A 72,089-nucleotide genomic window follows, 5' to 3' on the forward strand; every position below is an offset into this window, starting at 1 on the left:
AAAACCTAGGAGGAACAAAAAAAATGTTGATCTCATTTCCAGCAAGAATGGGTATTACATAGAATTTCACAGTGATCTGAGAAGTGTCTGTGATTCTCTCCTCCTTGGTAACCTCCTGGACAATTGCCCATCGCCCAGCTACCTTCACCAAAGACCATACCTTGGAGGAATTTGATCCCTGGAGCTTTGCACTCCTCATTGTACAGCTTCTTTTCCTATCACAAAATTCGAATATGTTGTCAAAACCTAACCAAAGTATACATTTTAGAAACATAATAATAAGATAGAATAGGTGTATTCATTGTACATACATATATATACATGTACACATGCACACATACACATATATGCCTACATGTATATATAATATCTTATAAGAAGAACCTGGTATTCCATCTCTCCTTTACCTTTTTCAGTATAGCATACTGCCTCCCTTAATTTCTGTATGCCTCAATTACCTGATCTGTAAACCCAGGGTAGTAATAAGGGTTACCTCTCAGGGATGTTGTAACAATAAAATGAGAAAATATTTGTAAAACACTTTACTATCTCCTGCCTTTTTTTGTATCCCCAGGGCTTAGCAAAGTCCCTAGCACACAGTAGATGCTAAATGTTTATTGATTGATTACAAACCTTAAAATACTATATAAATACTAGCTAGCTAGTAGTAACAGTAACAATAGCAGCAGCAGCAACAGCAGCAGTCGTAGTAGTAGTATAGTAGTAGTAGTAGTTCACAGAGAACTTCTATATGCTGAATTCAATTTTTTTCATTAACTCTCACTATAAAATTATAAAGAAAATTATGAAGTGTCCTTCCTAAAAGATAATAATAATAATAATTCAGAACTTTATAGAATTGCAGTAATTTTTTATGTAACACAATTGAAAGTCAAATAGTTAAGTAAAATTAATATTTTATAATTTTATTGTGCATAATACATAAATAATTAAATTTTAATGTGAATGATGCCTTTTAATAATTTCCAAAAGTGCTGGTCTGGGAGTTAGAAGGCCTAGACTTGACTTATTACTCTGACCTTTGTGACATCTCTGACCTTATTAGTCAAATCAGTTATTGTCTCTGGGCCTTGCTTTAGTGATATGAAAAACAAAGAGGCTGAACTAGATGTCCTCTGGGGTCCCATCTAGGTAAAAATCTATAAATTATATCACTATGTGGTGTTATGGAGATATACAAGAGTAAACTTTAGAAAAAAATAGAGATTTCATTTATATCTACACTTCTGACTCTTTTTACTCTTGTGAAACTATTTGGTTTAAAAAAAATCATTGGAATTGAACGAATTTCATTGAATGAAAACATTCAAACTGGTTGGTCACATGACATAATTCTAGGATACATACAGTACCATGGGATAGGGAGAAGGTAAGAACAGGTATTTAAGTACCTACTGTGTGCCAGGCACTGTGCTGAGTTCTTTACAAATATTAACTTATAGGGCCATTATAGTTAATCATTAATGTATAGTGCAGTGCATAATCAAATAACATTAACAGAAGGTACTCACACAATTGTAAGAGAATAGCTGACAGATATCAGAATAAGTCTATAGGACTATATTTTGAACATAGATAATTATCAATCTATATTTTATCAAATTTATTTTCTATAATACTGTGATTATTTATTTTTAAATTGGATCATGATTCACTTTCTTTTTTCCAATGCATCTAGGTACTTGATTAGCTCCATGTATTTAGGCAGTGAGGTGACACATTGGCTAGTGCTCAGGACCTGGAGATAGGAAAACCTAAGTTAAAAATTTAGCATAAGGGGCAGCTAGGTTGCACAGTGGATAGAGCACCAGCCCTGAAGTCAGGAGGACCTGAGTTCAAATCCTACCTCAGACCAAACACTTGACACTTACTAGTTGTGTGACCCTGGAAAGTCACTTAATCCCAATTGCCAAAAAAAAAAAAGGAAAGAAAAAAATTAGCTTAAGACACTTAATAGAGACAGGACCCTCGAGAAGTTAATTAAACTTTATCTGCCTCAGTACATTTATAAAATGAAGATAATAATAGCCTTTACCTCTCAGGGTTGCTGTGAGGATTAAATGATAATATTTCTGAAGCAATTTACAAATTGTAAAGCACTATGTACATGTTTGTTATTATTATTTCACTGCAAGCTTCATAATTAATATATGAAAAGGTTCAAATGGTTAATTAGGATAATTTAGAAAATAAAGCCTATCACTTATTTTTCATTAAAGGTATGTCAGAAAAAGGGTCTTCTATTTTGTGTTTTCTAAAGCTTCTCTAGGCATCTGTCATTTTTATAAACAAAAGGAATATACTGTTTTTCAAGAAGTCTACTAAATTATTTCATAATGGATTATTTGCCTATGAGAAGGATACAGTTTTTAGTAATGTTTTAAATAAATCATTTAAGCAAAATCCAAATGCATAAAAAATTACCATGTTTAATAAAATGGATTTTTTCAGGATTTATAAATACAGTCAGAAAATATATAACATGACCAAACCTAAAGAAATAACATCCTGTTTGTGTAATCCTGGGGGACTTACAATATTCTGTTCAGGGATTTTTAAAGTCAATATTCTATAATATTAATATAAGAAAACTAAAATGTTGGCTGAATTGATAGCACATGCAAATGATGAGCCATTTCCTGAGTATTACCTTGTAAAATGCTAGGGTGTGTGAATCAGGTGTTCATAACTCTCTCCATTGAAAGAATCTGCTGTTATGGCACTAAAAAGGATTGCTGATTACTAATGTATGTTACTCAACTGATTTTACCTCTTTTTAAAATTCAATTCAATGTTAAAACAATAATAAGGAAATTATGCTATGAAATTGCTCCTACACTGGTGAACCCTGGCAGCTGCTGTAATTGAAAACATTATTTCCACCTGTAAGTCAGTACTAGATGTTTCATCTGGAGCAGCATCTCTAAAGATTGACAAGAGCAATTAAAATACATGGACAATGCTTAAGGACAAAAGTTTATTTGGATCTCCTATCTATATCATCACCATAGGATATAAAATTAGAATAACTAAAATAATTTCACTTAAAATATTATACACAATAATGATTTTTTTTTATGGCACTAAGGTTAACAATAAGGGTTCATTATTTACCCTTAGTGCAAAAGGGTCCGTGGATAGTAAAGATCCAAGAACTTTTTAGTGGAATGTCAATTCCATATGAGCCAACAGCATGATATCTGACAAATACTTATGATATTCTCCCATCTTAAGGTGTTTTTGAGAGATACTATGCTCAGGACTGAAGCAGTGATTTTCTTACTCTACTTTGCTCTTTTTAGAACACTGCAGCACCTGCATTAACTTCTGGGTTCTTCATTTTAGGGAGGACATAAATAAACAGGAGAGCACCCAAAGAAAGATGACTGAGATGGTAAAAATCCTCAAGATAATGGCAAGTTTATTATCTAAAAAAGATAGAGATATTTACCTTGAAGTTACATGATAGTTTGATTCAAATATTTGGATGGCTGACATGTAAAAGAAGACTTCATTTTGGTTTGTGTCATCCCAAAGGGCAGAACTGGGAAAAACAGAGAGGTAGATTCCACCTCAAAGTAAGAAATGAAATATACTAATAACATGCGCACATGCACACACACACACAGAGACACTGCTTAAAAAGCTGTATCATTTGTGCATCTTGTATATCTGTTTAGAAGGTATGCTTCATTGAACTGACTGTATCCTACAAGGATAGTTATACCAATTTTTTAAAATGTATATTTTTGATAGTTTTAGTTTTATGTTACTTAGTTTTCCCTTGTATCCCTCCCCTCAGCCATTCCTTACAATAAAGTTTTTTTTAAGAGAATAAAGAAACTGAGGAAGACAATAAAAAAATCATCAAAACCAATGAATACATCACCAAAAAATGGCATTAAATGGAACATTCCATGCCTGGGAATGTAAATTTCCCACCTCTGCAAGGCAATAGATGGAGATATCTTCTCATATCTTTGGGGTCCAGATTGTTCTTTGTAATTTTATAAAATTCATTTTTAAAATTTTTGTGTGTGTTTTTGTGCCTTTGATTTGCATTATTGTTATTATGTATATTGTTTATCTCTCTCCAATTTACTTTGCATCATTTCATGTAGGTCTTTCCACATTTCTCTATATTGATCATATCCATTGTTTCTTAAAGTATCATAATGTGCCATTAAGTTAATGAATCATATTTTGTTTAGTCATTAATGGGCATCTACTTTGTTTTCAATTCTTTGCTACTACATAAAATGTTGTTCTAAATATTTTGTTGTACATAGAGACTTTCTTCTTATCAATGGCTTCCTTTACATATATGCTTAATAGTCAAATCTCTGTATCAGAGTATGAATATTTTAGTAATTTTATTTGCATAATTCTTATTTCTTTCTAGAATGGTTTTACTAATCCACGTTCCATCAATAATGTATTAATTCACCTGTCGTTCTACAATTCCTCCTGCAATGACTATTTTTTTCTTTTATTATCTTTGTCAATTTGGTGGTTATGGGGAGAAATATCAGATTTATTTTGATTTACATTTTTCATATTATTAGTGATTTGGAGTATTCTTTCCTATGGCTAATAATAGTTTTAAATTCTTCTTTTTTGTAAATAGTATTTTATTTTTTTCCCAATTACATGTAATGATAGTGTTCAACATTCATTTTTTTTAAGGTTTTGAGTTCCGAACAGCTGCTGTTCCCACTAGTGACCCAGGATGGGATTATCAGAAGAGTGAGGCTAGGGGAAACAGAGACCATATGGTAATTTACCTGCTAGAAGGCCTAGGAAAGGCATTTCAAAAGCAAATAAATTTTCAAAAAATTAAGGAAATTACTTAGGGAGAAAAGAAAAACCCTACCTTCTTCCAAGATCAGCTGGTAGAAGCTATTAAGAAGTATACTAATTTAGATCCTGACTCTGTAGAAGGGGCAGCAATCCTTAGCATTGTATTTCATTAATCAGCCTGCCCCGGACTTTAGAAGGAAACTGAAGAAACTGGCAATGGGACCCCAAACACCTCAGGCCTAATTACTGGAGACAGCTTTTGTTTTTGTTTTTGTATTTTGTTTTTTGCTTAGACAATCAGTGTTAAGTGACTTGCCCAGGGTCACACAGCTAGTAAGTGTCAAGTGTGTGGTCTGAGACCGGATTTGAACTCAGGTCCTCCTCCTGACTCCAGGGCTGGTGCTCTATCCACTGCACCACCTAGCTGCCCCTGGAGACAGCTTTTGGAGTTTTTAACAACAGACTTAGTAGCAGCTGAGGAAAGAGAATACAGGGAAGGAGCTAGAGACAGAGAACATGCTCAATTCTTGGCTGCTGCCAGGTCCAGGAAAAGACCCGAGGGTGCTTCTGGTGACTTAGCAGTGGGGAACCCTGCTTTTGATTCCACTAGGAGGGTGATTAGTCCAAGGATGTCCCTCCAGGGTGCCCCCCCCATAAATCCCCCAGGACCAACAACTCTGGAACCATGCCCAAGACGTGACCAGGAGGGACATTGGAGGAAGGATTGTCCCCAAGGTTGGACAAATGGTGTAGTTGCTTCCTGGTACCCTGCCTCCAGTTTTCTCAAGACTGGGAATGACAGTAGAGCCTGGGGCTTGGCAGTGTTCCCACTTTCTTTATCTCTCTTGCTGAGCCCTGGACAAAAATAGAGGCTGAAGTAAGGTTACCCACTTTATCATGGCTATGTTCTCTGTTTTAACCAATTACTTTGGCCTGAAGGGAAAACTAAGGGATATCTGGAGACATACCCCCTGCCCTACCTATATGAGGATCTGTTGCTTGAACCCTCCTTCCCTATGCTCTCCTCTTTCCCAGTCCCCTTGATGGGAAAGGACATGATAGTGAAGATGGGGAACCATTTTCTGTAATTAAGCCTCTCATTTCCTTTTGCACCTCTGTTCATCAAACCTCCTCATGTTTCCCTGGAAGTGTGGGAGAAAGTTGAAGCAATTGTTTGGGATCAGGGAATTCCTAGGCAAGCTACTCATGCTACCCCAGCCATCGTTCACCTCTGAGACCCTAAAGTGTTGCCCCATTGCAGTCAATATACAAGACTTCAAACATTAATTGATATTCTTATTTGTAGCTGCACTCTGGAGGCTTCTTTGGCTGCTGCAGCAGGAGCTCTTAATTTCTTGGGCACTGGAGGCTATAGGGTCTCTTTGAACAAAGTGCAGACAGCATGCCAGTCTGTGAAGTATCTGGGCTATGAATTAAGGCCCAACTCTCACTCCTTAACCTCAGAGAGGAAAAGGACAATCCTGTCTATCCCTGATCCAGCTAATGGGGTAGAGGCCCAAGCCAAGACCTTTGCCCCTTACCCCAAAAAGAATTTAGGTCCCATTTGTCTGTGGGCCCTAGAAAAACCCTACTTTGACTCTCCTTGAATTCCTACTTGATCAAGAAAGTCTCTAGGGCCCTGAAGCTATATTTCTATCAACTGGCCTTTCCTTATCACCTATGCCCAATAATTTCCCAATTCTCTGTTACCCTTAACCTAGCCAAGCCCTTCATTATCTATTACCTCCAGATGGCCCCCAGCTACTTCCCACCCATGATACTATCTAGACCCAATTCTCTCTCAGTTACTCCCATCAAGATCCTCCCTACACCCCTCCTGCAGTCACCCCAGCCTACTGGTCACTCCCATCAAAATCTTCCCTGACCCTTCCTCCAGTCACCTCAAACTATGTGACCACTCCTAGATCCCTCCCACAGTCTTTTTGTATATAAGATCCTCTTGTCTCCATTAAGGAGCTCAGATTCTTAAAATCTGTCTGGTACTTCATAAATACTTGTTGACCAGAATTCCACAAAACTAGGAAGTGTCAGAGCTAGGGTTTAATCCTACTTTTCCTGAATCCCAAACTGAAAACCACTGCTTCAAGCTCCTCCCCTTCACAAATTATGCTTGATGCAAACTGGATTTGCCCTGTACACCAAGTTTCCTACTACCTCCATGCCTTTGTTCACAACACTTTAGGTTTAGAATGTTCTTTCTAAAATTCCTTATCCTCAAGACCCAGATCAATTGCAGTTTTCCTTCTGTGGAGTTCTCCCTCTGCCAGAAGCCAGTGCTCACTTCTTAGAATTCTCACAGCACTTTTGTCTGTTCCCTCCTTATTTTAACAATCATAACAATAACTTGTATTTTTATAGCAATTTAAGGTTTAAAAAAGTGCCTTCCTAATGATAACTCTGTCATGTTCTAGATACTATTATAAGGTTAAGGAGTTTTTGACATGGACACAGAAAACAGGTTCAATCTCAGCCTCATTTTCCTAATTTATAAAATGGGAACAATTCTTTCACCAATTATCTCAAACATTCCAGCACTGTATGAATGTGAACTATTATTTGGTATTAGTTATTTGTGCATGCCTTACCTCCTTTAGTCCAAGGCAGAGGCCATGCAAGAGGACCTTGTGTAGTCAGTCAAAAAGCATTTATTCATTGCTTACTATGTGCCAGGCATTGTGTTATGCACTGGAAAAAAAGAAAGGCAGAAATAGTCCCTGCTCTTGAGAAACTCACAGTTCTACTAGGGGAAACAATAAACAAACAACTTTTTACAAACAAGATGTATATAGGATGAATTGAAGATAATCAAGAAAGAGGACGTTAGCATTAAAGGGGATCAGGAAAGTGTCTTGGGATTTTAGATGAAACTAACTAAACCACTGGGAGGCTTCTGTCTACTTAGATTCTATGATTATGAACCCTGATGCTGATAGGGTTCAGAGGGAACATTTATATGTATCATCTCCCCATATCAGAAAGTAAACAGTTTATCTTTGTTCAGTCCTTTATCATTGTTCAACGTGTTTTATCTTTTTTTTAAATGTTTCTCTTAAACTCTATTTTTGAATTTAGAAGTTTCTGTGAAGCTCTGATCTTTTCATCAGAAATGATTAAAAGTCTTCTTTTTTCATTAAAAATCCATTTTCCCCCTTAAAAAACAAAAAAAAAATTACCAATTGCTTTTTCTAAAATGGGATCATTTAATTATCTTATTTCTTCTGTCAGTCTGGGCAATTTATGTTGTTGTAAATATTCATCCATTTCACTTAGATTGTCAGATTTATTGGCATACAGTTGTGCAAAATAGTTCCTAATTATTGTTTTAATTTCCTCTTCATTAGTGGTGAATTCACCCTTTTAATTTTTGATACTGGTAATTCAGTTTTTTTTTTGTAAAATTAACCAAAGGTTTATCTATTTTATTTTTTTTCATAAAACCAGTCTTTTTTGTTTTATGTTAGTTCAATAGTTTTCTTACTTTCAATTTTATCAATCTCTCCTTTGAATTTCAGAATTTCTAATTTAGTGTTTAATTGGGGATTTTTAATTTGTTCTTTTCCTAGCTTTTTTAATTGCATGCCCAATTAATTGATCTCCTCTTTCTCTATTTTATTCATGTATGCATTGAGAGATATAAAATTTCCCCTAACAACTGCTTTGGCTGCATCCCATAAGTTTTGATATGTTGTCTCCTTATTGTTATTCTCTTTGATGTAAATTATTGATTGTTTCTATGATTTTTTGTTTGACCCACTCATTTTTTAGGATTAGATTATTTAGTTCCAAATTAATTTTTAATCTATTTTTCCATGGGTCATTATTATGTATAATTTTTATTGCATTATGATCTGAAAAGGATGCGTTTAAAAATTTGTCTTCCTACATTTGATCGTGAGGTTTTTATTCCCTAATAAATGGTCAGTTTTTGTGCAGGTGCCATGTACCATGGAGAAAAAGGTATTTTCCTTTCTATCTCCATTCAATTTTCTCCAGAGGTCTACCATATCTAACTTTTCTAAAATTCTATTCACCTCCTAACTTCATTGTTTATTTTGTGGTTAGATTTATCTAGTTATGAGAGAGGGAGGTAGGAGGTAGTTTTGTTGTCTATTTCATCCTGTAACTCACTTAACTTCTCCTCTAACAATTTGGATGCTATACCACTTGGTGCATATATGTTTAGTATTGATATTACTTCATTGCTTATGGTACCTTTTAGGAAGATTTAGTTTCCTTCCTTGTCTCTTTTAATTAGATACATTTTTTGCTTTGTCTAAGATCAGGATTGCTACCCATGCTTTTTTTTTTTAATTCAGCTAAAGCATAATATATTCTGCTCCTGCCTTTTATCTTTACTCTGTGTGTGTGTATGACTGCTTCAAATGTGTTTCTTGTAAACAACATATTGTAGGATTCTGGTTTTTAATTCACTTTTCTCTCTGCTTCCATTTTATGGGAGCGTTTGTCCCATTCACATTCACGGTTATAATTGCTAAGTGTTTATTTCATCTTGTTTTCATGTTATAATTACTAACTGTTTATTTCATCCTGTTTTCCATGTGTTTATGCCTTTCTCTCTCTCTCCTTTCACTTTGTGCCTCCTCACCAATGTTTACCTTTTGATCACCACTTCTATCAATCTGCCCTCCCTTCTATAAGCACGACCCCACCTTTTCTTTTCCCCTTCCCCTCCTACTTCCCTCCAGGGTAGGATAGATTACTTTACCCAACTAAGTGTATATATTATTCCCTCTTAAATTATTCTTTTCAAAACTGTTTTGTTCATATTTTTAATAACTTATTTATTGGGGAATGGCTTTCAGTTTCATATACTTTTGGTATTTGTATATGGGGTATTCAGGGAGGACTAGCACCTCTGGTGTGAAGCTTTGCCATGCCCTTTTCAAGGTTGCTTATCTACCTTTGGTGTCCACCTTCACCCAATTTTTGTCTGTGACTACCTGAAGCTATAGAACACTTAGTGGCCACACTCTGGTAAAACTATCTGGGCAACTGGGCTGAATCAGGTTGAGGGTAACTAATAGGCCTAAAACCCACTGGTGAGTTAGGGAGATGTCCACCCCCTAGCATATGAAGACTTCACCCAGTGGGATGGACCAATGAAAATAATGGCCATGATGGCAGCTGAAGGCAGCACTATGGAGTATTTAGAGTTTGGTCAAGCATCAAAGATGCCAAGGTCATCCACTACATCTTGGATTATCAGCAGTCATTCCAATTATGTCTTGCCACTGTACTTAAGCCAAGACATCACCCTGTGATGTCATTTGTCCTCTTTGAGAGGAAGTACAAACAACAATTTGTTTAAATATCTTGAATGCCAAACCCTTATCTGAGAAATGATTGGAAAGATAGATTTTTTTTTTTTAGTTAACCTCTACCATATTTAGACTAGATACAGTATTTTTGTTTGTATAAAAGTTTAATTTTTAGTTTCACGTAATCAACATTTTATATTTTTTAATTGGTTCTCACACTCATTTTGTTAAGAATTCATCTCCCAAAATGCTATCCACATCTAAAGAAAGAAGTATGGAGTGTGAATGCAGATTGAAGCACACTATTTTCTCTTTTTTTTCTTTCTTGTGGTTATTACCTTTTGTTCTGATTCTTCTTTCACAACAAGACTAATGTGGAAATATGTTTAATATCATTGTGCATGTATAGCCTATATCAGATTGCTTCCTGTCTTGGGGAGTGGGATGGGGAGGGAAGGAGAAAAAAATTTAGAACTCAAAATCTTATAAAAGTGAATGTTGAAAACTATCATTGTAGGTAATTAGAAAAAATAAAATACTACTAAATGGGGGCAAAAAAAAAATTCATCTCTTACCCATAGCTATGAAAGGTATGTGATCTGTTCCTCTTCTGATTTTTATCATATTAGCTTTAATATTTGAGTCATATTATCTATTGTGATTCTATCATGGAATGTAGTATTAGATGTTAGGTCAAACATTTTTGAATGATCATGGATCTTGTCCAAAGGTCACTGCATGGTTATGCAACCACAAAATGTCCCCCACAAAGAGAAGCATCTTGAGGATATTGTCATTCATAAGGAATCACTCTTCAACTGAGGTTCTTCCATGAAACTTGTATACAGTGATGATTATTTAATGAGGTTATCTTTGCTGTTATGTGTCCTTTGCATAATTTTCATGAACAGAAAACATTTGTTGGAATAATGCCTTTAAAATGGTACTTTGTTCATTGGTATATGTCATATCCATCAATAAACAAACATTTGTCAAACACTTACTATTTGCCAGGCACTAAAAATACAAAAATAGAAAAGAAATAGCCATCACCATTGAGGAGCTTACAGTCTATCAGGGAAAAATAGTATATATTATTTTATGTAATTATATAATATTACATATCATGAAATACATTATATATGTAATTGTGAGATGGTGACTTTTCTCTCATTTGGATATTTTATTTATAGAAAGGGACAAAATCAGTAATAGTTATATAAGAAATACTGAAAAAAATAGCCCCTTGGAGAAAAATACTTGACCAGAAACATAAACAGTTTTAAGAGTATCTGATAAAAAGCAATCTCTAGGTGAAAAAGCAAATACTGAAGAAAAAGGTGGCCCAAGTCTCATGTTTTCCAGCAACTAATATACATATGACTATTATGAGAATTTTGAAATTGATATCTAGGAGTACATGATAACAAATCTAATAAATATGAAGTGATTTCATATTGCCCATTTGCTCTGTGTCTTACAGAAACAGGAATTTTGGTTTTATTCCCTGATACAAAGGTGGGTTACTTCATACAAGGGGAACCTGCTTTGAGACAGGAAGACAATGAACAGAAGCATTAAAGACAAAAGCAAATAAGGAAGGAGAAGAGACTGAAAGAGAACTAAGACTCTCTCCTGCTACTTGAATAGTCAAACTCAGCCAAGTCCGGCTGAGTAGACATTTCACTGAAATGACAGCCAAACAAAGAGCTAAGAGAAAAACTTAGAGCCTGTGTTGCTTTTCTAATGAGGTGACTCAAATATGACAAGTTTTGCATCTGCTACTAGAGGCTGAGTGGGTTAGAGGAAATGTTTCATATTAGAATCAGAATGAAGGAAAATCATTGCTAATGGGACCTGATTGGCAAAAGAATCCATTACCATTTAAGAAAGCTGGCTAGAGAAAGGAGAGACTTGTCTGGCTTGTCTTTCATTGACACCTAGAGATTGAGACAATTCACTCCTCAGAGACTAGCATAGATAGCCAATCTAAATAGTGTTATAAATCCTAGTCTTAGGGACTTTTGCTAAAGCAAACAAAAAATAAAACCATTATGTTGCCTTAGAACCAATCCAAGAAGGAATTAAAGCAGAGCATTCCCAAAGAAGAGACCTAATCCAAACAGTGGCCATTTGGGTAGACTATTTCCTATTGAAAATAGGTCCATAGTCCAGAGTCATGTATTGTCCTGGAAAATAATTGGTAAATTTTTCACATTTAAGAGTTAATAGTGTCATCTTCTCTGATTTGTTTAAATGGAAAGTATAGTAGCAGGGACTTAGGAACTATAATTTTGAGTATTGAGTAGTAGATATATAGCTTCTCCACACTAGTGTTATCCTAAGATCATGAAACTGAGTTGAAGTATTCACTTCTGTCTGGGTAAAATTTCCCAACCTGCTAGAATCAGTACAAATTTGAGTGAGTAAGCCAGCCCAGAGGTACAGAGTCTAGAGAGAAGACATGCTTATAATGGCTGAACTATATAATTGTATATAAAATATGTACCAAATAGATAAAAATAAATATAAATTCATTTTGAGGGAGAAGGCCCTTGCAGCTAGAGAATTTGGGAAGGATTAAAGCAGAAGTTGGCATTTCAGCTTTCATTTGAAACAAACTACAGATTCTAATGGATTGAGAAAATTTGGAAGTATTTTCTAATAATGGAGGAAAGCCTGTATGAGGCATAAGGACGGGAGATGGAATGTCATATATAAAGAAAACAGCAAGGGGACAGTGTGACTGAAACATAGTGTCAGTGAAGGCTAGTATTGTCTATAAGGAAGAAAAGGTAAGCTGAATCTGTATCCTAAGAGCTTTGGATGCCAAGTAGAGGAATATATATTTGATCCTGGCTGTCCCCGGAGTCACTGGAGTTTATTTAGTAAGTAACAATAGTTGAACTTCAAGATAAAATCGTTTTAATTTGTGTCTGTCATTTCTACTGTTGATTTCACATTTGGAGCATTGATAAGTTATCTACTTCTTTGTAAAGAAGTTGTACATATGTCACATAGAATCTCCTCAAAATAAAATGTGAGCTCCTTGAAGTCCAATACTGTTTCATTTTTTTTCTTCATATCTCAGATGCCTAGAATATTCCTGAAACATAGTTGGGATGTAATATGTGTTTATTGAGTGATTAAAGAGGTTTGGTTGTTCTACCTGAATATCATTCTTTTTCTCAATTTTATTCCTTTAGAATTTTACTTATTTTGATCTTTTCTCTAAGATGTCAATAACCTGATTGTACCCCAAATAATTATTTTACTTCTACATCTCAGAATTTACTATTTGTTAAAACAGTCTCTCTCTCTTTCTTTCTGTCTCTCTCTCTCTCTCTCTCTCTCTCTCTCTCTCTCTCTCTCTCTCTCTCTCCATTCAGGACATATATCCAAAGTTATTAATTATTTTCTCTGAGAATATATTCCTAAGGTATTGGTATGAGTTGTCTTCAGGTCATTTGCTTTTCTACTTCCTTATTCCTGAGTCATATTTCCAACCACATTTTCACCATCTTTTAATATTGCCATCTTTTAACGAGTTTTCCAAGTATTAAAATGCATGCTAATTTAATTTGGAGTGCTTATCAAGTTCTTCATAGAATGTTGCTACCTTTTAGTCTCTTGCAACAGATCTTGATCCCTTAGTCATAATTATTTTGATGTTGTGAGGTTTTTTTGTGAGGGGGCATAATGTGTATGTGTATGTGTGTTTTTCAAATAGTTATCATCTACACTGAAATATGAGATGACCAAATATATCTTAGAATAGTGCCTCTTCTTTGAATGCACCACAAAACCAATTCTTTGTGTTACTTTGTCTCTTCAAAGATAAGCTATAACCTATGTATCCTATTAGCTGAAATTGCCTTCTCTCTTCTGGTTTAATTTATGGCAAGAATGTGAAGATTGATATGATTCAGTTACTCCTGTATGAAGACTATTCATTGGTAACCAGACAAGGATATCATATTTAGCAAACTCAATTTCTTGCAAGAACTACACTAAAAATTATCAAGTATGGTAAAATGTATAAGAGCACATACTCTTTTTTGTGCCCTCATTAAGAATCTAGTCATCTTCATTTCATGATGAGACATCAGACTAGATTTTTTTTTCTTTTGAGGGCATGTGGCTGGCACACAGCAGGGATTTAATAAATGCTTGTTTGTTGGATAATAGGATCATAGATTAGAAGACATGTCCAGAGTCACAGCATTGTTGAGTATCTGGGGTAGCATTTGAACTCAGGTCTTCCTTATTCCAAAGCTAACACTCTATCCACTTTTAGCACTCCAGCTACTTTTCCATCAATTCCAATTGAACTGATCTTAATTAAAAAAAAAGGAAATGGTGAAATACAGATATTTTCTATTTATTGGTTTTCTCAGATGGAAAAAATAGGTATGAGATTTAATCTACTTGAATGCTGTGGCAGAAATGTGAAAAATGTAGTAGTAGAGCTGTTTTGTGTAGTACCATGTAAGTATTTTGTTTTTCTCTGTATCACTGAATTTACTGAGCTGACTGTTTGCCTTGGCATTGTGAAATATTAGTTGCAATATGGAGGAGTTATCATTAAGCTGGGGATGTTATTTCTTTCCCCTTATTACCATTGATAATGACTCAGGTTTTATGGGTGGATATGTGCATTTGTGTGTATGTGTATCTATATGTATGAATGTGAGTGTGTGTATATATATATGTAACACACACATAAAATGTATATAGTTACATATAGATATAATCTATAGAGCTATATATGTACATATGATATATAAAGTTATATCTATGTATAACTATAAAATATTAAGAAAATATCATTTAAAATCATTCCCCACCTCTAACAAAAAAGAAATACTTCCCTCCAATATTACTCTCTAAGTCTAAGTCAATATCAATTTGTTGAAAGCCTTTTTTGTGACTGTTCTGTTTTTTTTCTTTATTCTTGCAATAGAATTCCTTGCAGTGTCTACTCTAATAATAAGTTTTTAAAAACAAGGCACTGCTACGCCCAGTGCTGCCAGCCATAATTGCATTTCCTTGCTTTTTTTCTAGCTTAGAAGATAATTTCTCCCTTGTATTTTATGGTATAAGTGTCTTTGTTCTGATTTTTACAAGACAGAGCACTTTTTTTTCCTTCTCATATCCACAGAAAGTCTTGCATGATCAATGCAGAATGACAGGGGAGAAATTTGATTTCTACTCCTCGCCCTAGTGAGAACCAACAGAAAGTAGCATTGACTTCTTTGATTAGAGTGTTTTAGATGTTGATTTACCAGCAGTTTCAAGTGACATATGAGAATTTTTTCTCTTTTTTCAGCCTTTTCTTACAACAAACTCACGAATACCTACTCTTGCTGAAGAATTATCTCCTCAGGTTTTCTCTATTTATAAAGTAATCCATATAAATAAACAATTTTTTTTGCTGTTATTTTAATCCTAACTCCATCACTAACTATAATATAATCTTGAACTAGATATCCTCCATAAACTTTAGTTTGACAGTAGGAACAAGGACTTTTTGACTCAACCTTGGGCTTTCATTCCAGCTCGAACCACTTAATTAGCAATATGACCTTAGCAATATGACTATTCACTTGATTTCTCTTAATTTTGCAGACTCACTTATCTGTAAAATGGCAATCAGAAGCATTCTGGTAAAGTAGATGGGGCTGGGGGAAGCAGAACTAGGATTAAGAAGAGCTCATTTAAAAATCTATAAGATCTTATGTGATTTGAAGCAAATCACAACCCTTCAGTGGCCTAGGTAATTTGCTAAGATTGTTACTTGCACCGGTGGTGGAAAGCTCCCCACATTGATAAAATCATGGATTTAGTCAAAAAACAAAAATATAAAAAAAAGTGGAATTATACAGACCTATCTTATAGGGTAATTGTGAGAATCAAATGTTGTACAAAAGTAACTGGCAAAATATCTTAATATGAGCTATGATTTTTGTGGTGTACTTAGAATGTCAGAGGTTACAAATTTAGGGGTAGCATTATCTGCCCTCCCTATTTTGACATGTTGTTGAATCAAATTAGATTTTAATTTGAAAGGAAAAAAAATTGGAAAATTAGAAATGGCTTCAATTACTACAGAACCTAATATCTTTTAGTACATCAGGGGATTCCTGGGGAATCCCAGGGGAATTCCAGGGGAAAACATAAGTTACATATCCTTCTTCTGTATCAACTTGAACCTGCCCCCTCATTCTCCTTCCTTACTGAAGTGGACTGTTTCTCCTACAACTTTTCATCCTGGAATCCTATCTGACCCTAAAAGACATTTCAAACCCTACCTTACATGGCTACCCCTTAGCTGTAGGAGACACTTTTTTTTTTCAAACAATTATTGTCAGTAGCATCTAACTGGCACTTACAATATACTGCCTTGGGCTGGTAGTTACCTTTTCACATGCATATACTTTATCTCCCTTCAGACTGTAAGTTGTTTGAGGACCCTGATTGTACCCCAAATTATTTGTCTTTTATTTTGTTTTGTTGTATCCCTAATACTGCTCATTAGTAGATGTTAAATAATTGATAATTTGATTTTAATTTCAATGTTGGTTTTTGTATTATTCTGAAGATGCCAACAAAAGGGTTTAGGATGCCTTTTAAGTCCATTTTGGTAAGGCTGGGCATCCCACATCATTGAAGAACTGCTGCCTCTCTCCATGTTGTTTTCAGGTGCCCATAATGCTCCTTGAGCTAGTACTAACTGGTGCTGGCTGTGAAAATCTATGTTATATCATAATTCACTGATGCATGACAGTAGCTGGCTTTGCTTTTTCTGTATGGGGCCCCATATATTCAACATATGGCCAAAGTGATGAACTAAGTTGAGAAACTGACCATTTCCCATGTAATTAATGTAGAGGTCACAGAAAATTCCCCATGCGTGATTTATTTTTCCTCTAGTTTTACTTTAGGAGAAAAAAAAAACAACCCTTCTCTTGGTTTCAGGTCAAGACTTTTCAATATGTCTGCTTTTAGACAAAAATAGCATTCTCTTATATTGCTTCTCACCAAAGTGCTCCATACTATGATGTAGGAGAGTAAAATTGCCCTAATAGAATGATAGTATATCAACCAGAGCTAAAAATATTGAAGGTTGAGTTTTCTTGGAAAAATCTTGTAAGTTTTATGCCTGATGTATCCATTTAAAAACTCACAAAGCCTTCACCATCCTAATATCCAGAGCAGCAAGCTTCCTTTTGTCTGTAAAAATGGGTATAACATTGTTCTAAAGATAGAGTACATAAAGAATGATTAAGATTCTACCTTCAAATTTCCCAGAGCGGTATGCTCGACTACACATATTGTTTTGACTATGGTTTAAAAGACTAGCCCCATTAAAATTATTCATCATAAGACTTGAGACATGATAATACAAATATTATTCACTGAGAATCAGCCTTTGAAGATATATTTAAATTCTGTTTTAAACCTTAGCTGAGAAAATGTGAACAGAACTGATTTTATATGATGGTCTTTCTAGGAATGAAATGCTGAAATTAGATAAAGCATTTGAGCGTTTTGAGAATCTGATCAGATAAAGGCTGAGATCTCTGTACAAAGATTATTTTTACTTTGGATGTAAGGTGCCTGGACTCTTGCCCAATATAGTGTTTTTGTTTTCCCTTTGTATGTTTTCTTTTTTGACCCTGAAGGATGTTAGTGCTTTATTTCTAAAAATCAGGCCAATGACTAAGTACGATTAGAAAGTTCTGTGAAATTGTTAAGAGGTTAATGTTTTTTCCCTTTGTTAATTTGCTCCTTTTCACTGTAACCAAGTATGTCATAATGTATATTATTCTGGGCTCAGTGTCACAAAGTCCTCATTTTAAATCTCATATGAAATATTTATTTACTATGTCACCCTGAGCACATTATTTAACCTTTCTGTGCCTTAGTTTCCTCATCAGTAAAATTGAAAAAATAATAGGGATAAAGACTAGACTTGTGATTTCACTGGCATAAGTAAATTTTTGAAGGACGTTTTTTCTAATGTTAGGCATTCCTAAATTTATGGTTTTAAAAAGTGTCTAGAACATTAAGAGTTTAAGTGATTTGCCCAAGGTCATTCAGACAGTATGCATCAGCAATGTGACTTGAACCCAGAACTATGCTTTGAATACATATTCATTCATTTAATAAACATTTATTAAGCACCTACTATATTCCGGGAAGTGTGTTAAGTGCTAGGGATACAAAAAGAAAAGGCAAAAGACAGTCCCTGCTTTCAAATAGCTTACAATCAAGTAGGGGAGACCACATGCAAACAAATATAAAAAAAAAAAAAACAAGCTATCTATGGTATAAAAAAGATATGGTATATCTATGGTATAATACGGAAAATAGGGAAAGCACTGTAATTAAGAGGAGTTAGAGAAGCTTTATTGTAGAAGGTAGGATTTTAGTTTTGAATTAAAGGCATCTAGGGAGATCAGTAATCAGAGAAAAGAAGGGAGAACGTTCCAACCATGAGGGATAGACAAAAAAAAATTACTTAATCTGAGATTTGGAGTGTTTTATTGGTAGAACTTCAATATTTGTTTAATTGTATTGGACTCATGCATTTAACTGACAAAAATGAGAAAGAACATAGTATAGTGGATAAATCACTCGATATAAAGTCAGAGGACCTGATTTTGTTATCCACCTTTGCTTTTTATAATCTCTGTGACCTCAAGCACATTATTTAACTTCTCTGGCATTTAGTTTCCTCATGTCTAAAATGAAGGAGGTTGATTAGAAAACTTTTAAGGTCGATTCCAGCTCTAACTCTGTGAAGTTAATGTTAAATAACAATGAGCCAAGGACAGAGTCCATTGATCAATGATTTCTCTGTATTTGTTTGATGAACTATGGGTTCATGTTTCATACTCATTATCACTTATTATAAAGAAAGGGTTAAAATTAGAGGATTCAATTTAAATGAACTCAAAGGTTGTGTAATTCTCAAACTATTTAGGTTAATTTAGGGGAAGTGTCCTAATATATCAATTGAATATTAATACATTTAATATTAATTACAATTTAATAGTTGCACCTCTAATACTTGAAAATAAGTATTACATGTTTTTCCATTTTTAAATTAAATGTAATTAAATTTTATATTTTAAGTTTGTTTCTAGTTATGCAAAAAGTATATGAAAGGTTGATGTTGCCAAAAGAATGATTTTGATTTTTAAGCAGAAAAAGATTTTTCTTTTTCAAAGCCTCTATTTTGACCTTCAATAAACTAAAAATGAAAACAACAGATTGCTTATTGGAAAATGCTACATAATACTAAAAAATTGCTGTGGTAAATTGATGCTGACATTAAGAGGACTAGACTGTATAAGCAAAATACCATTACCTCATAGAGTTCATTACTCTGAAAGCTGTTTTTCATTCTATTCTCTGAGCCACACTTGTTGACTTTGCTCTCTGCGGTCATTGGGCTGTCAATTTCTAGCCTCATTTTGATAAAGAGATAGAAAACCTTCCTCTTCAATCTCTCCATGGGTGATGGTAAAGACAATTCAACTCCATTACTACTCATGTGCTATCACGGAACATGCATCATTCATAGTTATCAGGTTTATATACAAACAGGTTTTCCTCATTTTCTAGGCAACATACATCTATTTCTATATACCACATCAGTTTCTGTGAATATATGAATCCCATTACTGTCCCTAAAATGTTACATGTTCTATTTAATAATTGATCTGAAAATAACATTTAAGAAAAATTAGGGAACACTGTGCCAAGTTATTACTAAAACCTTAAGGTGTTTATTTTAATAAAAGTATCAGAAATTACCAAATGTACTAAAAAAACACCAAAAAATGTTTTTCTTTCTAAGTAAATACTGCCTAGGCTTTGACACATAATCCCATGAGGTTATTCTACTCAAAATAATTTCAGAACTTTATAACTTTCTTCAAAGTGAAATAGAGCTGCAAAAAATAGCTTCTATTATAGAAAATTGGGAGAGACTAAAGAATTTTGAGCCAGTAAATGACAAGGGGCATCTTCAGACATCTCCAGATGACAGTAATGACATGTACTTTGTCCTATTTTGATATGGTTTTAATATCTTGTGTTGTCTCTATATTTTGAAAACTTTTCATTCCATATAGTTTGGAGACTGTGCAAATTTGGCAGGAGTGCATTTATTTAAAGTGCTAGTGATTTTAATGAGTAAGTATATGTCCAGACAGTTGTGGGTAACAGTTCTGGCAATAATGATAATCATTCCAACAAGTATTTGCCAAATTCTCAAGAATATATAGGAATCTGTATTTTTAGTACATAGATTGTTTTTTGTTAGTCTATAAAGAGCAATGAGCTTCTGCTAGATACTTTTAGTTTCTTTTTTATGTTTTTATAAGTACATGGTAGATACGTGAGTTTACAACTTTCAATGCTATGTTGCAATTTCCATTTCAGTACATACACTATTTAAAGTTTGTGCTTTTAAGTCTGTGCTCTTTCAATATAATCTTTGTGTAATATTTGGTGGCAGTGACCTCATCTAGAATCACTACCATAAATATTTCATTTATGTAAGTAATTTCATATGATTAAGTTATCTGTTTCATGATCATTGAATATTGTTGTTTCAGTTTATGTGGATAATGTCCATTAACGGTTCTTTGACTTCCTCTAACATCTTGCTTCATAGGTTAAAGACATAACAAACCACTTTTGATGGATCCAGTGAAGTATACTTAATACTTTATGAAATGTTATCTGTTTAGCATAGAACTATTTATTAGCAGGTTTATCATCATTTCTGAGAATATCAATCCCCTACCCCTTATTTTTATGTTTTTCTTAATTACATGTAAAAACATTTTAACCTTCATTTTTAATTATGAATTCCAAATTCTCTCTCCCTTCCTTTCCTCTCTCTTTGAGAAAGCAAGAAATTTCATATAGATTAGACATGTGCAATCATACAAAACATTTCCATGTTAACCATGTTGAAAAAGAAAACAGAAACATAAAGAAAGTTAAAAAAAAAAGTATCCTTTGATCTACATTCAGACAACATCAATTCTTTCTCTGGAGGTAGAGAGCATTTTTCATCATAAGTCCTTTGAAATTGTCTTCATTCATTGTATTACTTAGAGTAACTAAGTCTTTTACAGTTGATCATCATACAATATTGTTGTTACTGTGTAGAATGTTTTGTTCACTTCACTTTGCATGAATGTTTTGCTTCTGCTCACTTCACTTTGCATCAGTTCGAATAAGTCTTCCCAGGTTTGTTGTTGTTGTTGTTGTTGTTTTTCTGGAAGGATCCTTCTAATCATTTCTTATAGCACAGTTAGTATTCCACCATAATAATATAACACAATTTGTTTAGCCATTCCTCAACTGATGGGCACCCCTACAATTTCCAATTCTATGCTACCACAAAAAAAACTGCCTTAATTTTTTTTTTTACATATAGGTCCTTTCCCTTTTTCTTTGATCTTTTTGGGATACAGACCTAGTAGTGGTATTTTTTTTCTAATCACATTAACCAATGTTTATCTACTTTATTGAATTTTTTTCATAAAACCAGTTTCTAGTTTTATTTATTAGTTCAATAATTTTCTGGATTTCAATTTCATTTATCTCTCTCTTGATTTTCTGGATGTTTAATGTAGTGTTTAATTAGGGATTTTTAATTTATCCTTTTTGTAGGTTTTTTTAAAAATTGCATTGATCTGCTCTTTCTCTCTTTTACTGATGTACTCATTTAGAGGTATAAAATTTCCCTAAATACTGCTTCAGCCATAAATTTTGGTACGTTGTCTCATTGTCATTCTTTGACCCACTTATTCTATAGAATAGAATTATTTAGTTTCCAAATAATTTTCAATCCATGTTTCCATGTCCCTTTATTGAATGTAATTTTTATTGCATTATGACCTGAAAAGGATGCATTTACTATTTCTACTTTTTCTACATTTGATTGTAAAATTTTAATGCCCTGATATATGGTCATTTTTTTTTTGTGAATGTGCCATGTACAGCTGAAAACAAGGTATACTTCTTTCTATTCCCATTTTCCCCCATAGGTCTATCAGATCTAACTTAAAAAAAATATTTATCACCTCAATTTTTTTCTTGTTTATTTATTTTTTTTTGGTTAGATTTCTCTAGTTCTGAGAGAAGAAAGCTGAGATCACACTCTAGTATAGTTTTACTGTCTTTTTCCTCCTGTAACTTATTTAACTTTTCCTTTAAAATCTGCATTCTATACCATTTCATGCATATATATCTCTATTTCAAGTGTGTTTCTTGTAAGATATTGTCGGATTCTGGTTTTTAATCCATTCTTCTTCCAGCTTCTGTTTTATGGGTGAGTTTATCCTATTCACATTCACAATTATGATTGCTGTATATATTACTCTATTCTATTTATCTCCCTCTTTATCCTTTTCTCTCTTTTTAACCTTTTCCCCCCTCAAAAGTATGTGTTGCTTCTGTCCACTGCCTCCTGTAATCTGTTCTCTTTTCTATAACACTCCCTTTCTCTTACTCACTTCCCCTCCTACTTCCTTGTAGGGTAAGAGAGGTTTCTATGCCTAACTGAGAGTATATGGTATTCCCTTTTAGGGACAATTTCAATGAAAGTAAGGTTTAAGCATTCCCCATCATCTCAGTCCCGCCTCCATTTTCCCCTCCAATGTAAAAGCTCTTCCTTTTTGTGTCTCTTTTATGTGAGACATGGTGGATTCTTTCAATTTTTATTTTGCACTGTGATTCTAGGATTTCAGATCAGTTTTCCTTGACAGTTTCTTGATAGATGATCTTTGCTTTCAGGTAGTCCATTAATTCTTAAATTATCTCCCCTCAATCTATTTTCCGGGTCAATTATTTTCTTTTTTTAATGAGATATTTTCATATTTCATTTTAAAAATTTTGTTTTGTTTATTAATGCCTCATGGAGTTATTAACTTCCATGTGCCCAATTCTAATTTTTAAGGAATTATTTTCTTTAGTGAGCTTTTCTACCTCCTTTTCCACATGACCAATTCTACTTTTTATAGATTTTGTTTCTTCAGTGAATTTTTGTACTTCTTTTTCCATTTGGCTGATTTGGCTTCTCTTCAATGGATTTTTGTGCCTTTTTTTTTTTTTTTTTACCACTTGGTCAATTCTGTTTCTAAGCTGTTATTTTCTTCAGTAATTTTTTGTTCCTATTTTACCAAGCTGTTGTTTGTTTTCAAATTTTTCTTACATCATTCTGCTTTCAGTGCCCAATTTTTTCTAAACTTCTCTTATTTTATTTTTTAAATCATCTTTGAGCTCTTCCAGTAATTTTGGGGGGTATGGGGGAAGCTCTTTTCCAATTCACATTTTTCTTTTTTGAGGCTTTTCATATAACTATTTTGACTTTGTGGTCTTCTTCTGAGTCTGTGTCTTAATCTTCCCTGTCACCATAGTAACTTTCAATGTTCAGGTCTTCCCCCCACCCCATTTGCTCATTTTCCTAGCCTATTTCCTGACTTTTAACTGTATGTTAAAGTAGGCTTCTGCTCCCTGGGTGGAGGGAGCACTGTCCCAACATTAAGGTTTGTTGTGGTGCTGTTTTCATAGCTCATTCTAGGAGTTTGTAATTTCTTGCTCTTCCAAGGTGCCATGATAAAAAGAGAGGTGTGATCCCTGCTCTTCTGGCTATGTCCTGTGCTTCTATAAGTGAGCGTAACCTCTCTTTTATGCCCTGAAACTGTATCCAGAGCTCCTGCTCCCTGTGGCTACTCATCTTAGCCCTAGGACTGTGATCTAGAACTGTGTATGGGCAGTATCACAGAGCCCTGCACCCACTGCCAGCAAAGAGTCCCCTGTAATTTCCTTATGACCAGTTTTAAGACCACTTTACCATCTGAATGCTGAGAGTTACTGAAGTTGCTCCTGATTCACCCATCTTCAAGGACTATTGCTGGCTTATCTGGGTACAGCCTGAGCTGGACTATGTTCCAGGTCCGACCATCACCCTAGTAAGACAACTTTCCTCTTGGTCTCATAAGTTGTCTTTGTATGGAAATTTGTTTCATTCCAAACTTTTGTTGTTTCTGCCACTTTAAAATTCAGTTTGAAGCATTATTTTAAAGTTGTTTGGAGTAGAATTTGGTAGAGTTCTAGTGAGTTCCTGCCTTTACTCTGACATAGCCCCTTCATCCTTTTTAATGAGTAAGTGTTCATCTTTCTATAGCTACCTTGTGGTGACAATTCCAATGTTTTATTTACATTGCACATATTTTGTTTGCATATCTTTTAGATTCATTTTCATAGATCTTACCATGTCACTGGTACATGTTGTTTGGTCTTGCATGGGTATTAATCACTATACACGTGTTTTTCACATTAAGATTTGACTTCAGGTTACCAGTTAGTATTTTGACATGTGCATTCTCAGCTTTTTCCTTGATACTCTTATGGTTGATATATTTTGCCTAAATGAGACAAAGGTATTTGTAAATATTGCCTTCATCCATTTGACATCAATATTCAAGCTCAGAACATTCAGTCTTTATTTTTTGTTGGCACACATTAAGCATTTCATACCTACTGAGTCCAAACGACATTTTGATATAATTGGAGAAAGTATATACACAATGAAATATATATTTAAGGTTTCTCAATGAAAACATATAACTTTTTTAAAATCTATGTACCCCAAATACTTAGGGTACATAGGAAGGAAGTTTTGGCATTAACTACTCTTTGACTTAAAAGACATACTTAGGATTTAAGCCCACAGAACCACAGAGGGCTGGCCTTGGAAGATGCAAAAATTTATATCTATTGCTTTTGACAGGAGCATCTTACAAAGTACAGTTATCCTTTCCACATCAAGACTTTTGCCCATTGTAGTTTCAATATATCATGGGCCAGCATAAGAAATTAGGTGGGATTTTTTTGGGGAGTTTTGCAGAAGCCACAGATGATACAGATGACACAGAAAAAAAAGTTTAGAAACTTTGAAATGTATAAAATATATGTATGATATTGTATAATATCAACCCAAATTTTACAATAAGGTACTATAAACACCACATAAAAGACAAAGAAGCAAAACAGACTTCTCTGGTATGAAGGGAGAGCCAAAAATTTTTGGATTTTCCAGATCATAGGGGCACTATCCCCCTAACACCCTTGATGTGGAAGGAATAACTGCAAATGCTTCATTAAATTATATTAGAAAACACAGAGATCTCTTTCACCACCTGGTAAAAACAACTTCATTAACTTGAGTTTCAAGGTATAATTATTATGGTCCCAGACTAATTTCTGTACAATTATAATTCAAAACAAACCTCGTCCCATAAGAATAAGAATATACTGATCCTGCTCAGGCACATGAAGGAAAATGAGTATAACTTGTATGTGAGGGAAGTTGAGGGACAGGTTGGGAGATGAATTGGAGTCCCAAAATATGGCTATACAGAGTATAATAGGATCAGAGTTTTTTGACTGGAAGAGACTTCAAAGGCAAATTAGCCCAACCTTTTTCTTATATAGATGTAGTAAGTAGGGACAAGGATGCTGAAGTGACTCACCCAGAGTATCTGAACTAGGGTTCTCTGAGTCCAAAGCCAGTGTCTTTTCTACTATACTCCAATATAGTTGTTCTAAAGGGGAAGCTTTAGAAATTTCCATGTCTGAGGAAAAGGAGACTAGAGACCCAGAAGGGGTCAATTCTATGCTTATGGAGATTACTATAGGCAGGGATTTGACCAGCCCTCAATCCCAAATGCTAGAAGCCTCAAGAGTCCATAGAAATAGAAAAGCTAAAATGTGAACAGAGATATCAAAAGCAAATTATTGGGAATATCAGAAAAAGACAAAACATCTCCCAAAACAAAATCTACAGAAGAAAGATTGTGTATAGGCTAGGTTCTCAAGAAGATAAACCAACAGTGAGAATAAAGAAATAAAACAAGTATAACCCTTCTCATTGTCATTTGATAGAACTCTAGAAACACTAAGAATAGAAATGACAAGAGAATAAAATTACACATGGCCTTTTGGCCTTAATCTGATTTTCAGGCAACATAGTGACAGCTTCTCTAGAAAACTCCCATATAATTGGGAAAGCAATTATTTGAGAGTATTATTTCATATTTAGTTATATAAGTATTTAGCTTATTTGTTATTATTTAGTATTTAGAAGCAGTTGTACTTGACTTGTGATTTCATTCATGAAAGAATCTCCTGGTGAAGAAGAAATCTATTGATAAAGGAACTCACTTTTTCTGCAACTTATAATAAATATAAAGATTTTGGTTCTCCAATCGCATCTTGTCATTTAATTACTATCTAAAAGTGTAACTATTAGCTTAATCCCATATAAATGCAAATGAACATGGTAATGATCATGGATCATCCAGGGATATTTTCCTGGAGTGTGGGCTTTCTTTAGGACAATAAAGAGCCTGCTATGACCTATTATGCAATATTATAGCTATGACTCATCTACCAGGGACATTGACACCAAGAAACAGCAGGGCCACAGATTGAGCATAGGACACACAGGAAAGACCCATACTCTTTTAATTTCTGGTATACTTGAAAGTGATTCCTTCAAAGAAGCCATGAGGCTGAGAGGAGAAGAAAGAAGCAGCACAGCTCCTCAAATCCCATGTTGTCTGGGTTTCCAGGATGGCACAGTAGGCAAGAGTAATGGCCAGTAGCAAGAGTTCAACTGATGGTTAGGAGTAGGGTACATCAGAGGACAAGAAATTGAGAGCAAAGATAGGAGTGACTAAATAAAAACAGATATGGGAGGATTCAGGCAGGTGAAAAGACCAATGAAGATCGTGCTGTAACAGCATACAGGGGGCTGATGAAACACATAGAGTCCAGTCCACAGCTCTTTTTAATTTTTTTTATCTTCTTCTTTAGAACATTTTCCAAGCGGAACTCAAGGTCTGTTTACCTGTCTGATTGCTCCACTGACTATTACTCTGTGAGTTCCTGTGCTATTTGAGATTACTATTAAACCATATGTTCATTACTTTTGAGTTTTGTCCAAGAAAATCCAGTAGAAGTAGGATAAGATTTTCAATTTTGTAGATGAAGTTTGGAACTACATGGAGAGATATCACAAAAAGAAAGCAGATTTTCTTTTGTTTGAGAAAATCATAAAAGCATGCTGACTAGATCCACTACAAATTTATGTTGCATAACCTCAATGGGCCCTCATTGCTGCAGGGCAATTTTTTTACACCTCTCTAATTGATTCCCTATTCCACTTACCACAGCATCTTTTCCAATCTTTTTTTATTCTTCCTTATACCTCTTATAGTTCCCCCTTTTCCCCTACCTCTCAGTTGAGAACTTTCCCTCATGTTTCAAGTGAGGTCATTCACAAAGAGCTTCCTCTCCCTTTTCCTCAAGTAACACTTTCCACATGCCTTCTCTTACTAACTTCACCTTTATCCTACCTCACAATGATATTGCCCTTCCTATGGCCAAGAAAAACTTCTATCTAGATATGTGATCCCATCCCATCTTATTTTCTCCAGCAGCTTGTCTCCTCTGTCATTCCTAGTCTCTCACTTATCTTCAATGTCTATTGGTTATTTCTCTACTGGTTGCAAATTTATTCATGTCTCCTCAATTCTCTTTATTTTATTTTATTTTATATTACAGTTGCAAAATCTACCCTTCTACTTCCTTCTACCCCTTCCCCCCACCCATTGAGAAGAAAAGTAAAGATACCTATTATATGCAAAAGAGGCAAGAAAAATAAAGGGAAAAATATACTTCAAACTGCACTCTGAGTCCATTAGCTCTCTATCTGGTGGTGGATCATACATTTTTTTTCCTAAAGACTTTTAAATCCCTTATCCCTCTTCCCCAAAATCAGACTAAATCAAATGGAAAGTGATATTAGAGCTATTTAATATAATATAGTTTATCCCTGATTTTGTTATTTTGAATTATGAATATATGTAAGGCATGATCTGTATTTTATTTATGATGATGTTACCATCCCAAGCAACATTCTAGATTTATTGAGCACCCAACTAATGCCAATTATGCCATCTTTTTCTATTACTGCCAGGAAGGAGGACTCAGTTTGAATTACTGTGAATTGGACTTATGATCAAAGTAAACACATTCCTGTGCCTCTTCATTCGAGAGTGTTCTGATATTTAAACAAGAAGTTCTTAATAAAATCTATAAATCTACTTGATCACCAAAGACCAAGTTTGTCATTCTAATGTGAATTACATATAAAAATTCAACAGATACCTTTATTACAATACTTTCTTTTGATGAGGTACCAAAAAAGCAAAAAACATTTTGGCCCTTGATACAATTAATGTTAAGGAACCATTATTATCATTCTTTCTAAAGGAATGTTTTCTGGCAGAAAGGATTTCTTTCATTCACTGTTGGGTGATTAATTATTAAGAGTAGAATATATTGATGTGTTGTCTGATCTTTCATTGATTGAAGTCACTTTTATGCTGAGAGTGAAAGAGAGGGAAATGCAGCTAAGTCTATGATAAGCAAGCACACTTAATAGTTTATGTGAAGATCGTACTGAAAACAACCTGGGCTTGCAGCAGATTGACAGCTAGACCAAATGGCATGATGGCTCTTCACGTGGCTACTCACATCTAATTTCTGAGAAAAAGAAAACAACTACAAGAACACTGAAAGCACATATCATAATAACCAAAAACAATTTTATAGTTCATACAACTATATAATACTAATAAAATTATCATAATCCTGCATTATGTGAAAATTTTTATTTTGCTTAGAAATTCTTAACCTGCACAAAAGTTAGTCAAAACAAATATTTTAACAATTCATCAGTACAGAGGACCTTTTGGTAAAATTAACAAAATTTGAAAGAACTATTTATAATAAAACATTTTAAAAACATATTTTTATTTACCATAATGGTAGGGGTTATTTGGGATGGGGAAGGTTAAGGGGTTCTAATTTTTTTTCTATCAGTTTAGAGTTGTACCTTTTCAACAATTTGTAGTCTTAGAGAATTCAGGAGTGTGGTGGGGGAGGTGACGCTAAGAGGTCAAATGATTTATCTGGGCTATATAATCTATATGTGTCAAAGTGGGTCTAGAGATAGGTTTTCTTAACTCCAAGGATGCCTCATGATTCATTACATACTATACTGTCTTTCATATTATAATGCCTCTAACTTTTTGTGCAGCATTGCCAAGAATAAATAAAACTAAGGATCATTTTTGGCTAATGTTTAACCTAGTATTATTCTGAGCTAGCACAGGCTGTTTTCTTTTCTTTTCTTTTCTTGTTAACCTTAAATTTTTTGAAAAAAAAATTGGGTTCTAAATTCTCTCCCTCTCTCCTATTCCTCTCCCACCCACTGAGAATGCCAACACTATATCAGTCATACCTGTGAAGTCATAATAGTTTTTTTTTTAATCTTTTATGGGCTTTCCCCTATGAATCAAACAGTAGTTTAAGATTAGAATAGACTCAAAAGTTTTAAGGTATCTGAGATGTTATCTCATCTAGCACTTACCAAAAGTATTGATCTCATTGGCAATATTCCTTACAAGTAGTCATACAACTTCAACTTGAACTCCAAGTAACAGGGAACTTATTATTTTATGAGGCAGTCCATGCCACTTACCCTCTGGCCTTCATTCTCTTATAGCTTGAAACTTGCCCAAGAGCAGCCTAGATTCTGATTTCCATTTCCTAGCTACCAGTTCCAAATGTATTGTCATCTCCCACCAAAATATAAGCTCATAGAGGACAAGGACTATCATCTCCAGAATTTAAACAATGTATAGCACATAATAAGAACTCCATCTATCTATCTATCTATCTATCTATCATCTATCTATCTATCTATCTATCTATCTATCTATCTATCTATCTCTGTTAACATCTACATAGTTATCATTTTTATTTATATATTTATCCATTATCTATCAGTTATCATCTATCTATATATCTAATATCTATCACCTGTCCATCTATCTATCTATCTATCTATCTATCTATCTATCTATCTATGTGAAAAAGTTTCAAGTTTTTCCTTAATTCTTGGTACTGTGTTTCAATAAATGAAACCTAAACTTGTTCTAGCTTTTTTTTTAAATGAAACCATCAATGTTAGGCACTATTGTGGAATCACAATGAGTAAAGGATTTAGAATTACAACTTGTGTATAAAAGTTAGCCCTATCAATTATTAACACCATAGCCAAAGGGGTACATATATCGTAACTTTTCTGAGCCTGTTTTCTCCTTTCTAAAATGTAGATAATAATGCCTATCCTGCTTCTATTATTTTTTTTTTTAGGATTAAACATATAACTTGAGAACATGTCTCCAAAGTTAAAGTTATATTAACATGAGTCATTATTATAATATAAAGCAAAAGTACACTTATTACAATGAAGTAAAGTGCTTATAGAGTATAAACTAGAATATCAACAATCATTTGTTAATCATGTTGTTATTGTTATTACCAATATATTCTCTTCGGCCAAAAGTTATTACAATTAAATTGATCTGAATTGTCAGATACTTAAGTTCAAACAGGATTTATTAATGGTTTGATGACATCTTGGAAGGAAGTCTCTAGAGGCAGCTAGCTGGCACAGTAGATGGAGCACTGGGCCTGGAGTCAGGAAGACCTAAGTTCAAATCTGACCTCAGATGCTTAATGTTGTGTGATCCCAGACAAGTCACTTGACCTCTATTTGCCTCAGTTTCTTTATCTGCAAAATAGGGATAATAATAGTACCTACCTCTCAGGACTGTTGTAAGGATCAAATGCATATAGTAAACACTTTTAATTGTTAACTATTATTATTATTATTATTATTAGTGATGTGCCTCACGGATTGGTGATTATTCATGTTCTGTTTAACTTTTTTTTTAAATCACTGGTTTAGATAAAGAAACAAATGGCCTGCTTATCAAATTTGTTGATGATAGGAAACAATAAAAGATTGAATATATGGATGGCATATGGCATAAAAGAATGAACATACTGGATAGCAAAATCTGCATAATAAAGTTTGACAGGCTAGAATATGGACCAGAAATTTAACAGGTATGAATGACTGTCAATAGTGTGACATAAGTGCAGAAAGCTAATATCAGTCAATCAATAAGCATTTATTAAGTGCTGCTATTTTCCAGGCATTGTTCTAAGCACTCAGGATACAAAGAAAGAGGGAAAAACACACACACACACATATAGTCCCTACTCTCAAGAAATACATATTCTAATGAGGGAAAATACATGTAATTATTTAGGCACATATGAGATATAGACAGTGTATATGGAATTAATCTGAAAGGGAAAGATATTAAGAGATTCAGGGAACAGGAATGGCCTTCTTCAGAAGGCAGATTGGAACTGAACCTTGGAGAAAGCCAGAGAAACTAAATGATAGTGGTGAGAGGGCAAAGCCTTCCAGGCAAGGAGGATGGCCAGGTCAAAGGAATGGAGACATACATACATGTTTTTGGAGTGTTGTGTTTGAGAATACAATGGATTTTAGAGTATATTGAGCACAGTAAGAAGAATGGAAAGATAAGGAAGTGTCAGGTTATGAAGAATTTTAAATGCTAGCCAAGAGAATTCATATTTGATTTTGGAGGTAATAAGGAGCCACTGGAATTCTGTGAGTAGGGAGTATATGTGCATTATGCCTATGCTTCAGAAAAGTCAACTTGGCAGCTAACTGGAAAATGGGTTTGAGTAGGGAGAAACCAGTCAGAACACTTGAAATAGTCCAAAAGGGAGTTGATAAGGGAGATGGAGTATGAACTGAGTTATGGAGATATATGTGAAAGGAGGGAATGTATATGATAGATGTCTTTAAGGTAGAGACCACATAATTTGACAATTGACCAGATACATGGAATAAGGGAGAGTGAGAAGTTGAGGAAGAAACTGAGGTTGCAGACATTGATAATTGGAAAAATTGTCAGGCCCTCTACAGCAATTGTGCCATTCCAAAGAAGGGCGTTGGAAGGAAAGATAATGAGTTATATTTTGATTGTGATAAGTTTGATATACCTATAGTGCATCTAATTTATGATGTTGAGGAGGCAGTTAGAGATGAGAGACTAGAAGTCTGTAGAGAAATTAGTGCTGAATGATTCTGAGAGTCATCTTCATAAGATGATAATTGAATTCATGGGATGATTAGATCATCAAATGAGATAAAATAAAATAAAAAGTGAAGGGAGATCAGGACAAGGACTTAAGGGAAACTCGTGGTTAGTGGGCATGACATGGATTAAGAAGCAGCAATGGAAAGCTCAGACAGAGGAGAGAAGACAGATAGGAGGAGAACCAGGAAAAAGCATTCCTGTGAAAACTTGAAGAGATGAGACTATGCAAAATAAGATTATGATTGACAGTGCCAAATGCTACAGAGAGGTCAAGAACCAAAGTTGAGAAAAGGTCATTTGATTTGACTATTAAGAAATACTTGGTAACTTTAGAAAGGGCAATTTCATTGGAATGATGTAATCAGAAGCCAGATTGTACAGGATTTAAAAGAGAATGAAACAAAAGGAAGTGGAGATGCTGTTTGTAGATGACATTCTTCGGACCTTTAGCCAAGCAGGTGGGGGATGGCACAGAAACATAGAACTTTAGCTATTCAGGATGATAGAGTTTTTTCTTTGCTTGTTTAATATTAGAAAGCTTGAAAGCAGCAGAGAAGGAGCCTGTAGATAGGGAGAAATAGAAAGAGAGAGAAAGAGAGAGAGAGAAAGAGACAGAGAGATTGAGAGAGACAGAGACAGAGAGAGAATAGGGATAATAGTGGAGTCAAAATGTTGGAAGAGTTTGAAGGGGATGGGTTAAATGATTCAAAAAGAGGGCTTTGCCTTGGCAAGTAGCAGGGCTATCACTACATTAGAGATCAGAGTAAAGGAGGATATAATCAAATCAACAAGTCAATAAGGCACTTATTATAAACCAGGTACTGTCCTAAGAACAGAGGATACAAATACAAACCCCTCCCCCCAAAAATAATAGTTCTTGCCATCAAAAAGTTAAAATTCTAATGGAGGAAGACAAAAAGTGGTTTTAAGCTCAAATAAGTAGAAATATCACATATAAGATTAGATAACATAAATTTACAGTGGATCTGCAGCATTATATCATACCTCTAGGCTATTCAGTTACACATGGATATTGTTGGGGCTTGGCAAGACATGCTCAACATAGGACAAGGAACAAAAGGAATCAAAGTTGGAAGATGGTGTAGTGTTGAGTTGGTTTACTGAGGATTAGATATAAGGAAGAGAGGAGAATGTTGTTAGTAAAAGGGTAATGATCTGGGAACAAATTGAGGAGTAGAGTCAACTGAGGTCATAATGTAGACCAAAAGTGCAGTTAGCTGTTATAAGACAAAGGGAAAGCTGGAATAATAAAAGATTATGAGCAGATAAAGGAATTTTGGAGTTCATGAACATGGACATTGAACTCCTGTGGGTGATGCCAAGATCAAGGCTATGCCCATTTCAGTGTGTATTTCAGATGAACAGAGAAGGAATAGGAATTGAGTAACTGAAGAACAGGGCCATAAGGATATTTGCCAACCTATTATTATATAAGCTTAAATCCACTAGTATGAGGTCAGGAAATGGAGAGGAAGGATTATGTACAAGGCAATGAACTCACTGAAGAAAGAAGAATGTCCTAAGTATCTACAGCTAATAGTCATCAGGATTTTAATTGCATGATTTGGATTTGCATAGCATGAAACTGTTAGAAGAATGTTTACTTAGTAAAGGTGTTGCAAGGAAGGACATATTCCAACTCCACCACCACAATGAATGAATCTGGATGTGACAATGACAATGCATAGCCAGCAAAAGATAGGAAGGCAAGGAAAGAATGTTGTGTGTGGGGGGAACCATGTCTCAATAAGGGCTAAAAAATGGAAGGAGTGAGAAAAACAATGAGGTTTGAGATGAAAGGAAGATTGCTGATTATGCGTCAGCCATTGAATAGGGAATGTAATGGATGTAGAGCCAAGATAATGGAGTAGAGGAAGCACTGCCACTGGCTCTCCCAACATTCCCCTCTAAACAACATTAAAATGTTTAGATTCTGGAGCAGCACCACCATCAAGAGGTTGGGGTGAGACATTTTTTCAACTCAAGACAACTGAGGAGGTGAGGAGGGGTCTATGGCACTGGGGTCGGGGCTGTCCCAGAATGTACATGGTGGTGACAGCAACATTAGCAACTTCAAAAGCTCTGAGCCCAGAGACTACAAAGAAACAGGAAAACTGGTGATAGATTATAGGGGACTCTTGCTAACACTGGTTGCAAGATTTGTTGCTGTTTGGCAACTCTATTGCCTATACCCACTTCTGACTTGCAGTTCCAGGTCAGAGAGGACCACTACTGCTTGCAGTAGCAAAGTAGAAGATATTCTGAGGAACAATGGTGCTTAGGCTGTCAAGGGATCAGGGGCCCTTCCTGAGTAAGGACCAGAGGTAGACTAGGGGAGAAGTGACCATATCTTCCTCTGGCTCATACAATCTTGGAAGCACAGAAAATCTCCAAAACCCCAGAACTAGCTTTAGAAACAGCAACATGAAAAAGCCTGAAACTTGTGAAATTGTCTCCCTATCACCCTCCCTCAAGTGAGGAGAGTCTAACTTTAATAAAGTTCAAAGTCAAGACATAGTCTGAAAAAGTAAGCAAGCAACAACAGAAAGAACTTGACCATAAAACCTATTATGGTTACAGAAAAGATCAAGACATAAACTAAGAAAATAAATTATAGAAATAATCAGTAATTTCATTAAAGAGAATGACAACCATGAGATAAAATCCCAAAATTTGTGGAATTTATCCAAAGCAGTACTTTGAAAATACATATATCTCTAAATATATACATTAATAAAAGAGAGAAAGAGCAGGTCAATGAATTTGTCATGCAAATAAAAAAATTAGAAAAAGAACAAATTAAAAATCCCCAATAAAATGCCAAAATGGAAATTCTGAAAATCAAAAGGGAGATTAAAAAATGAATGTAATTGAACTAATAAATAAAAATAGAAGCAGGTTTTATTAAAAAACAAATAAAATATATAAACCATTGGTTAATTTGATTAAAAAAAAGAAAACCAAATTATCATTATCAAAAATGAAAATGGTAAATTCAGCACTAGTAAAGATGCAATTAAAGCAATTATTAAGAGCTATTTTGTCCAATTATATACCAAATAAATCTAGTAATCTAAGTGAAATGGTTAAACATTTACAAAATAAATATAAACTGCTCAGACTAACAGAAGAAGAAATAGATTACTTAAATAACCCTCTCTTAGAAAAAGAAATTGAACAAGAGAACAATGAACCCCCTAAGAAAAAAATCCCTAGGACCAGATGGATTCAAAAGTGCATTCTACAAAACATTTAAGGAGCAATTAATCCTAATACAATATAAACTATTTGGAAAAAAAATAGGTAAAGAAGGAGTCCTACCAAGTACCTTTCGTGACACAAACATGGTTTTGATACCTAAAACAGGGAGAGCAAAAACAGAAAGTAAATTATAGATCAATTTCCTTAATGAATATTTAAGTAAAAAAAGGAAATAAAACACTATCAGGGAAATTACAAAAGGTCACAAAGATCATACACTATGACCAGGTGGGACTGACACCAAGGATGTAAGGCAGTTCAACGTTAGGAAAACTATCAGCATTTAATTGATCATATCAATAACAAAAACAACAAAAATTGTATAATTATATTAACAGATGCAGAAAAAGTCTTTGACAAAATACAACACTCATTCCTATTAAAAACACTAGAACCAATGGTGTCTTTATTAAAATGATAAGTAGTATTTATTTAAAGCCAAACACAATCATTATCTGTAATAGCAATAAACTTGAAGACTTTCTAATAAGATCAGGGGAGAAGCAAGGATGTCCATTATCTCCATCATTATTCAATATTGTACTAGAAATACTTGCTGTAGCAAGAAGAAAAGAAAAAGAAACTGAAGGAATAAAAATAGACAACAAAGAAATAAAAATATCATTCTTTGCAGGTAATATTATGCTATCCTTAGAGAATACTAGATAATTAACTAAAAAACTAATTGAAACAATTAACAACTTTAGCAAAGTTGCAGGATATAAAATAAGCTCACATAAATCATTAGCATTTCTATATACTACCAAAAAAAAAAAACCCACCAGGAAGAGATACAAAAAGAAATTCCATTTAAAAAAAAGCTGTAGACAATATAAAATACACGGGAATCTACTTGTCAAGACAAATTCAGAGACTATATGAATGCAATTACAAAGCTCTTTTCACACAAATAAAGACAGATCTAAACAACTAGGAAAAAAAAAACAATTGCTCATGAGTAAGCAAAGCTAACACAATAAAAATGACAATTCTACCTAAATTAATTTACTTATTCTGTTCCATAACAATCAAAGCTAGAAAAAAATAATAACTAAATTCATCTGGAAGAATACAAGATCAAGTATGTCAAGGTTATCAGTAAAAAAGTAATGTAAAGGCAGATGACCTTGCAGCACTAGTTTTCAAACTATACTGCAATGCTGGAATTCTCAGAGCAATCTGGTATTGGCTGAGGAAGAGTGGTAGATAAATTGAATGGATTAGGTACAAAATACACAGTACTAAATGACTATAATAATCTAGTGTTTGATAAACCCAAATATCTGAGCTTTTGGGGTAAGAACTAAATATATGAAAAAAAAATTGCTGAGCAAACTTGAAAGTTTTTTTTTTTTGCAAAAACTAGACTTAAATCAATATCCCACACCACAGCCAAGATAAAGTCAAAATGGGCACATAACTTAGACATAAAAGGTGATATCATAAGTGAAGTATGGGATCATAGAAAAATGTAATTCTCATATCTATAGATAAGGGAAGAATTTATGACCAAAGAAGAGATAAAGAAGATCACAGGAAGTAAAATGGATAATTTTGATCACATGATATATAGCTGGATAGATATTATATAATGCTCAAAATTAATGCAATCAAAATTAGAAAAAATAGAAAACTGTGAAAAAATTATAGCAAGTTTCTCTGATAAAGGCTTCATTTCACAAATATATATAGGGAACTGAGCCAAATTTATAAAAATAATAGCCATTTCCCATTTGATAAATGGTCAAAAGACATGAATGAGCATTTTTTGGAAGAAGAAATCAAAGTTATGAATAGTCACATAAAAATGCTCTAAATCACATTAGAGAAATGCAGATTTAAACAACTTTGAGATACTACCTCACACGTATCAGATTTACTAGGATGACAAAAAGGGAAAATGACAAATGCTGAGGCAGGGGAGGATGTGGAAATATTGAGACACTAATGCGGGGTTGGCGGAGTTGTGAATTAGTTCAATCTTTCTGGAGAACATTTTGGAATTATGCCCCAAACCCTACAAAATTGTATATACCCTTTGACTCAGCAACACCACTCCTAGGTCTATTTCCCAAAGACATCACAGAACAGGGAGAAGGACCTGTGTGTCCAAAAATATTTATAGTAGCTCTTTTTGTGGAATCAAAGAATTGGAAACTGAGGGGATGCTCATCGATTGGTGAATGGCTAAATTAGTTTGAGTATAGGTTTATTTTTTTCTCATTTAATTTTTTTTCTCAGTTACATGTAAACAAACCATTTTAACATTTTTTTAATGTTGCACTCCATATTTTATTTTCTCTCTCCTTCCTCATCTCCTTAAGATGGCAAGCAATTCAATATAGATTATAAATACACAATCATACAAAACATTTCAATATTAGCTATGCTGCAAAAGAAAACACAGACAAAAAAGACTCCAACATAATAAAGTAAAAAAAAATATGCTTCAGTTTTGTGCTATATGATTATGATGGAATACTATTTATAATAAATGATGATCAGGATGATTTCAGAAAAACCTGAAAAGACTTAGATGAACTCATGAAAAGCGAGTTGAACAGAACCAGGAGAACATTGTACACACTCACAGCAATATTTTAAGATTGGTTAAATATGAGAGATTTAGCTACTCTGATCAAGACAATGATCCAAGACAATTCCAAAAGACCCATGATGAAAAAGAAAAATAATGAAATCTGAATGCAGATTGAATGGTACTTTTTAAAACTTTCTTTATTTTTCACCTCTCAGAAAGAGTGGAGGGGCAGAAAAAAGATAAAGAATTTGTATCAAGATTTTTTTTTGGTGAGGTAATTGTGGTTAAGTGACTTGCTCAGGGTCACATAGATATTAAGTGTCAAGTGTCTGGTCTGAGATGGGATTTGAACTCATTGGATCAAGATTTAAAAGAAAAAGAATGTTAAAAATGTATATGTTATTGGGAAATAAATACTTAATGAAATAAATAAAATACATTTAAAAATTAAGAAACTTAAAAAAAAAACCTAAGAAGGAAGAATATATAAACACACTCAGTTGGGTATAGAAATCCATTTTACCCAAAAGAGAAATAGGAGGGGAAAGGGATACAAGAATGGGGGTGATAAAAGGGAGGGCAGATTAAGGGAAGCAGTAATCAGAAGCAAAACAGACTTTTGAGGAGGGACAGGGTAAAAAGAGAGAGAAGGATAAATAGAAGAATATCAACAGTTAGTACCATAACAGTGAATCTGATTGGGATAAACTCGTCCATAAAATAGGAGAGTGCAGAATGGATTTGAAACCCAATTCCAACAATATGTTTTTTAAAAGAAACACACTTGAAACAAAAAGACACAGTTAAAATAACAGACTGTAGCAGAATCTATTACACGTCAACTAAAGTGAAAAAGTGTTAGCAATCATGATCACTGACAAAGCAGAAGCAAAATAGACCTAATTAAAAGTTATAAGCAGGGGAACTACATCTTGCTAAAGGGCACCATAGACAATGAAGTAATATCAGTAATAAACATATATGCACCAAATGGCAGAGCATAGAGATTATTAAAGGAAAAGTTACGAGTTGCAGTAGGAGATTGACAGAAACAAAATTATACTAGTTGGGGGCCTCAGCTTTCCTCTCTCAATCTAGATAAATTCAACCATAAAATAGAGAAAAGGTAGGAAATATCTGTGATGCCTTGGATCTACTTTGACTGACTTCTCTGTAACAAGCCCACAACAGTTACAATCCTATTTCAGGCATTCATCACCTCTTGCCTGTATTACTGTAAAAAGCCTCCGGATGAATTAGCCTGCTTCAAGTCACTCCTCAGTCCAAATCATCTTTCACTTAGGTGTCAAAGTGATTTTGCTGGGAGTACAGGCAGCAACATAGCTTAATTCTCCCAACATTTTTCTCTAAACAACTTTAAAATAACTCCTCAAATCAAATGTTGGAGCAGCAAAGTCAACGAAAGGTCAACGTGAGACATTTTACCAGCCTAAGACAATTTGAAAGGTCAGTAGAAGAGCAGCAGAACCACTAGTTGGCCTTGGAGATAGACATAAAAGTGAAAACAGCAGTGGCAGCCCATAGATGGTAAGGGGTTGGACAAGCAGTCAGAAAGAGATTACAAGGGACCCATTGCTGGCACTGTATGAAGCTGGAAGTGATTGGCAACTCTATTGCCCATAAGCAGTTCTGGGTCACTATTCCAGGGTGGAGAGGAGCATTAGTGCTTGCAGTTGCAGTAGTGTAGGGGTCCTAATCACGGTTCCAAGGCAAGAGGAGCACTAAGGCTTGTGGCTAAGAGAATTAGTACTTGAAGCCTTCAGTAAAGGAAGGACCCTGTGAATTCAGGGAGAAGATGCTTTTGCTGGGTAAAGACCAGGGAACCAACCAGAAGAGCAGTGACCACACCTTTTCCCAGATCACACCACCTTGGAAGCACCAAAATTTTCAGAGCCCTCAGAACTAGCTCTGAAAACAGCAGCACAAAAAATCCTGAAGCTTGGGAAAGTGACTCCCCACCCCAAAGTGAGTATAGCCCAATGTTAACATAAAGCTCAAAGTCAAGGACTGGAAAATGAGCAAACAGCAATAAAAATAACTTGACCAAAAGAAGCTATTATAGTGGCAGGGGAGAAGAAGACACAATATCTGAAGAAGACAACTATATGAAAACAGTTATAAGCAAAACATCAAGAAGAGCTAATTGGACTGAAGCCCAATAAAAATTCCTGGAAGAGTAAAAGAAAGAGATAAAAGTGGTGGAAGAAAAATAGAGAAAACAAATGAAAGAAACACAAGAAAATTATTTTAAAAAGAGAATTAACAACTTGGTAAAACATACACAAAAAATACTGAAGAAAATAACACCTTAAAAAACCTAATAGGCCAAATGGAAAAGAGGGTAAAAAACTCAATGAAGAAGACCAAGAGAAATGAAAAAAAAGTGAAAAATGAAAAAAAAATAGAATAAAATGCAAAATATCTCATCTGAAAAACAACTAACCTGGAAAGTAGATTGAGGAGAGATAACTTAAGAACTATTATTCTAACTGAAAGTCATAATCAAGGAAAGAGTCTAGATATCATATTTCAAGAAATTATCAAGGAAAACAGCCCTGATATCTTAGATCCACAGAGTAAAATAGAAATTGAAAAACTCCACCAATCACCTACCAAAAGAGACCCCAAAATGGAAACTCCCAGGAATATTGTAGCCAAATTCCAGAGCTCCCAGGTTAAGGAGAAAATATTATAAACAGCCAGAAAAAATTCAAATATCATGGAACCATAGACAAGTTCACACAAGATTTAGCAGTTTTTACATTAAAGGACTGGAGGGCTTGGAATATGATGTTCTGGAAGGCAAAGGAGCTAGGGTTAAGATAAACAATCACCTTTCCATCAAACTGAGTATAATCCTTTGTGGGGGTAAATTATATATAATGAAATAAAGGACTTTCGAGCATTCCTGATGAAAGGACCAGAGCTGAATGAAAATTTGACATTCTAACACAAAACTCAAAAGCAACATAAGAGTAATCATAAGGGACTCAACAATGTCAAACTTTATATCCTATGTAGGAATATGGTACATATAATTTCTAAGAATTTTATCGTTATTAGGGCAGTTAGAAGGAGTCTACTTAGACACAGGGTATGAGAGTGAGTCAATTATGTTGAGATGATCTCAAAAAAAAAACAGTGAAAGGTTGAGAAAGAGGAATGTGCTGGAAGAAAGGAATGGGACAGGTAGAATGGGGAATGTTTTCTCACAAGAAGCATTCAAGGAAGAGTTTATGAAGTAGAAAATAGGGGGTAGGAAGTGGTGTGAAATGCTTGAACCCCAATCTCATTGAAATTGGTTCAAAGAGGAAAGGATATTGGTTGAAAGAGGGAAGACACCTTCTGTCAAGTATAGAATTCTACTTCACCCAATAGGAAAATAGGAGAGCAAAGGGATAAGAGATGGGGGTGGGTATAATAAAAGAGAGAACAAGTGGAAGGAGGCAGTGATTAGAAGCAATATAGACTTTTGAGGAGATAAGGATAACAAGAGAGAAGGATACACAGAATAAAATAGGATAGAAGGAAACAGACAGTTAATAATTATAACTGAGAATGTGACTTGGATGAGCTCACCCACAAAATAAAAGCAGATAGCAGAATGTATTAGAAAGCAGAATCGAACAATATGTTGTTCATGAGACAGATTGAGGAAAATAGGAAGATACACAGTTAAAATAAAAGGCTGGAATATAATCTATTAGGCTTTAGCTGAATTTAGCTGAAAAGACAGGAGTAGGTATCACAGTCTCAGACAAAGCAAAAACAATAATTGACCTAATTAAAAGAGATGATTAGGGAAACTATATTTTTCTAAAAGGTACTATAGACAATGAAATAATATGCAAAATGTTTACAGCAATTTTTTTCCTAGTAAAGGTCTCATTTCTCAAATATATAGGCCATTGAGTAAAATTTACAAAAATAATAAACAATCCTCAATTGATAAATGATAAAAGGATATGAACAGACAATTTTCAGAAATAATTCTATAGTTATATAAAAATGCACTAAATCACTATTGATTAGGGAAATGAAAATTAAAACTACTCTCAGGTACCATTTCTAACCTATCAGAAATGACAAATGTTGGAAGGGATGAGGGAAAATAGATATATTAATATATTGTTGGTGGAGTTGTAACCTGGCCCAACCGTTCTGGAGAACAATTTCAAACTATACCCAAAGGGCTATCAAATTGTGCACACCCTTTGACCCAGCAATACCACTACTAGTTCTATATCCCAAATAGATCAAAGAAAAGGAAAATGACTGATATATAATAGCTCTTTTTACGGTGGCAAAAAATTGGAAATTGAGGAGATGCCCATCAAGTGGGGAATGGATGAACATGTTTTGGCATATGATGACACAGAATACTATTGTGCTGTAAGAAATGACAAGGAGAATGGTTTCAGGGGGAAAAAAACATGGCAGGACCTATATGAATTGATTTAAAGTGAAATGAGAAGAACTAGGACAGCATTGTGCACAGCAGCAGCAATGTTGTAATGATGATCAACTGTGAAAGACTTGGTTTCTCTGATCAGTAAAATGATCCAAGATAATTCCAAAGGACTCATGATGAAAATATTATCTGCCTTCAAACAGAGAACTGTTAAACTCTGAGTGTAAATTGAAATATAATTTTGTCACTTTTTTTGCTATTATGGTTAAAATAAAAATATATTTTGCATGATTTCACATGTGTAATTGATATATAGCTTGCTTTCTTAGTGGGGGAAAGTGGGAAAGAGGAACTCAAAATTTAAAAAGAGAAGAATGTTAAAATAAATAAATAAGATATTTAAAATAAATAAATAAGAAAGAAGTTAAGGAGATTAATAGAATTTTAGAAAAATTAGATATGATATACCTCTGGAGAAAGTTGAAAAGGAATAAAAAAGAGCATGTTTTTTTTTCTTAGTTGTACATGAAACATTTACAAATATTCACCATGTATTAGGGCATAAAACCTCATAAACAAATGAAGAAAAGCAAAAATATTAAATGTATCCTTTTCAGACCATAATTATAGTCAACAGAGGGCTATGGAGGAATAGATTAATAATTTATTGGAAACTAAATGAACGAGTGAGTCAAAGAATAAATCATAAAAATAATCAATCATTTCATTAAAGATAATAATAACAATGAAACAACAGACGTTTTTCAGAAGAAGAAATCAAAGCCATGACTAGTCACGTGAGAAAATGGTCTAAATCACTCATAATTAGAGAAATGCAAATTAAAATAGTTCTTTGGTACCACCTCTCACTCATCACATTGACCATCATGACATAAAAGAAGAATGATAAATTCTGGAGGGTATGTGGAAAAATAAGTAGATTAATATACTAGTGTTAGATTAGTGAACTCTTGCAATCATTTTTTGTGTGTATGTGTGAGGCAATTGGGGTTAAGTGACTTGCCCAGAGACACACAGGTAGTGAGTGTTAAGTGTCTGAGGCCAGATTTGAAATCAGATCCTCCTGACTCCAGGGCCAGTGCTCTATCCATTGCACTACCTAGCTGCCCCAATCACAATCATTCTTAAGAATGTTTTGAAACCAGCGATAAAAATGATACCCTCTGACCCAACAATACCAGTAATAGATCTATATCCCAAAGAAATCAAAGAAAAAGGAAAAGGACCTATATGTCCAAAAAATTTATAGCAACTCTATTTTTTATGGTGGAAAAGAATTGGCAAAGAATTGGAAATTGAGGAGATGCCCATCAATAGGGGAATGGCTGAAAAAGTTCTGTTATATTATTGTGATGGAACACCATTGTGGTAAAGGAAATTAAATCTCCAGAGAGAAATCTAATGAACTCTGACTGTAGAATGACGCATGTGCTTTTCACTTTATTTTTCTTGCCTTTTTTTCCAGCATGGCTCTTTGGAAATATTTTTGCATGAATTTCTATGTATGTTGTTGTTTGGTTATTTTCAGTAGTTTCTAATCCCATTTGGGTCTGGTATGACAAAAACTCTCCAGTGTTAGAGTGCTTAGCCCTATGTTGCTTGAAATGTTTAATTGGTGATTTAGATAAAGAGCTAGCATGCTCATTAAATTGGCAGATGATATAAAGTCAGGATGGTTAGCTAACACAGAAGCTGACAAACAGGATTCTCTATGTCCCTGGCCTCACCCCCAAATTATATGTATATGTGTGTGTATCTTGACAGTAAAACATTTGAATAAATATTAATATGATGGAATTCAGCTGTGATAAATGTTGAATCTTAGGTACACTAAAGTCAACTTCACAAACACAATATGGATAAGGCATGGTTAGATGGCAGTTGTTCTAAAAAAAAAATGACTACAAATTCCCTGTGAGTTAGCAAGGGTGATCTTGGCTTGCATTAATAGAGACACAGTTTCTCCCACAGAGGGGGGTTGATATTCCCAGTGTGCCCTGCCCTTTTTAGAACATTTGGAGTATTTTTTTTTCCAGTTCTGAATGCTACAGTTTAAATGAGGAAAATGATAATGTGAAGTGTGTACAGAGGAAGAGAACCAGAATGGTGAATGATCTTGAATCTGTTTTATTGGATAATTTTAAGGAACAGGGGATATTTATCACCCCCAGGGGTAACAAAAAAGTTACCTTCAAGTATATGACAGGTTGTGGTATGGACTTTTCATTTGGCCCCAGAGAATAGGACCAGAAGCAATGGGCAGAAATTACAAAAGGGGTAAATGTGAACTTTATTATAGGAAACACACACACACACACACACACACACACACACTCCTTTCAATTAGTGCTGCCCAAAAGTGGAATGAGGCTTTGTAGGAATTGTGCTTTCATATTTTGGAGGTCTTCAATCAGAAGCGATATAACCATTTGTCAGGTATGTCATACCAAGGATAGAAATTCACTGAAGTCTTATCTAATAATAAAATTCTTTGACTCTGTGAATGATGATGTAGATCTATGAGTGTCATCAGATATGAAGTCATCCAACATACCATAGAAGTGGAACAGAAAAATATTGGTGATTGGTGATTTCTGCTAATGGGTGTACAGTAGCTGCTATATGTTGACCTGACATTAATAATACAGATGTCTGCTGTCTTCTCAGGGCACACACCCAAGATTTGACAAAGAGCCTACAAAGACATGTCAAATCTGAAGAATATTATACATTTCTCATGACTGACGTGGGCAAAATGATATTGCTGACACTGATATTCTGCTATCTCTCAAGACAGCCCCATTAGAGAAATCCCAGCTGGAGGCCATCTTGCCTCAGTGCCTAGGACACTAAGGTCTCTTAGAGTTGTAATGATTTTATGAATTTACATTACTCATTTTAATTAAGCATTTCTGAATTCAGTTGCTACAGTATTCTTTTGGGAACAATATATATTTTCACAAAAAACATTAACTTTTGGAATTGCAAGTGTAGTATTGATTGTCTTAGATATCGTAACTATGTATTCAATTGTATGTACTGTGGCAACCTCAGAATATTTCATTGGAATTACAGAACCTTAAACCCCACCAAAAGAAACAGCTGCACATCCATTCAAAAACAAACAAAAACATGACCTTTTAAAAAGGTACCAAAGAAGATTCAGAAGCAAATTTATTACAGGAATTATAGTAATCGGCATGTAGCCCATTTAGAGACATGAATTGCTCTTATTAACTCACCCAGTTTTAGTGATTTTATATCTTACTGTGAGTCAGCACAGCTAAAATGTATTTATGATATTTTACCTCCTCCAACAATCTATGTAGCGCTTGTTAAAGTTTACAGATCAATTATAAAATATCAATAAGCTATATAAAGCTATATTTGTCACCAAGATAATGTTAGGGAATAACCCTATGTAGTATCAAAATTGTGTATGCCTTGTTTGAAAACAAAAAAAAATGCCTTATGATTCCAAACAGCCATAATAATAAAAACCTGAAATGATAGCTGATTCTCATAGAGAGGCAAATTCAATGTACTATTCACAGAAAATAATAGATGATTTTATTACCTGCTGGGAGCTAGTCAGATCCAGTTTTAGTTTATATCACAAACTCTTCATATACACAGCAATACTTTCATCTTTTGAATAAATTGGGTCCTGGTGTTTTACTCTCTGCTAATTCTTGTCTTAATACATTCCATTTCCATTCTCATTTTCTTGGCATTTTATGGTAATTTTATTCCCATTATTATTTGGTCAAAACATATGACACTTTTTTTTTCCTTAGCGTTGAAACTAACAGAACTTCACTTAATAAAAATGGCCAAAAACCACTGCATTTTCCATGTACAATTATAGGAGTTAAAATCTACATATGGCATCATTCAGGTTTTATAGTAATTACCAAGCTATTTTAAAATGGTATATAGCACAATAACTGGCAAATATTAAGTGCATAATAAATGTTCGCTGATTGATTGCTCTTACAAAAACATATGCTCTACTGATACTAAATGATCAGTCATTGTCAGGTTTTCATTGTAATTCATTAATTTAGTCTCCAGGAATCTGTAATTTGTAATAATTTAGTTACAGTACCCATGATTCTTAGTAGCCACTTAGCTCCCAAATTTGTTTTCAAAGAAGTACTTTGTATACTATAAAGTGCTATATAAATTGTACTTTAAAAAAATTCTATTATGTAATAACGTCTATTCCTGATATTTCCTCCCTCCTTACCTCTCTTTTCTCAACACTTCCTTTTTGCTAATACTTTCTCTCAATGTCCATAGACAAGTATTGATTTTGAGGATTACATGATATGTAAATTTAAATAATATTATAAAATTTTCTCTTCTGTGTTTCATGAAAAGAAAAAAAAAAGAAAACAGAATATAAAAATCCAGGGAGTCAGAAAACTTGAAGCCTTTTATAATAATCTAGCTGCCAGATAATATAAGACAAGAAGTAAAATTAATATAAAACTTGACTTTCAGCAATGTTAAATATACAAGCAGAAAATAGATATGATGGTATTTTTTAAAATAACCTACAAATTCAAATTTAACCAAAAAAAGTCATCATTTCTCATAAGAATGTTCAGGACAAACATTGTGCTTCTTACATTTTCAATTGACTTGATTCTGTGCAATTTACCATGTGAATTTGGACCCACAGCATGGGAAATATGCCCAGTGTAATGCAAAAACCTCACCCTCCAAGTCTACCACTCTTCTCTTTGTAATTTGTTTATAACTTTAATGAATATCAAACACATACACATATAATTCACCATCTTTCTTTCAAAGCTATCTTGTCTATCTTTGTTTTACTCTGAACAACCTTCTGTTCTCTCCTGTGCATCTAGTCTTCTCTTTTTCAGACTTCTTTCCATAACTGTTAAAACATTAGATTTTCTCCCATTATACAATTTATTTTTTTTTACTTTTTATTTATTTTATTTTTAATTAATGGAATAAAACAACCATTTCATAAAAATTTTCATAAAAAGATGGTTGCACATGAAACTACAAATCTATTATATACAACTTGTTATTCCTTTAAAACATGTAATAAAGATATCATGTAAATTTCTTTTCTTCATTTTTTTTGACTTGCCTCTCTCCTCTCCCAACTTTGAGATGCCCATTCAGCACAAATATATACGTGTGTGTGTGTGTGTGTGTGTATGTGTGTGTGTGTGTAAAATCATTCTAAACATACTTTTATTCATCAGCTCTTTCTCTGGATTCAGATAACATCTTCCTTCATATGTCCTTTGTAATTAATTTGGGTATTTATAATAGTCAGAATGTCTAATTCACTCAAAGTTGTTCTTAAAACAATATTGCTGTCACTGTCTATAAGTTCTCTTAATTCTGCTTATTTTACTTTTCATTATTTCATACGTCTGTCCATGTCTTTCTAAGATCAATGAACTCATCATTTCTTATAGCACTTTAGTATTCCATCACAATCATATGCCACCACTTGTTCAACCATTCTCCAATTGATATGCATCCCTGCAATTTCCAGTTCTTTGCCATCACAAAAAGAACTTTTATAAATATTTTAGATGATATAGGTTCTTTTCCTTTTAAATTTTCTTTAAACAATTACAATTTACTTAAAAACAAAACAAAACAAAACAGAACCTTCCCATCAGGGTCAATCAAGGAGGGAAAAAACCCAGTAACAACCAATTGTGCTACTTTAGTCTTTGTGTCTATCCATGTATATAAGGAACGGGTTGGAAGCTTGGGCAAGTAAGAAAGGAAAAGCAGTATGGGGATCACAGTTTGGAAAAGGAAGGTTTAAAGGAAATGAAAAGATTAGAGATCCACAGGATGATCAAGGAAAAAAAGAAGGATGGTAAGGCAGGAAAAGGAACAGAATACATTTCTGAATCAGAAGGAAGATATAATTAAAGATACCAAAAGGAGAATTGTAATGTACCCTTCCCATTCTATCCCAGCATACTTTTCTTGTCTTTTTGGTTCAATAGAATCTTAGATTTGGGAAGATCATAGGTTTAGAACAAGATGGAACTTCATGAAATTATTTAGTTCAACCCTTTCATTTTACAGACAAGGAAATTGAGGATCTGTGAGGTAAGTGACCCATCTAACATTACACAGATAGTGGCATCACTAAGGAGTTGAAACCAGATCTTCTTATTTCAAATCTATTACTCTTTCCAAAGCATTAGACTGCCTTCCCAACCTCATTTGACTTACTTTATTTAGCTGAAGCACGATTCCACTGTATAATGACTCCAGCAACCATTTATCCAGGGGTGTCTTGAAGACCTTTTCTATGCATCAGGTACTGATGGGAAATTCAGTTTTTAGTCAGTCATAATTAGGAGGAATATCCTTTTTATAGTGAGTTAAAATTTACTTCCCTGCAACTCCCACCTATTGATATTTGTTTTTTTCCTCTGTGATCAGGAAAAATAAGCCCAATTATTTTGCAACATGAAAGTGCATCAAATTCTCATGGGCAGCTCTCATGTTCCCAATATATTTTCTCTTTTCTATGTCTACAACATCACTTATATCCAACCTCTTGGCCCCACTCACATTGCCACCATTCAGGTTCTCACAATATCTTGCCTAGATAATTAGAATGACCTTCTAATTGGTCTTGGTGCCTCACATCCCTCCTTATTCCAATATATCTTCCACATAGATGACTAAGTGATTTTCCTTAATTGAAAATCTGACCACATCACTCCTCTACTCAGTAAGCTCCAATGGTTTCCTATTAACTCTAGGATCAAGTATAAATACTCTTTGTGGCTTTTTTGAAAGTCTTTAACAATCTAGTTCTAACCTACTTTTCCCATTATACATCACTACCCTCCGCACATTCTGTGATCTAGCCAAACTGGCTTTCTTAAGTTATTCACTCATCTCATTCTATTTTCCGTCTCCCATTCCTCATCTTTCTGTCTTTACATTGACCATATAAATGCAGATAATGTATTTTCTACTTACTTCTACCTCCTTGCTTTCAAAATTCAGTTCAAGCCATTCCTGATTTAAACTGCTAGTGTCACTCTTCTCTAACCATCTTGCATTTATTTTGTATTTCTTCTGTATATACTTTTATATGCACATGCTCTCTCCCCAAAAAGAATATAAGCTTCTCAAAAGCAGGGTTCTTCCTTCCTTCCTTCCTTCCTATTTATGGCTGGATTGATTGACTAATAGGTTAAACATCTCTGATTCTTCTGTTCATCTTAAGGCATGGTTTCTGGATCTCCTTGTATAAATGTATACTTGTCAACATTCAAATGTAATATGGCTTCCAAAACTGGACACAATGCTCCAAATGTGGTCATCCAGGTCATGATAACATGAGACTATACACCTTAAACATGACTACTAAATTTATAAGTGTCTGTGCTAAGATTTCATTAGCATTTTTAGTTACTTCAGCACATAATGATTCACTTTGGAGTTCAGCAAAGTTCTTAGGTCATCCTTACTATTTCCTTTTTTGTCTTTTAATATATTATATCTTTTTTCCCTTAAAATGTCTTTCACTTGATCCCAGAAAGCAGTATGATGCCTAGAATTTTAATATAATGTAGAACAAGATTCAGAAGTTATTACTGAAAAAATAATCTTAAAAAAGCATCTATTTATCTCCAACTAAATACTGACCAAATTAAATCCAAGGACTTAGAATTTTTATTTTTCAAGTTTATATTTTACCTCTGAGCCATCTCCCACTGAGCTTTGAAGGAAGCAAAGTTATTGTATCAACTATTTAACATTTAGACCTACCTCCTATCAGCTTGAGAAGTTATTTCTTAGTACTATTATTTTATTTCTTTAAGTTCCATCATAAGCTTTTCACCATTCTTCTTTTTAAAATTTGTTATTAGCAGTAAAGAGGGGTGACTATGATATATTTTTATTATTCTTCATTTTAGTCTTAATGGAAGGAAGGGAAAAAGGAAAGGAACCACACATTTATTATGTGCTTATTATGTGCCAAGCACTGGGATAAATATTTCATTTGATCCTCACACTTAACATTTGAAGAACATGAGGCAGGCAGAGGTTAAGTGACTTGCCCAAGATCACATAGCTAGTAAATATTTGAGGCTGGATTCAAACTCATTTCTTCTTGACTCCAGTTTCAATGCTCTATCTACTGTACTATTTAACTTCCTCTAAAGGTATTTATTATGATGATAATGTTTACTATTTAAAAAATACTAGGATTGAAACCTGTATATGTTGTGAAAACAGAGATACAATCAATTTATGCTCTCTAGAACCATAGTACATTTCCTACTTTTTTTTTATTTTTTAAACTGCCTGATAACTCACATGCTCTAATTACATTCTATGTGCTAAAGTCTCCATTGATGTCAGATGTTCATACTTAATGGTTTGTTGTCTAGAGTCAAATTTTCCATTTGTTTTAACTACATTTTTACATTTGATTTATTTTCATTCAATAAGAAAGATTGTTTGACTCTTAAAATGAAAGTAGATTTCCTTTCACATTATTTTTTGAAAAAGAAAATACTAAGAAATAAGCAATAAATAATACCAATAACTCCTCTACTTTTTAAACTTGATAACAACTTCTCAATGAAATAATATTGATGTTAAGTATTTTCTTCACTTAAAACATATAGCTCAACGACACATCTAGAGGAGAATTGAAATAATTGGTTAGTAAGAACTTTGGTTCCTGCCTTAGAAAGTTTCCTTTAAAAATCCACAGGGTATCATGGGATTGAAATCCATCCTGTAAGCTCTGGAGAATTGCTGCATGAAATTTTGCCTTAAGCAAAATATTTTCAAATGACAGCTTTTATGAAAGAAGATAACTAAAAACTGACTGTGGAAAAACTTTCTTTTCCTTTCTTTTTCTTTTTTATTCATTTATCCCTCAAAAGAAAAAGAAGCTGCTTATGTAAAATTGTAGTACTTTAATAATTTTAGCTGTTACCATGGCATATTCATAGTGATGCAGTCATTATAATGATCTCTTTAATCAAGCCATTAGTACATTATTTCTAAAAAGTAGGAAATGAAATTCTCTCCAGGAAGAATTTAATTATGTTTATGAAAATAATAAAAGCAAAAGTAGTCATTATTTTCTTCACTAGAGAAAATATGAAATTATTTACATATTTGAGGATAATAGTTCAAAAGAGGAACCCATCAATAAACAACAATCATTGGTTAAGCACTTACAGATGGATCGGTTATTCCTATCCTGGTATCCCATAGAAAATACTGACATTAATAGATTTTAATCAGTCCTTCTTCACTGCTTGAAATTGGATTAATCACATAAAATCATTGTGTAACTTTATCAGAGCATGCATGCATCTTTATTATCTTCTGGAATAGATGAAACAGAATTTGATTACTTTATTAGATATCAAGAAATATTAGTACAAAATAGAAAAGAATGAAAAAGAAAATATAAGCTATCTGATATAACAACAAACTGACCTGGAAAACATGTCAAGGAAAGGTAATTTAGTAAAATTTGCCTCTCTACCCCCCTCAAAAAGTAGTCTATACAGTATTTTAAGAAATAACAAATAAAAACAATCTAGAGCTATTAAAACAGAGGGCAGAGTTAAAACAGAATGAACCTAACCATCACTTCCTGAAAGAAACACCAAAGAGAAATGTCCCAGAACTTCACAGGAAAAATCCAGTGCTCTCACATCAAAGAAAAAATATTGTAGAGTACAGAAAGAAGGTACGATTATCAGGGGACCACAGCCAGAATTACATAAGACCTGAAAACTTTTATGTAAATGAGAGATCTTGAAATGTAAAATTTCAAAAGACCAATGATATAGTGTATAAGAAAAAATCTTACTCTGACATACTGAATATGAACCAATAAGAAAAAGAAAAGAAATGTTATTAGAAAATAATAATTTCAAGTATTTCTGATGAAAAGAATACAGTAAGAATTTTGAAATGTAAACACAGATATTAAGTGAAATGCAGAAATGTAAATTTATTTGGGCAATTGGAAACGGCTGTATAATAATGTTAGGGGAGATAATATTTATGATGGGATAGCAATGGAGACTCAGAAGGAGTGGCAAATAGGAGAATCAAGAGAGAGTAGCAGTATGAGAACTAAGAGAGGAGTGCATGCCCAGAAAGAAAAGCTGTGCATCCACTTCAAATGCAGCAGAAAAATTAAGGGTGAAGGTTTTAAAAAGACCAAAAGATTTGGAAATTAATAAATCATTGATAACTATGAAGAAACCAATTTAAGTTGAATGACTATGTCAAAAGTTATATTACAGAAGGTTGACAACAGAGGAGTCAGAGATATTTAATACATAAACATCTTTTTCTAGGAGTTTGACTGAGAAAGACAGGGTATCAATAGGGTGAAAGCTTGATGGAATTGTAGAGTTTAATGATTTAATTAAGTTTTATTTTTAAGTTTGGGAGAGACTTGGGCAAGTGTGAAGTTAATAGGGAAGAAAACAGGTAGATAGGACAAGGTTAAAGATTGGGGTAAGAGGAGGAGGAAACAAGAATAGCACTTTTAGCCTCAAACTATATTAGAAAGCAGCAATCAACAAAGCCATCTGGCATTAGTTTAAACAGTACTGAACTAGATCAAAAGGGGGAAAAATGAGATATACCAGACACAGGAAAAAAGAGATTCAGAAAAAATGGAACTTGGTACCCCAGAATTTTATAAACCAGGAAAAAACACATTATTTAGGAAAGAACTTCCTCTCCAATAAACCCTTCTAGTACAATAGGAAAGAGTTCTGTCAGAAATTAGACTTAGACCTATATCACACAACATATTCCACGATAAATTTCAAATGAATATGTGACATTAAATATTTATTATGTAATAAAATTTAGAAGAGAAGTTTATCTCATGCCTTTCATGACTATGGGTATGAGATATATTCCTAAAGAAATAAAAGATAAAGGCGATTACAAAAATAAAATATTCAATTTTGATAACATAAAAATAAACTTCTGAACAAAGGAAATTAATGCATTGAGGATAAAAAAAGAGGCCAACTGAAAAAGTATCTTTGTGTAAAATTTATCAGATAACAGTTGGTATGCAAGATATCTAAACAACTAAATATAGAAATGAATATATACACACACATGTGTATATGTATATATGTGTGTGCATATGTTTGTGTACACATGGACACATATACACATATGTATATACTTATATGCTAAAAGGATATAACATAAAATGATTTAATTAATTAATTAAATTTTAATTAATTTAATTAATTTTGGATTTTCCACCATCAATTCATGCATTTATACATTTAGAGCATTCCTTAATTTGAGTGTTTAATAAAACATTTGTGTTTTTCTTTTGAATGTTAGCTATTGTAATAACATTAATTAATCATATAATATGAATTTATATATTATGTACACAATTATATAAATATATACCTATATAATATATATTACATAAATATAGTATACAATTATATTATGTTCATTAATTACATTCTAATTATATATATACATTCACATGTATATCAATATACAAATATATGCTTACATATACATATAAAAACCAAAAGCTATTCTCCATTAGACCAGAGGTCAAAGGATATTAACCCCTTGTGAAAGAATGATGCAATTTGTTAATAATAAGAGAAATGAAAGTCAAGTCAGCCTTGAGGGTGCACCTCACACTCAGCAGATTGGGAAAGATGACAAAAGATGGAAATAGTCATTGTTAGAAGTAATATAGGCATGTTAATGCACTTTTTTGGAGCTGCAAATTAGTGTAACTATTTTGGAAAACAATATAGAATTATTCAAATAAAGTGACTGTGTCTATACCCCTTGACCCAGTGATTACAATGTTAGATATGTAATCCAAGAGATAACTGATAAGACAAGAGTTCACATATACACCAAAATAATTAGTCAGACTTTTCATGGTAGCAAAGGACTGGAAACTAGTTCATAATTTGGGGGAAGGCAAAACAAACTGCGTTATTTGAACATAATGCGATATTCATGTGCTATAGGAAATGCAATGAAGGTAGAGAATCATGAAAAGACTTACAGGATCTGATACAGAATTAAGTAAGGACAGTCAGGAAAACAATATATGTATAATACCTACAAATGATAGAAATGAAAAGAACAACCATAACAAATTCAAGAGTGAATGTTGCAAAAAGACAAAGAATAAATGTGGGCTCAAAAAAGAAATATAAGAAGATACCATCCCACCTATATACATATACACACACACTTTGAAGAGATGAGAGGTCCACTTGTGGAACATGATATATATTTTCAGAAATTTTTGATGTATTCATCAGTCTTCCTCTTTTATCTTTTGTTTCTTTCTATTTTGTTTCTACCTTTTTTCTTTAAAATATTATTTCTTATATATGATCCCTCTATGGAGGGGCAAAGAATAGGGATAGTAGGAGAAATTATGATGAGGTTTTAAAAAAAGACCAATAAAATTATTTTAAATAAAATAGTGTTTTATATCTGGATGGAACATTTCAATTGGTTAAGATGCAATAGCAGTCTCCAAAGTTGCTTCATAGGAAATATCCTCATGAATTCAAATAAACAATATATTAATAAAGAAAAATCGAATACTGAGTCATGTGTAATTGCTAATAAAAATAGAAGGCTTTGTTATTAAAAGATAGTGGAAATTATATAATGTATCACTGCAGGTTTGGTATCTAATGGAAAACTAAAATACACAATTACAAGAATTATACACCAGAAGCTCACTATATAAGTTGGGGTGGGATATCTGTGGTCTTGAGGCCACATGTGGCTATCTAGGTCTTCAAGGGTGGCCCTTTGATGAATCCAAGTTTTGCAGAACAAGTCCTTTTATTAAGGGGATTTGTTCTGTGAAGTTTGGTCAGTCAAAGCGACACACTTGAGGAACTAGAAGGCCATATGTGGCCTCAAGGTCACAGGTTCCCCACCCCTAGATATAAGTTATGCATGAATAGATGACAAATTCCTATTTTAAAAATACAAATACCAAATACCAACCAAAAATACAAAATTCAAAAATTAAACAATAACTAAGATTAAGGAGGACTGAGATAGGCTTTTTGCAAAATGTTGGATTTTACTGAGACTTAAAGGAAACCAGGGAAGCTAGGAAACAGAGATGAACAGAGGGAGCATCATAGGCATGAGAGACAGCCAATGAAAATGCTCTGATTTAGGAGATAGACTAACACGTGGAAAGGACAGAAAGGAATACAATATCACTAGGGTGCAAGTATGTAGAAGCAAGTAAGGCATAAAAAGATTGGAAATGTATTAAGAGAGTGGCTTGTGAAGGGCTTTGAAAGCCAAAGGATTTCATATTTGATCCTGGAGTTAATGAGGAACCCTATAATTGATAGGGAGGTAATATGACCTGTATTCTAGAAAAATAAATTTGATAGTACAGTGAAGGATAGATTGGAATGGTGAGAGACTTGAGGTAAGGAGACCAAATAGCTATTTCAAATTTCCTTATAGGCCAGCTTTTTTATGTGAATAATATGAATAACAGGGACTTTGAATTAATGTAATGATTCGTATAGCATTGTCATTGAATATTCACTGCAATATTTCAGACATGGTTGGGGGCAGATAAATGCTATACCCTTTTACCCACTATACACACATATATTTATATTTCAAGTGTACAATCATACATATATTTGCCCCCAGCAATAGTTCATGAATGAATTAAAATGTCATATTGAAAACAATTGGGATTAATTAAGATAAAATGTACACATATTTCTCTCTTTAACCAGTGTCAGATTGGTTCTGCTCTGTTTCATAAGTGAAAGCTATCCAATAAGGAAGAGTTAAAATTTCTCATATGTGAATAAAGAAGTTAAATGTCATATGGATTTTTTTTTTAAAAAAAGGTAAATAAATTGATTTTCTCCATCTTGATTTTCCTTTGATACTATGATGGCTATGTATTTATAATAAAAATGAAAATAAGTAAGTATCTTCATGACAACTTCTGCTGAGATCTTACCCCTCCTTAAAGTTAATGGTACCATTCATATTATACTAGGAATTAATAGATTGAAAATACTTATTTAACTTCAATAATTCTTTAGATATATATGTCATAAAGGTGTCATAGTTTTATGAAGAGGGACATAATTATTTACCTAAAAGGAATTCTAAAGCTTAAGTTCTTTTCTGAGTAGCGCATCAAACACTCACTTGCAGAAAATAATAGGCAAAAAGGGTCACCATAATTCCTTCTAAATTCGTAAGTTTTACCTAATGTATTCAATCTAATTTCAAGTGAATTCCAAGGTTTTGAAAGTGCTTTACCTACCAAATCAGACACACCACTAATATTCCACCTTTTTTTTTTCTTCCAGTTAATTAAGGAGGCAGAGAGAAGTAGAATTTCAGTTTCAAATATTATACTGTAGCTAGATCAGGAATGCTGCTTATTAAAAGAGTAAATTGCTTATTAGAGTAGCTTTTAGATGTAGGAGTATCCTGGTCAATATTTAACAGGCTTTCTGGGGAAAATATACACAGCACACACTTTTAAGTTTAATCTGCATTAATAACATTTTTCTCCATTGCGTTAATGAATCTAGACAATGAAGAAAACAATAAATCAAGCCCTGATTTGTAGCAGTTGTGATTTCTGAAGTTCAAATTCTAATACTAAGAATTTTACAACAGGCTGGTGCCAGCACCCTGCTCTTTAGATGAGTAACTAAGCTACATTGTATTTTTTTTCCCTTTCAATTTGTAAGAAGAGTATAAAAATCCTCCATGAAGGTTTCCCTAACTTTCAAAGTGGTAGTTGCAATTGACAGAGGTCATCATTATTTCCTCAGGGTTAATGGACTCAGAACAGCTATTGGGCAGAGATGCCATTTCATAGTACCCTTTCTCTCATAAATTAACTAGTCAAGTCCTATCCACGTAATAGTTAATATGTTTACCATGACCTATGAAAATGGATAGCTTTCTGAAAGGAGTGAAACAAAGGAAAAGACCTTAAATGCCAAAGAAATGTGAGCTGTTTTTGCAGTTGATGTTTTCATTATTATTATCTGCACATAGTGAAAGGGAAACAAACATTAAAATAAAGCCAAATGCTATGTAATTATAACAAACATTAACCCTGGGGAAGAGATGAGGAAATGCACTTCTCTCCTTGCCCTGGTAAGGGATTAGGGTTGTGTAATATTACATATACACTGAGACATGGTCATTGTTTTATCTAATTTGGACTTTTTTTCCCTTTTTTTTGGTTACAAATGGAGAGGCTTACTAGGTTTATTGGTAGTTGGGGCAGGGGGACTAGAAATGACTGTGATGTAAAAAAACAAAGGTCATTAACAGAATACTGAAATAAAATAAATGCCAAGAAATCATTTTTAAATGGCTATTTTTGTGTCCTTCATTAAGTCAATACACTGTTTGACTGCCTCATGCACATCTGAGAACAATGAAGTTTTCTTATTAGAAGGACATTGCATGTTCCTAATGGTTTTTATTTTGGAAGATTCCAAAGGGAATTTGAAAAAAAAGTTATTTTTACTAGGGTATATAGTTTCAGTAAGGAAATTACTGGGAAAGGGAAATGGAGAAGACAATTGAGAAGATGGAATGAGAGTGAGGAATAAAGGGAAATGTAATAAATAAATAAACAAACACATACATATAGCTTAGATCCCAATGATATATTTTTATATCTATTTTATATCTAGCTATTTATATACAGAATTTTCTAATGCCCCAAATTTGAACATCTGGGCACTTTACTTAGTAATCAAAAATATGATTTTGTGATGCTTAACCCTAAGTATGATCAAATGAGAACACAGTTAGGTGAATCATATATGTAGACATATATAAATGTATATACACATAAATACATATAAGTAATACACATACACACACACACATACACACACACATGTATAATGTCTAGGCAGATGATTTAGAGACCTGGATTTATGTTGAAAAAATAGGCCTACATTTTTGCTTGGCCACATGCAGAAAAATTACTATTTTGAATATTCTGTTGGATTAAAAATAACCTTCAAAATTAACAACATGTATGCATTCATTCTACTAAAAACGTTGACAAGTACTTTCACCATCTTCCTCAATAATGGTTTTCCTTTCTATTCCACAAAAGCAATCTATCCTACTTATTATGTATATTACAAAATCATTAATATTATCATTCATGATGCATTCATGCCATTTACATGACTAATTATTTATTTTATATATCTGGTAGTTTAACTATGATGTGCTACATTAGAATACAGGTACTATTTCACCTTTGTCTGTCTTTAAGAAAAATGAGATCATTGCTTCCAAACTTCTGTATAATCATAATTTCATTTTTAACATAAATTCATGTGAAACATGAATTAAGGATGAAGTTGGACTTTTTTTAGATTTTTTTATGACTTATTTTCTTGTGCCATTTAAAAAACAATATTACTCTAACAGGATTTAACACAATCTCTAGACTTGAAACAAAAGAATGCCCCCACTGATGCAAGTGGTGATATTCTGTATTTTATGATAGGAAGAAGCTTCACAGGATATCCAACTTAGATAGGGGGATTGCTGATATCATAGTAATTTATCTGCTGAAGGAGAGGCCTGCAAGTTAGTCTTATTAGAGAAGAAAGAGGGTTTTTCATAGCTTATGATATAAAAAAGTTACAAATAAGATAATTAATGTTAAAAAGATATCTGAAAGCTTATGTGGCTATCAAATTCTAAAAGGTGGAATAATTCAGAATTTCAATGTAGAAATTAATAATAACAGTAACTTCAAACTATTCAATAAATAATCATATAATTTATAATTTTAAAAATAGCTAAGCCATTTTAAGCATACTCTAAATTATTATTTAGTTTAATGAATATTTATTAAGTATGTATTGTGTAATGCATTATGCTAGACATTGGTGATAACAAAGATGGAGCAAGGGATAGTGGCTGTGAAGGAATTTATGCTTTAGTATTAATTAAGTAAGTAATTTAGTATTAGTAAGACCAAAATACAAATAATTCTAATACAGTTCTTGACATGGTGAATGCTTAGAAAAGATTCAAATTGAGTGGTTTGAGAGATTCCACGAGGAAGAGACCATTTAAAGGTTGGAGACAGGGGTCGGGGAAGGAATCAGAGAAGATTGCATTCCTCAGGAGGTCGAGTAAGTAACAAAGGGGAGATGGCCTTCTGGAGCTGAATCTGCCCAGTATGGAGGAGCTTGTTTTCAAAGTCAAAATGATTGACACTCTGAGAAGAAATGTAACATGAGAATTCACGATGGATAGAGAAGAAAAAGCTTAGCATAGAATGAAATATACCCTGAATTTGGAGAGTGCAGAATTCAAACGGTTTAGGAGAATAATAAGATCCCATGGCATAAATTCTACAAGGAAATTTGCCTGGTTCAATGGAAGAATCCAAATTCTGTTAATGGCTCATGTCAAGTTAGATGATATATTCACTAGATGTGAATGATGAAGGCTCTATATTTAGGAATGATCTATTAAAACAATTTAGTAATGACTGGATGAATCATTTTTTAAAACTTGATGTGGTTTTATTGTTGTCTTTATATACATATATTTATTTAGTGAATCTCCTGTATAAAGTTCAGGCTCTCACTTAGAAGGAAAAAGAACAGAGGAGATAGTAGAAAGAAAGACACTAGGAAAAGGTTCACATTGAGATAATAACTCACAGGGAGAACCCAGATAAAAATGGGAATGTGGATATGGATGAAGATAGCACAGTGGAGGAAAAAATAACTTTAATACCATAAGTTTGAGAGAATCTCATAGTTCTAGAAATAGTCTCAATGTATGGGCAATTACAGGTTCCTTTCTATTTTATTCCCAATATTCCCTCTTACCAGAAATCATACAAGAAATAAACAAATGGAGTGGTAGAGCCAACATTCTTCCATCCCATGACAATTTAGGAAGTCAGAAAGAATGATCTGGATAAAACACCAGTGGTGGTACACAAGCACAGCAGCTTTGGGATTTTTCAAGCCAGAGACACGGAAACTAATCAGAAAGTGATTACAAGGAAGCCCTGTGCTAACCCTAGATGCAAGACTAGATGCTGTTTGGCAACTCCATTTCTGATACCCACTTCTGGGTATCAGAGTTCAAGAGGGGAAAGCAGAACTTTCAGTCAAGAAAGAGCCCTGAAGGGCAGTACCACTTTTGGTCTCAAGGGATCGTGAACTCTGAGGAGCAAGTATCCATTGCAATTCCAGTGGACTGCAATGAAGAGTTATTCCTGGGTAAGGACCTGAGTGCAGTCCAGCAGAGCATTTTCCACACCTCTCCTCAGCTCATACCACCTTGGAAGCAGTGAAAACTTCCAAGTCCCCAGAACTAACTCTAAAAACAGCAATGCAAATTAAGGCATGAAGCTTGAGACATTGCCCGCCCCACCTACGCCAGAAACAGAGTCTGCTTTAAAATAAAGTTAAAACTGAAGAAATACTGTGGAAAAATGAGCAAACAACAACAACAACAAAATAATCTGACCATGAAAAAGCTAACATGGTGACAGGGAAGATCAAGATACAAACTCAGAAGAAGACAATTAAGGCAAAAGAGTTGCAAGCAAAGCCTCACTAAAAAATGTGAGTAAGACACAAGCCTCAAAAGAACTCCTAGAAGAGCTAAAATATGATTTTCAAAATAAAATAAAAGTGGAAGAGGGAAAATAATGTAAAGAAATGAAAGCAAAGGAAGAAAATTATGAATAGACATTTAACAGCTGGGTAAAAGAGGCACAAAAAAAGTGAAGAAAATAATATCTTAAAAAAACAGAATTGGCCAAATTGGAAAAAAAAAAAGAGGTACAAAAGCTCATTTAAGAAGAGTTCCTTAAAAATTTGAATTGAGCAAGTGGAAGCTAATTACTCCATAAGACAGTAAGTAATCATGAAATAGAGTCAAAAGAATGGGGAAAAAACGAATATTTAAATATCTCATCAGAAACAACTAAACTGGAAAATAGATCGATGTGAGATAACTAAAGAATTTTTGGACTACCTGAAAGCTATGATCAAATAAAGAGATTAGACATAATATTTCAAGAAATTATCAAGGAAAACCGCCCCAATATCCTAGAACCATAGAAATAGAAATGAAAGAATCAACCAATCACCATGTGAGAGAGATTCCAAAATGAAAACTCCCAGGAATATTATAGCCAAATTCCAGAGCTCTGAATTCAAAGAGAAAATATTTCAAGCTGCAAGAAAGAAATCACTGAAATACCATCGAGTCATAGTCAGGATCATACATTATTTAGCAGCTAACATATTAAAGAACTAGAGAGCTTGGAATATTATATGATGAAAAGCAAAAGAACTGTGATTACAATCAAGAGTAATCTACTCCAAAAAAAGTCTAATCTTTCAAGAGAAAAAATGGATATTTAATAAAATAGAGAATTTTCAAGCATTCCTGATGAAAAGACCAGAGGTGAATAGAAAATATAACCTTCAATGAAAGACTAAAGAGAAGTATAAAAAGGTAAACATGAAAGAGAGATTATAAGGGACTCAATAAGGTTAAACTGTGTACCTTTTCATATGGGAAGATGATACATATAACTTTAAAGAACTTTATCATTATGAGAGTAGTTAGAGAGACTATAGGATAGAAATAGTACAATATAGTATAGACTCTAGTATAGAAAGAGGGCATGGAAGTGAGTTGATTATCTTGGGGTGATGTATAAAAAATGGGTACAGTAGAAAGTAGGATGTCTTGGGAGAAGAGGGAAGGGAGAGGAAGAATGGAGAAAATTAGTCACATAAAAAAGTCATGCAAGGAAGAGCTTTTAGGAAGGAAAAATTCTCTCTTAGAGGAGAAAATGGAGGGCAGGGTGGAGGGGAAGATAATGCTTGAACTTCACTCATATCTAAATTGGTCCAAAGGAGGAATATATATATACACACATATATACATATATACACACACATACATATATATGCACACTTACATACCTATGTATATAAAAATATACATATATACGTACATACAGACATACATAGTCAATTAATAGGGGCAGCTAGGTGGCATAGTGGGTACAGTGTCAGGACTGAAATCAGGGAATACAAAGAAAGGCCAAAACAAAAAGCAGTTTCTGCTGCCAAGATGCTCATAGTCTAATAGGGAAGATAGTGTGGAAAAAACAATGTGCAAAGAGGATTTTATAAGTATATACAAACACAAAGACACAAAATAAATTGGGAGTAGCCTGAAAGTGTAGGCATTAGCATTAAGCAATATCAGGAAAGACTTTTTGTAGAAGGTGGAATTCTACATGAGACTTGAAGTAAGCCAGTGAATCCAGGAGGTAGAAGAGGGGAGCTAGTAAAAACATATACGGTCAAGAATTCAGGGTTGTAATTTATTCCATTGGAGGAAATATCCATATCAATGAGAACACAGATCTATTAAAGCACTGAAATATACATAAATATAAACCTCTTTATTTTTATTTGAAAATCAAATATGCAAGTAGAAGACAGAGGAGAAATAGCTATATGATAATTGATGTAATAAAGAAGGAAGTTTTAGTGAATTCCATGTTCAGAACGAGTCATCAAATTTAGGTTCCATCAATAAGTGTATAGATTGAGTAAGATAATTATTCAAATATATTCTGTGGTAAGTTTTAGGCATTGCACTTTTGTGTGTGTGTGTGTGAGGCAATTGGGGTTAAGTGACTTGCCTAGGGTCACACAGCTAGTGAGTGTTATGTGTCTGAGGCCAGATTTGAACTCAGGTCCTCCTGACTCCAGAGCTGGTGCTGTATCCACTGCACCACCTAACTGCCCCTAGGCATTACACTTTAAGACAGATGATGATAAAATGGAATATACCAAGGAATTTGACCAGAATGGTGAGAAAATGTTTTGACTAGAAGAGAGGTTGTTTTTAATTTTTGAGGGGTTGGGAGGGAGGTACTGGGGACATGACATATGTTTTAATATATTTGAAAGGCTGGCTTATAAAAAGAGAAAATACATTTGTTCTACAAAGGATAAAACAAGATACATGTAGGGAAACTGTATGCAGGTGGAGCTCACTTCACCATAAGGGAAAACAAATTCTAAAAAAATAAATCTCATGGTCAAAAAATTGAATGGGTTATTTCAAATAGTAATGAATGGATTCACTAAGCAGAGATGAGAAATACTCTAGTTGGAGAATTAGTAAAGATAGTTCTTTCCAACTGTAATATTCTGATATTCTGGGTTTTGAAGACAGAGGAAAAATGTAGCAGGTGAAATTTTGGTAGGAAACCATTCCAGGCTTGGACAATGACATAGGCAAATGCATGGAATAGGAAAGAACAAGATGAGACTGGGGAACAATCAATATTTCAGTATGATTGGAGTATAGAGTGATGAAGGGAAGTGGTACACATTAAAGAAAGGAAGATTAGAACTAGTTTTTGGAGAAACTTGAATGCTTAAATAAGAGTTTGTATTCTATTTAATAAGCAGTGAGGAGCCACTTAAGCCTTTGTAACATGGAGTGGCATGGGCTTATCTGTTAATTAGAAAGATGAGTAATTTTCTAATGACAATGTATTGACTGATGTGATAGGCTATAATAAAGACTATATCCCTTGAATTAGGGTGCTTAAGATACTTGGCATAATAGTTAAAGAAGCTAAAATTCTTGAAACACAAATATTTCTATCATAAATGTATTATGTAAGCATCATATCCAGGAAAAAATTATATTTAAAACTTGAAATTAATCACAAATATATTTCACCACTTCAATTTTGCATTTAAAGCAAAAAAAGTAACAAATAGAATGACATTGAGTCTATGTTCCCTTATGGTCTTATAAAATATGTTTTCCCGTTGTGAGAAAATACCACAATCTTAGTCTTTTCTTCCTATCATCTTTCCAGAAAGGATATTTTTTATTCCATATACCATTGAACAAAAAGAAGCTTATCTGAAACTGACGTAACACATCACATAGAACATGGAAGGTCAGATAAGAATTCAACCCCAGCATGTGGGAATGTTTATAAAGATGCTATTTTTAAAAACCTTACCTGAAAAGGTAAAGTGATATATACTTGAAGGAGAAGCAAAAGCAACAGTTGAAAGATCTTTCATGGCATCTGTCAATCATTAATGTAAACTCACTGTGCTGAAGTTAAAAAAAAAAAAAAGACTGTTCCTTTCATCCTGATCATAGTTGACACTGTGTAAGGTATAGAAAAGAGAATTAGGTTCCTGGAGTTGTCATCCACTGAAGCTAAGCTTTTCTTTCTCTACTTAATGCTCAACAGAATCCTCCCCTGTTTTTTAATATAAAAAGTATCTAAAGATAACTGGAACTGAAGTCCCTATTTATATAGGACATGAGTACTTAAAGTACTGGCTGGTTTTAAGGATCTTGAAACTCTTCCTAGTTTCTTATAATAAGAACTCTGGATTTTAAGATTATGGAGACTAATAAATAGTCAATACAAAATATAATTCCCCCTCCCTGGTCCAAATAAGTGCTCAATTTAAACCTATATAGGTTCTCACCAGCTTGACTTAACTGTCTGAATATTAAAAGATTTGGATATACATTTTGACAGAATGACACTGCTTTCCCCTCCGCCCCTCATTAATTGATGGGGCTATTGTAAAAGGGGTATTATTTCAAGACTCTATACTTGAAAGTCTAGGTCCATAAGCCAAAGTTTTCCACTCTGCTTTTTATAAAGTCAGACCATTTTTAGCAAACATTCCACATGTTTAGTATGACTAACTTGCAGCTCCATAAGCTTTGTCATTAAAGGTCATGGACATTTGTTTCCAGTAGGTTTATTATGAATATATTTATTCATAGGGTTGACAAAAAAAAATCATGTTACATAACATAGCTGGATGCTTCTAGTTTAAAAAAACAACAACACTATTTTTGGATTGAGCTTAAAATACATATGTATATTTTTCAGCTTGAAAATGATTACTGGCTTAGATGATACATTTTCATCTTATATTTTCTCTCTCCCCATTTTGAGGATCATGAAAACAGTTAAAAGCACAGAGAAAGAGAATCATCCCTTACTTATTTTCCTCATTTATACCAGGGAGTTAAAAACAAGGATAGCTATATGGAATGGACTAATAATTTCATTCATTATGGGGTATCCCTGAGTGAGGAAATACTTTCCAGCAGCCAAGACTGACAATTTCATTACAGGATATAATTTTAGCGTACTACCTAAGGCAGGGCTTCTTAAACTTTTTCTACTTGTGACCCCTTCGGTGCTTCTTAAACTGTGGGTTGTAACCCCAACCCACAGTTTAAGAAGTGCTGACCTAAGGCATTGAGATGTTCAGTGACTGAACCAGGGTCACACAGTCAGATTGTATCAAAGCTTGCATCAACTTTGATCCAGGTCTTCCTGACTTTATGGGCAGCTCTCTATTCATGCTGTATCTCATTTGGGGGGTGGAGGAGAAGGAGGGAAATCACCAAATAAAAACAAATGCAAAATTTCAGTTAGAATGCCCAATAATCAATAATTGTGACTTTTATTCTTGGTTTTATCACTGGCTCATCATATAACCCTAGGCCAGTCAATGAGTTTTAATACCCAGGGATGAGAAAATAAACATCTAATGGCAAAGTCATGCCATGTTATAGCTCTAAAGAAAAAGCAAGGGAGCTTTTTGCAATGTCCTCCTTCACGTAGTGAAGTAAATGAACCCAATTCACTACTTCTGAAAACCCTAAGGATGTTTATTTTGTAGAGAATGGAACCAAATACCAAGTTTGACATGCTAAACCCATTCAGACAAAAAAATGTGAGAAAGGAAGATAAAATTCTACAATAATTAATAACAATAATAATAACAATAACTTTAAGTTTTGTTCTGTTGTATAAATATTATTTCATTTGATCCTCAAAGCAATTCTGAGAGATATATGCTATTATAATTCCCATTTTACAGATGAAGAAACTGAGGCAGCCAGCGTTTAAGTGCCCAAGGCCTTATAGCTAGTAAGTCACTGGGTTTAAAGTCAGATGTTCTTGATTCCAGGTTCAGTGCCATATCCACTACACCACCTGTTTATGGATGGGAAGGAGAGATGCTGACCTTTGTCCTAGTGAGCCAAATATTTTTTCTAGACCTAAGGCTACAAGTACAAAGAATAAAACCACATTTAATTAAGAAGCTTACAATTTAATGGGTGAGATAAACCCTTCCATATAATGTGTATATATGTCTATGTCTATATGTATGTGGAGAAGGCAATAAACCATTATATGGCACCTACTAGATGTTAGGTGCTGTGCTAAGTGCTTTACAAAATATTATCTCTTGTGATCCTTCACAACCCTGTGAAGTACGTCCTGTTATTATACCCATTTTTCAGTAGAGGAAACTGAGGCAAACAGAGGTGAAATGACATGATCAAGGTCTCATAGTAATAGTCTGAGGGCAGATTTGAACTCAGGCTGATCTGATTCATGGTCTAGCATTCTATTTATTGTGCCATCTGGTTGCTTCCATGTGGATACATGTATATATACACACATATACATACATACATATATATACAAATATACATACATATACATGTGTGTGTATAAACATATATGTGTGTACAATATATACAAATACACACATTTGTATATATTTGTAACATTACAAAATAAACATATACAAAAGTATACAAAATACTTAAGTAAAATAGTTTGAGGTTCAACAAAAAGTCAAGAATATCAAGGGAATCAATGAAAGCAAAAGTGAAGGAAGGTGACAACAGTACCATATCTCAAACTGTACTACAAAGCAGTAATCATCAAAACAACTTGGTACTGGCTAAGAAATAGAGTAGTGGATCAATAGAATAGTTTGAGTACACAAGACACAGTCATATATGACCATAATAATCTAGTGTTTGGCAATACAAAGATCCAAGATTTGGGGCCAAGAAATGACTCTTCGACAAAAATTACCAGGAAAACTAGAAAACAGTTTGGTAGAAACCAACATCTGACACTGTATACCAAGATAAAGTCAAAATGTGTACATGATAACAGCTATAGAGTGTGTTATTATTAGCAAATTAGGGGAGCATGGAATATTTTACCTGTCAGATTCATGGATAAGGGAAGAATTAGTAATCAAAGAAGAGATATAAAGCATTACAGGCTATAAAATGGATAATTTTGATTACATCAAATTAAAAAGTTTTTTTTTCCCCACAAACAAAACCAATGCAGACAAGATTGGAAGGGAAACAGGAAACTGGGGAAAGTAGTTTATAGCAAGGCCTTATTTCTCAAATATCTAAAGACAGAGTCAAATTTATATAATGAGTGATTCCTCAATTGATAAATGGTCAAATGATAAGAACGGTTTTCAGAAGAAGAAATCAAAGCTATTTATAGTAATCTGAAAAAAATACTCTAAAATACTATTGATTAGAGAATTGTGATTTAAAAAAAACTTTGAGTATCCACCCTACACCTCTCAGATTGGCTATTATGACAGAAAAGGAAAATGACACATGTTGAAGTGAACGTGGGAATATTGGGGCACTAATGTGCTGTTGGTGGAATTATAAACTGATCTAACCGTTCTGGAGAGCAATTGGAAACTATGCCCAAAGGGCTATAAAACTATGCATACCCTTTGACCCAGCAATACCATTTCTAGATTTGTATCCCAAAGAGATCAAAGAAAAAGGAAAAGATTTTATCTGTACAAAAATATTTATAGTAGCCCTTTTGGTGTTGGCAAATTATTGGAAATTGAGGGATTGCCCATCAATTAAGGAATGGCTGAGCAAGTTGTGTTATATGAATGTGATGAAATACTATTGTGCTATAAGAAATGATGAACAGGCTGACTTCAGAAAAACCTGGAAAGACTTATATGGTCTGTTGCTGAGTGAAGTGCACAGAACCAAGAGAACATTGTGCACAATAATAGCTACGTTGTGTGATGACTAATATTGATAAATTTGACCCTTCCCGGCAATACAAGGATCTAAGACATCTCCAGAGGCCTTGTGGTGGAAAATGCTATCCACATCCAAAGAAAGAACTATGGAAGTTGAACTGCTATTTTTTTTTCCTCTTCTGTTGAGTTTTGTTTCCTCTTTCTGTTGGTTCCTCCTATTGGTTTTAGTTTTTACTTACAACATCACTGATGTGAAAATATGTTTAATATGAATGTAAATGCATAAACTGTATCAGATTGTGCGCCGTCTTGGGGAGGGTGGTGGGGAGGAAAATTTTAAACTCAAAAGCATATGGAAGTGATTATTGATAAATCAAAATAAATTAATTAAAAAATAAGGAATGGCTGAATAAGTTACAGTATATGATTGTGATAGAATATTATTGTACAATAGGAAATGATGAATGGGCAAATTTCAGAAAAATCTGGAAAGACTTAAATGAACTGATATAAAATAAAATGAGTGGGACTAGAACATTATACACAGTAAAAGCAATATTGTATGATTATCAAATGTGAATTAGTTAGCTCTTCTCAGCAACACAGCGATCCAAAACAATTCAGAAGTACTCATGATGAAAAAATGCTATCCACCTCCATAAAAAGAACTGATGGCATATGAAGGCAGATTGAAGCATACTTTTAAAAATTTTATTTATTATTCTTTCTTTTTTTGCTCTGTTTTTTTTTCTTTTGCAACATGGGTAATATGGAAATGTTTTGCATGGCTACACATGTTTAATCTTTATTAAATTGTTTGCCTTTTCAAGGAAGGGATGGGGAGGAAGGGAAAGAATTTGCAATGCAATATTTAAGAATAATGTTAAAATTTTTGTTTACACGGGATTAAGAAAAAATAAAATTAAAAATGTTAAAAAATAGTTTGAGGGAGGGTACTAGCAGTTGGTAAGATAAGGAAAGACGATGCAGAAAAGATGCTTGAGCTTTATCTTAAAGAGAGGGATTTAATGAGGGAGAGATAGTTTAGGAGTGCATTTAAGCGTGTGAGATGGCCAGTACAAAGGCACTGAAATAGTTGAAGAAGTGTAATGTACAAGAAAAGGAGTAATGTCCAGTGCAATTGAAAAGATAATTTGAGGGTGGATTGTATAGGATTTTACAAACTAAACACAGAAGTTTATACCTTATCCTAGAGGCAATGGGAAGTCACTTGAGTAGATTGAGTAGGGGACTGACATGGTCAGGTCTGTACTTAAGGAAAATCACTTTGGTAGCAGTGTGTAGGATAGACTGGACTGGTGAGAAATTTAAGATAGAAACAAATTAGAAGACTAGTGCAGTAACTTAGGTGAGAGATTATTAGATTCTGAATCAATGTAGTAAGTATGTGAGTGAAGGGAAGCAGCTGGGTAAGGACAATGTTACAAAAGTAGAAACAGAAATATTTGACCACTGGTTGGCTATGTGTGATGAAGGAGAATGAGGATTCCAGGGTAAGTTTATAATCCTAAGAGACTGGAAAGTTGGTAGTCCTTTCAATAGATATAAGGAAGTTTGGAAGAAGAGTCCATTCTGAGAGAAAGAAGTTCAATTTAGGGTATATTGAATTTTAGATGTTATTGGGATATCATTTTGAAATGTCCAATGAGCAACTGTGGATGAAGGGATTGAAATTCAGGGGAGAGGCTGGGACTGAAAATAATTAGATATAGACAAAGATATGGATATAGACACAGAAACAGTCAATACATACATACATAGATAAACAGATGGATAGATAGACAGACAGACAGATAGATAGACAGATAGATAGATAGAGATATGGATGCAGTTAGGTTTGGTTTAATTATAGATAAAATAGAGACACAGATAATCAGGCAGGTAGTACAATGGATACAGTGCTGAACACTTACTAGCTATTTGATCATAAGCAAGTATTCTGAAATTTCTCAGACATTGTCTTCAGAATGGGGATACTATTAGCATCCATATCATAAGGTTGTGACAAAGATCAAATGATATAATGATTGTAAAGTACTTTGCAAACCTAAAGTGCAACAAAATGCTACTTATTACTATTAATATTATTACATATAGATGTAGATATAGATATGATAGATAATAAATACAGATAGAGGAGAAGTTCTAGGACAGAGTCTTGGCGAATATCCACAGTAAGAGAATAAGCTATAAAAGATGAGCCAGCAAAGCAAACTGAGAAAGTCATGGTGAGTCAGGTAAGAAGAGAGCTAGAAGAGGGAGCAGTGTCACAAAAAAAGAGAGATTATTTGCTCCGTACTGTTTTTTTTCCCTTTGTATCCCCAGCATTTATCATAGCGCCAGCATATGCAGATAGTAAGTGTTTTACAAATCTTTGTTAACTGTCTGAAATACAGCAGAAAGTTCAAGAAAGATGAGAACTTAGGAATGATCTTCGAATTTGGCAATTAGAAGAGCACTGGTAACTTCTTAGAAAAGAGTTTCAGTTTAATTCAGAAGCCAGATGCCAAGGCTGAGAAACAAACGAAAGGAGAGGAATTGAATTAGTAAAGAGAATTTTCAAGTAACTTGGTGAGAAAAGCTGGAAAAATATACACTTGAGGGGGTAGAATGGTCATATATATCAAACAGACACTTGCTTGTTTACTTATCTATTTACTTGTAGAATGGGGAGATTTGGACATGGTTGAAGGAACTAGGGAAACAGCAGATAAAGAATAGTAGACATTTCTAGAAGAGGATGAATAAGGGTGCAATCTACTGGAGAAGACTGGAGTGGATGGATTCAAGTACACATGAGTAGGGTTGACTTAACAAGGAGAAGAGCCTGGGGATAAAGGAGAAAGTTAGGAGACTGTGGGAAAGTAAGAGAGAAAGTAAGTAAATGATATCAAATGATTTTGAGTTGAAGCAGCTGGTAAAAGAGGGAGCTCATGTTTAATATCCTAAATTTCCTCTTTAAAATAACAAGTAAGATTCTCAGCTAAAAAAAGAGATACAGAACTGTGAAAGGCTACAAAAAGAAAGAGAAGCATGGAATAGCTTTTGTTGGAAATAAGATAGTAAATCTAATAGGAAGAAATGAGTACTGCCTTGCTGTCGGTGCCCAACTGAGGTTGGATAATATGAAAATTTAATGTACTCAGCACAGTTTTGAGACTTCTTCTAGCTGAGGTTAGCCTTTCTTGAGTAGGAGGGGTGGAGGCTGACGGTGGGAAACAGAGGAGAGACAGAAAAGAAGTATGTTAAGGAAAGAAGTTGGATACCTAAGCAGTAGAAAAAATAATAAATAGCCAGTAGAAGAGGAAAAAGAAAAACGGTGGTCAGGGAGATACAAGATCAGAAAAAGCTGTGATATCACAGAAACCAAAATACAGTAGGAGAAGGGTTTAGGGTATGCTATCAAATCATTTCTCTCTCTCTCTTTCTCTCTCTCTCTCTCTCTCTCTCTGTCTCCATCTCTGTCTTTCTCTTCCTTTTTTTCTTTCTCCCAAACACACA

Source organism: Vombatus ursinus, unplaced genomic scaffold, assembly GCF_900497805.2.
Source record: "Vombatus ursinus unplaced genomic scaffold, bare-nosed wombat genome assembly UNPS02014909.1, whole genome shotgun sequence".
Taxonomy (NCBI): Eukaryota; Metazoa; Chordata; class Mammalia; order Diprotodontia; family Vombatidae; genus Vombatus; species Vombatus ursinus.